The 71492-nt window shown below is 45.8% G+C and overlaps 2 protein-coding genes across 2 annotated transcripts in view; one reads left to right on the forward strand and one right to left on the reverse strand.

The window, feature by feature from the left end:
* Positions 1-6397: 6397 nt before the first annotated feature.
* On the reverse strand, positions 6398-38264 carry Ltf (lactotransferrin). Its single transcript, XM_020179559.2, has 17 exons — positions 38126-38264; positions 31589-31752; positions 28752-28860; positions 28292-28474; positions 27815-27962; positions 26934-26989; positions 25051-25229; positions 24094-24268; positions 23124-23278; positions 22016-22106; positions 21431-21478; positions 20008-20163; positions 18160-18301; positions 12931-12998; positions 8795-8979; positions 7661-7850; positions 6398-6606 (listed from the first exon to the last, which is right to left on the reverse strand). Exons 1-17 carry the CDS (start codon positions 38166-38168, stop codon positions 6572-6574), a joined length of 2127 nt encoding a protein of 708 aa, XP_020035148.2. The 5' UTR covers positions 38169-38264; the 3' UTR covers positions 6398-6571.
* A 28890-nt stretch (positions 38265-67154) lies between these two features.
* The window catches only part of Rtp3 (receptor transporter protein 3), a 10248-nt gene continuing 5910 nt past the window's right edge, over positions 67155-71492 (forward strand). The window contains exons 1-3 of the mRNA XM_020167048.2: positions 67155-67344; positions 67659-68398; positions 70360-71492. The exon at positions 70360-71492 is cut by the window's right edge and continues 5910 nt beyond it. Coding sequence (XP_020022637.1) covers positions 68232-68398; positions 70360-71492 — 1300 coding nt within the window. The 5' untranslated portion in view covers positions 67155-67344; positions 67659-68231. The remainder of the gene's footprint in view (positions 67345-67658; positions 68399-70359) is intronic.

A 71492-nucleotide genomic window follows, 5' to 3' on the forward strand; every position in this document is an offset into this window, starting at 1 on the left:
GAAGTGACAGCATGGACACTAACCAGTGCCCACACTCAACTCTGTGTGAGAGTGAAAAAATTCACCAGGCTTGAGCCCCTGGGAAGGCTATTGTGTGGGAGGAAAAAGAATGTCAGGATCCCTCCAGAACTCCACACACACACATTTCCAGATTTTGCAAGAATTTCTGAGATAATTCACCATGAATATGGTTTAGGGATTTCCCCCACCCCAAAGGTATGAGAAGAATGAACTTTCAGCGACACTCTTGGAAGGATGTTTTTCTTAGCTGTTACCAGAAAGGTTAGCTCTGCTATCTACCTGTGTCCTTGGATCCGGTAAGAGAATTCAGACCGGATGCAGAAACACAGTGAAAGTGACAGTTGATCGAGTAATAATGTCGCCATTTTGTGACTCTCGTCCAAAATGACAGCCCCTCCCCTTAACAGAAATTCCCACGCTCAAAGATAGCCCCACCGCTACCAGAGACTACCGCGCATGCGCTAACTTCCTCACCCTCCCCCTTCTATAAAAGCCACAGCTGGTCCAGAGTCTGTGCTGTGCCATCACCCCCGCCCCAATCCTGGCGGTTCAAGCCTGCCATTAAACTTTGCTGTTGGATGTGAGACTTTTCTCATGAGCTTTCTTTGTGAGCAGCGTTTTTCCTAACAACAGTAAGGTCTATTTTAGTCTGTTAGGTACCAGTGAGCCGTGAGTGATGGGTGGGGTAGGATAGATAGATGAAGAGACAGGGGAATTGAATTTTAATATTAGAAGGGCCAGACTCAGACACTGGATCAAGGAAGTTAAAAACTAAGAAGCCAGAACAGCTAGCTAGCCCCCTCACACTTCCTTTTAGATGCTACCTTAAGAACTGGGAGACTTCCAGGGGCCATCTGCCTCGCCTTCCTCTTTGAGATGTTAACAAGCTGCAAGGGGATAAGGGAGATGAGATTTTCCTGTTTTAACACCCATCTTAAGTCACCTACATACTAGACATGACCACGTGTACTCCCCCCAGCTCAAAAAGTATAAAACTAGAGTTGAGGACCCCAATTTTGAGTTTTTAACTCCCATTTCCAATCTGGACAGCAAGAAATGATTCTTCATTTTACCCCCATTTCTCTTTTTCCCCATTTCTCCCCACTTTTATTCTGTCATACTAAATTTCTTTCCTAATAAACTTTGCTGTCATTTTCACTACATTTCTGCGTCTTACCTCAATTCTTCTCTTGCTGGGCTCAAGGACTGAAGTAGACATCTGTGCTGACTTTTAGGTAACAGGAAGTAGGGAGAAGTGGAGGGAAAGGGAGAAACATTTCCTGCTTCCCATGATAGGGACTAAGCAGGTGTTATAGTCACTGAAAATTCAGAACACGTGGATGTGGTAAGGGAAATACCGGAGTTTATTATAGGTAAAAGGAAAGGGGATTACAGATGTGGTCCCTGCCAGGTGTAATGGAGGAGCCACATTCAGAAAAAGAGAAAGATTTTTGTTTTCAGGCATTTTTAGGGCTGGTGGAGTGGCTCAAGTGGTAGAGTGCCTGCCTAGCAAGTGTGAGGCCCTGAGTTCAAGTCCCAGTGCCACCAAAAGAGAGAAAAAAAGACATTTTTATGCCATCCTTAACTTGGAGGTGGGGAGAAACCTGTGTCACTCCCCGTCTCCAGTGGCCTTCAAGGGGGAGGAGGATCTTGGCAGAGCGGACTCACACGTACACCTATACTAATTTTCAGGTACCCTGAGTCCACCAGGAGGAAATTCTCACTCTTTCTAGCTTAACAAAGGATTCGCAGTTGAAAAGGAGCCCTCTGAGCTCAGAGGGAGGGATGGAGGGAGGGGTCTAACTTGTGGTGCTCTAAATTAAGCTAAAAGCTCCAAACTTTCCCCAGTTCTTGGTCTGCCTCACAGGCCTGCCTCTTGGCCTGCATCTCAACCTGATGGCTGAGAACCATGGCTTGGTTGTTGATAAGAAATCACATCCTAGAATGGTAGAATGGTAGAATTCAACTATGACATACTCAATATATTGCAAGAACTTTTGTAAATGCCACAATGTACCCCCAACACAACAATAAAAAAAATTCAAAATTAAGGAAAAAAAAAAGGGAGAGAGAGAGACCAAACAAACACACATGTTTACTCCCTCTTTCTTGCCATGTGGCACCCTTTGCTGCACTGGGACTCTACTAGCAAAAGGTCATCAAGAGATTGATGACTGTAATCCTAGCTACTCAGGAGGCTGAGATCAGGAGGATCACAACTATGAAACCAGCCTGGGGAAATAGTTCATGAGACCCTTATCACAAAAAAAAAAAAAAAAATATATATATATATATATATATATATATATATATATATATCTCACAAAAAAGGGTTAGTGAAGTAGTTCAAGGTGTAGGCCCTGAGTTCAAACCCCAGTACCACCAAAAGAGAGAGAGAAAGAGAGAGAGATGTGTGGATCCCGAATCTTGGACCAGAACTATGAATCAAAATAAATCTTTTGTTAAAATTTTTTTTAAAGAAATCACAGATCACACCCTAGACTGCTGATGTTAACAAAATGGCTTGTGACACACAGCAGGGTCTTGCTGATCTATAGCCCTGAGAGTCCACAGAAAATAACAGCCTTTCAGGGCCAACCCACCCCCTCTTCCCAGCATGTGGGAGAGTTGATGACAACAGCCCAGTCTCTGGAAGTTAATGACACATAACCCAGTTTTCCAGGACTGACCACCCCTATCTCTGCAGACACCCAATAAAAGTTTGAGGTCTTGGGACCCCCAGCGCAGTGCTCCTTCCTGAGCCTGCCCACCCTCCTGCTGCGGGGTGTTTTGCTTTCCTTTCACTTTGCTTTACATAAATAAATCTTCCTCAACCCTCATAACATAGCAGCAGCAGCACTCCCTGTGGTCAGTTGTCCCCTGCTTTTCTGTGTCCTAATAAACTTCTTGCTTCTCCAGCTTCTTTGTCTTGGTAACTTCTTTTACCAACCAAAAGTCTACAGCCCCATGAAGGAAATGGGAGTAAATGTAAGAGGTGCTCCAATTGCTTTTGCTGAAAAGCACTGACTCCTTACTTAGGCCCATGAATTAACTAAAAGCAGGAGAAGCTTGGCATCCCTGCCTCCATTTTGTATCTGTCTAAGCCATTCTCTTTGCAGTCACTTTGCAATCACCTTGGATTCTATAAAGGATAGAACTGATAACATCTTTATGACAAGGGTCTGAAACTTCCTATAAAGGAAAGGTGGAGACTTGCAAGACAGACCACCCCTCCAAATGAGGACAATTAGAGCAATCAACTCATGGAAACCAGATCACTCCCTCAAGTGATGACTGTGATAACTTCTCCGGAACCCCTCTGGGAACCCTTGGACTGAGATAATGGTCAACCAGAACACACCTGTGACTGGGACTGTTTAACTATGCATACCTTTGTCCCCTGCCTCCAGTTCTTTTGTCTACTTAAAGCTATAGCTTGTGTCTGTACCCTGAAGATGGCTGAGGATGAGCTGAGCGCTTACTCTGCCTCTTCCCCAGGCATGCCTGAGCTGTGTAATAAACCTCCTTTCTCTGCCTTCACCAGGCCTCTTTCTTTGGCATTTAGGGGCAGGTGGCCAGACCTGGCATATGGAATCTCAGGACTTTGGGCCTTGGGTCCATCTCATCTTGGGACTACTGTCCTCTCTTTATGCCACATGCTTTTCCTATAGGGAGAGACTGTCCTTGGTCTGATTCCCAAGCCAAGGGCAGGTTAGCCCACAAAGGGTAGTCACCCCTTCATCCTAGGTAACAGTGATGATGAGGCTCCCTGGTCATCATAGGCAAGAACTGGCTTCACGACCACATTTGTCTTTAGGACCTGAGATGTTCTGTTCCTGGGACCCACTTATCCTTTCCAAGCAGCCTCTCCTGTCGTCTGCATGCCTCCCTCTGTAGTCAACCACGTTTCCTGGTTCATATAGAACAGCAGGTTGGCTCTATTTGGCTGTGACTCCTTACCTTTCGGTTGAATGGCCCACTCACCTTTTTCAACCAAAGAGGCTTTCCTAACAGACTCTAGCTCCACCCTAAAACAGGCACAGCTTCTGGCATTTTTTCATTTCTGCTCAAGTATGAGTAAGAAGTTACTTGAGAGCACAGCAAGTAAGAAGCTATTTTGGGACATGGCGCCCACAGCCAGCAGGACTATCACTTTCATTGGAAAGGGCAGGGTGGGATGCACGCCCACAGTTGCTGGGTGGCTGGTGACTCGCTTACCTCTCTATACTCCATGAGTGGGTACCTGGTGAACAGGCATTCCTAAGACTTCTGCTGATTCCACTAAATTTTAGAAAAAAGAACATATAAGAGCCTTGGGATTGAAAAACTAAAGGTTCTGCCTCTTGTCCAGAAATGAAAGGGGAACAGTGTCCTATTTCCAAAATATTCACTGCCCCTCCCTGTTGGGCTCCTCCTTGATGTTGCCACCTTCTTTGGCTCTGCAAAGATGGAGACCAAACATGCCCCCATCTCTCTTTTATTTCCCCTCAATCATAGACTCAATATGACCCAAATGGAGGGTGCTGGTTCCAGATTGAAGAGATGAGTAGCAGAGCCAATGCTGATCCATGGTGACCAGGATGTAAGAGAGAAACAAACCTTTGTGTGTACACTACTGTGGGAGTTTGATTTGGGAACTGTTTGTTCCAGCAATACAGCTTAGCATGACAGATTCCCTTTCACTTCAGTTGGTGAAAGGGGATTTCACTGGTTGGCCTTTAATTTTAATTTTTTTTTTTATTCAAGAAGGTTCTTATTGTTCAAGTGTTGTGTTTTATAGCCCTGACTTTATAACTACTATGGCTACCCCATCAAATGTTGCTCAGTGAATAAACTTCTCAGGCAAGTGAGAAAGGATAACATAATCTGTCCATAATTCAAAGCAGCAAAATTAAAAACAAGTTTTTTAGCCAAGTGTGGTAGTGCATATCTACAATCCCAGCTATTCAGGAAGGAGGATCATGGTTCAAGACCAGCCCAGTTAAAGTTAGCACAAGACATTATCTGAAAAACAAACTAAACGCAAAACTAGGGCATGGCTCAAGTGGTAGAGTGCTTGCCTAGAAAATGAAAAGCCTTCTGTTCAATCCCCGGTACTGAAAGAAAAAAAAAGAGTTTCATCTTAAAATATGGGACCTTTCCTGAAAGATTTAGAAATGTCTGTTGGCAGCCAAGATCCCACTTCATTGCCAGTGAACACTGGCCAAGTGGTCATCTGGCATAATGGGGATAGAATTTCAGCACCCTTGTCTGATCTCTCTTCTAAAGGGGCATTCTTACTCTGGGAGACCTGGGTTAGCCTGTTGGGTCCAATGAGCCAAAGGGGAAAACTCAAAGCAGGAAAATGATCCCTTCCCCTTCCAGAGAAAGGTTGTTAATCTGAGAGGGCACAGACACCTGGACACCACTTTACCAGGGAGAGGAGTCTGCACACTAAACCCGGTCTTTGGGTTCTCTGAATTCCCTTCCAATGCATCAAGACAGCAGGTCAGAAACAAGTTCCGAAGAAGAAAGCCATGGGGGAAAACATTTAGAGGACAAAGGGTGGACCCTCAACAAGGCAGAGAAAGAAAGGGTCAGAAGACGGAAGGGTGCTGTGGCAGACGGAAGGAGAGGTTCCAAGATCAATACCAACAGCAGCAAAGGAGCCCATGGGAAGACAGCTGAAGTCCCCTCCCAGCCTGGTGTTGGGAGGACATGGTGCCTCTTTCCATAACCACTTCTGGAGCATGAGTAGGTCAGAGGCAAATTGCAGTGGGGGAGGGAGAATGAGAAGGAAGAAAGGGGAGAGAGTCAGCTCAGGATATGCTTTGATCAGCTCCAAAGTGGGTGAAACTCTAATGATTAGAGGTTAACTGGAGGTTGAGGGCCAATAAAATGGAGAGGCAGAAGTACTTCACACATTTCCCTATGACTATCCATGTGGTATTTATCTTAAATACCAAATAATCAAAAACCTTCTTTATAGCTAACTTCTGTCACTGATCCTTTGATTTTATACCCTCTATTCCTGTCCTACCTTGGAAACATGCACACATGAGCACACACACACACACCTACACGTGCCCACATATGCAGAGGCATACACATGTACACGTGTGCACACATGATTTGGAACACACACATTCACATGGGTATGCAGACAGACACACTCTCAGGCACACACATGTGCACATACTGATACAACTACGTGAATAAGACAAATCCCCTTGGGGGAAAAAAAACGTTGCTTGTCCTGTCCCTATATTCCAGACCAATCGGCGTCATGCCCAGGACTATGGGACAGAGGAAGGGCTGGGCCTGAAACATTTGGAAGAGAAAGTGTTTGGTCAGATACATAATTTCAAGATAAGATTCTAGAAAAGATGAATAACACTTTATAAGGACAGCAAACCAGCAATATATCTCACTTTATTTGTTAGTGACAGCAGGGAATTATGGGAACAGATGGATGGGCAGATCTCACCCTGAGCAGGGGAGGGCAAGGCCTGAGTACACCCAGGGATCAAGGCTGAGGCCCCCTGGGGAGGCTGGCCCATCTTCTTGGGGTTTACTTCGTGAGGAATGCACAGGCCTCCAGGAGTGCTGTAGGACACAACAGAGCAGGAGTTCAGAAACTGAGGTTTTATCAATTTTTAAATCAATAAATCAAGGAAACTGCTAAAACTGCTCTCTTCCCACCACTAGGAGTCAGTGCCTTGCCCATGTTCACTACTTCTTCTCCCCAAAACTATGGCGTGCATAGAACACAGGCACCAGATACAACTGGCCCTCCCCAGAAAGGGTGTTCCCCTGCTCTGGCCCAAGGGACACTAACTCCCTATCCAATTGTCTCTAAGCAAACAGCCCACACTCTTAAGTTCACAAGTCCTCTGGGGGCCTCTCACTTCTGGAATGCAAACAATTCCGGCTGATCTGTTTGCATCATCGCTCATCTACTTGATTACTCATTCAGCTGCAAAACCTTGCTGGCACCTGCCTGGTGTGAGTCACTGTGCTAAGAGCTGTCGGGGAACATACACAGATAGGATCTACCCTCAAGGACACAGCGCCTCTGCATCCAATGCTGCCTGGCCACAAGAACCATCCTACAACTCTAGTTCTCACCTGAGTCAAAGGACCTGAGACGCGGCTCCACACAGACCAGGGTCCCTCACCTTGGCACTACTGGTATTCTTTGTTGGGGGGAGGTGCTACACTGGCCTCTACCAAACAGACACCACCAGCACCTATTAAATTGTGGTCATCGATAATGTCCCCAGGCATTGCCAAACTTAGGGGCAAAAATCATCCTGAGTTGAGAACTGAGTAATGGACTCCTGGCTCTTCTCCCACACCTGGGCCACAGCATTCCCCAAGCCTGTGCCTCTTTCTGGGGGATCAGGAATAGGAGTGTGGGGTAGTCACAGTGTACCGGGCAGTCAGTGCATACTGAAACTTAAAATGATCATCTAGCCTTCCAGCCCTCTGAGATGTCCTCTAAAAATATCTTCAAGAATGAAATTACACTAAAATATATTTTCCTGGTTAAGATATGTTTTCTGAATGTTTGAGAATTTGTATTCCTATAAGCAGTTTGACCCTGAACCTTGACCTTCACCCACGATTTTCTCAGTGAGGCTACCCAGGGTCCACTCACGGGAGGTTGAACATTTCTCCAGAGTAGAAGTGGCTGTGACATACTGCTGTCCCAAATACTTCGTATATGTCGTTTTACCATGGAGTTTGGCCAAACACTCAGTGTTATCATTGAACAGAAGATTTTTAGTTTCGGAGTGGAACAGACAAAAATCTCGCGGACACCTGTTTCCATTTCTTCCAAACTGAGCCTGTGTCCAAAAGGGCAGACGTTTAGCGAGTAGTCAAGGAAGACAGGAGAGTGTGTGGACAGGAGAGGCCAAGAATATTTCTTTCATTCTGGACCAGCTTTGGGAAAACTGTGGGGCAGAAGTAGCCAAACTCTGGGGTCCTTTTCTTGCACTGGCCGACACCCCTGCCATGGACAGTGTCCAGACCTCACAGCACTTCTCATCCCACCTCACACCATGTTTTCTTCCTTCTAAATCTATCACCTCTTCCCAGAGAACTTCTTGCAAGTGACGAGATGTCAGCTGAGGATTTTTGAGGTCTGCCCCAAAAGCTAATCACTTGAAAACCTCTCCCATGCCTCTGTCACAGAGGGGTGGTTGGCATAGGAAAACCTAGTGTTTCAACTAACCAGTTGGTTGACCCAAGCAGGCCACCACCTTTAGCCACAGTCTCTCCTTCATACCTAGAGCCACTGCCTTCCAACGCACGCCTGGAGCCATGTTGTATAATATAAAAAATAGAAGTGCTAATAGAGAATCCTAGATTTCAAGAACATTTTAGGATTTCCTTCCAGTCGCATTCATATAGATACCCTTAAAACTATCAAAGCCAGCTCTATTGTTGTTTCAGGAGTCTTGTCCTGAAAATTGGGCTGTTGGCCCAGGCTCAAGTAACATCACTAGAGTCAAGGGCTGTGGAAGAAAAGCTCCCTCATTTGCCTAAAATAATAGGAAAAAGGACAATGGCCACCTCAGCAAGTACAAGTTTAGGAGCACGGAGGCTCCAGGCCAAACTAAAGTCAGTCCCAGAAAGCCCAGAATTGGAAGCCTTTTAGTCCTTACTTAGATCGTGCAGTCCCAGGCATGAAGCAAATGCTGTCGCCACCAACCAAGCAGAGGGGAAAGAAAGAAAGGCTCCGTGACCTCCAATCTTCCTGGAGCCCACGCAGCCCCGTGCCCCATACCTGTTGCTGGAGCAGCACCTGCTCCAGGAATACTGCCTTGTCCTTCCGAGAGATCACAGCATGATTCGGGGCCATGGCCAAGTGGCAGCTCTTCGCCTCAGTCACAGGCTGCCGGGTCCCATCAAGGCACAACAACTCAAAGTCCTCTACCTTTAAGTCCCTGGCCCACGCTTCAGTGTTCTTTCCTGGTGACAGAATGAAGGTGGCATCAGTTACAACTGCCCTGTTTGGACAAAGGGTCTTTTCTGGATAAGTGTGACCATCCTACTGGTCTCTCAAAACGCCTGTTGCAAGAGCCATGGTGACATGAAGGAGAAAGAATGAAGCTGTGTCTTGAACAAGTGATTCAGACTTCAAATATACTCAACACAGGTGCTGTGGTCGGGTAGTGGAATATTATATGGCAATAAAAAGGAGTGAGGTTCACACCTTCTGCAACACAGATGAAACTTGAAAACATGTTAAGAGAAAGAACAACAGACCACAAACTGGGATTCCGTTTACATGAGCAGGCAAAGCCATGAATACAGGAAGTGGGTGATTGCCAGTGCTAAAGAAGTGGGGGAGTGATTGTGAACAAGGAGTTCTTTATGGGATTATTCAAGTGTTCTGGAGTTGGATGGTGGTGGTGGTTGTACAACTTTGTGAATGACTGGAAGCCAGTGGATCAATCCACTCGGTGGATTTTATAGCATTGAGTTGGATCTCAATAAAGCTGTTAAAAGTTCTTTTCAAGTTGGTTTTGTTTTTTTTTTTTTTAAAAAGAAAACCTTCCACCTACACCATGTTTTCCAGTGGGATCCAGAAAAAAGAAAATAGGTTGAGTATCCCTCATCCAAGATGCTTGGGACAGGAATTACTTCAGACTTGGAATTTTTTTTTCCAAATTTTGGAATATTTGCATAAACACCCTGAGACAGTCTTGCGGGGAGAGATGTGAATCTAGACACAAAGTTCACTTCTGCTTCACATACCTACTAACATAGAGCCTGAACATAATTTTAGGCAGTATTTTTAGTGTGACTGCAGTTCTACTGTGGCCCATCAGGTGAGGTCAAATATGGAATTTTCCACTTGTGACACCACGTCAATGTTCAAAAAGTTTCCAATTTTGGGGCACTTCAGATTATTTTATTTTATTGCAGTACTGGGGTTTGAACTCAGGGTCTCATGCTGCTAGGCAGGCACTCTACCACTTGAGACACTCCTTCAAGCCCAGCTCTTTTTTGGGATGGGTATTTTTGAGATAGAATCTTACAAATCATTTGCCTGGGCTGTGCTTGAACTGTGATCCTCCTGATCTCTGCCTCCTGAATAGCTAGGATTACAGGCGTGAGCCACCAGCACCCAGCTGGATTTTAGATTTTTGACTTAGTTGTCTCAGCCTATAGCTGATTTACGTTCAAGGAGAAATTTTCCCTTCCTTTCATTTTCAAATACTCTTCATGTAACCAGAGAGAAGATAGGCCTTTCTATGGATGTACCAAATCTGTTTACTCAATTCCAATAAAATATAGTTGTAAAGTACCAGAGAACCTAAGAATAAAATTTGACATCTATCTGATCCATGGAAACCACTTTAATTAACTGTCATAAATTCTAAGTGTAATTGCAGACATGTCTGTGTGCGCACACACAGGCTCAGGCCCTTGCTTATCTCTCCTTCTGCCTTTTCTCTTAAGAAACCACCTCTCAGCCAGGTGTGGTGGTGAGTACCTATAATTCCAGCTATGCAGGGAAGTGGAGGTAGGAGGATCACAGTCCAAGGCAAGAGTATGAGACCCTGTCAAAACCAAACTAAAGCAAAAAGGGCTGCAGCGTGGCTCAAGTGGTAAAGAACCTGCCTTGCAAGGGCAAGGCCCTGAGTTCACTCCCTTGTACAAAAGAAATAGAAAAGATAGGAATTAAATTTGAGAAGAGAAAGAAGGAGGGGAAGGGAGGGGAGAAGAGGAGAGGGGAGGGGAAGGGAGGGGAAGAGAGGAGAGGGGAGGGGAAGGGGAGGAAAGGCGAGGCAAGGAGAGGAGTGAGGACTAGGATTCATTATTTTGATACTGAGATCCTTTCAAACTCATGGGTGAGGCCATGATAAAAGCGAGAGCACACAAGGGAGGGGTGAGGATAGGTAAGACACCTAAAAAACTAGCTAGCATTTGTTGCCCTTAACGCAGAGAAACTAAAGCAGATACCTTAAAGCAACTGAGGCCAATAGGAAAAGGGGACCAGGAACTAGAGAAAAGGTGAGATCAAAAAGAATTAACCTAGAAGGTAACACCCACACACAGGAAATCAATGTGAGTCAATGCCCTGTATAGCTATCCTTATCTCAACCAGCAAAAACCCTTGTTCCTTCCTATTATTGCTTATACTCTCTCTACAACAAAATTAGAAATAAGGGCAAAATAGTTTCTGCTGGGTATTGAGCGGGGGGGGGGGGGGGGGCGGAGTGGGTGGTAAGGGAGGGGGTGGGGGCAGGAGGGAGAAATGAACCAAGCCTTGTATGCACATATGAATAATAAAAGAAAAATTAAAAAAAAATAATAATAATAAGTGGAATAGACTGTAGTAACTGTATTCTCATGTTTGGATTGCTGCTCAGTGTTACCTAGCTATTTGTATCAACAACAGAAAAAAATTTCAAGAAACGTAATGATTACATCATTAAAATAATAAAAATATTAAGGTCTAGATATTAAATAAAATCTTATTTTTGTCAGTGCCATATTTTTGTCAATGTAAAAAAATGAGGCAGTTGTTAGACATTAAGGTACCTTTCAATTCTAAAATTCTATGATTATCTGAGGTATCTTTTGATATCTTGCTTGAGATTCTTGTAATAATTGCTATGAATGGGCTTAGAATTCTAGTTACATAAAATTTGGGCCAGAAAGAATTATTATATTGCACTTGACTCTTTCATTGACTATCTGGAATTGAGTCAGTCTTTCTTCCTGCCTGAGAGTGTGCATCTCACCTTTTTTCTTTTCCTTTCTCATGGACTGGTATTTCCACTATAGGTTGTCATTCCCTTTGTTTTTTTCCCCCCTCTAAGTTATAAAAGTTTGTGTTTTGCTTCTCTTCTCTCATCCCCTGTTCTTGTACTAGGTTACTGTCACAAAATTATTTGCATTTTCATCATAGATCGTGCCTTTTTACTTAATTTTTAAATTGCAGCAAAGTATGCATAACATAAATTGACTATATTATTAAACATTTTTAAATGTAAAAAAAAAAATTTGAGAAGAGAAAGAAGGAGGGGAAGGGAGGGGAGAAGAGGAGAGGGGAGGGGAGGGGAGGGGAAGAGAGGAGAGGGGAGGGGAGGGGAGGGGAAGAGAGGAGAGGGGAGGGGAAGAGAGGAGAGGGGAGGGGAAGGGGAGGAAAGGCGAGGCAAGGAGAGGAGTGAGGACTAGGATTCATTATTTTGATATTGAGATCCTTTCAAACTCATGGGTGAGGCCCTAATCCTCCTCCCGGTAACTAGAGGAGGCAGGAGGAGAAGAAAGGAGTGGAGATCACTGCAGGAGGGAAGCAGAAAGTAGAGCTGATCCTTTCCCAAGGAGTGAACAAATCATCTGCTAAAGAAGGAGGTGAAGCATGGAAGGCATCAGACGCCTGTGGAGGCTTCAATTTGGTCATTTTTTCTCATTTAGAGACCAGAAGGGAGGGTAATTGTTCAAACATTGGCTGGGAGATTCTCTTTCATCATTTGTATCTGCCTGTGACTCAGTCCCCACTGACTCCCAAGGAGTTTCCAGGTGAATGGCTCACATGGAGCTGAATGAAGACTTGACTTCTTTTTTTCAAGAGGGAAACTTATTTTCATATGTTCTGTTTTTTTCAGTATTGTCCAAACTGTTTCCCATAGGCACCATGATCTGGTGTAGACAGATGGTGAGTTTCCATGAGTGACTAGCCAAGCCAAACCAGGCATACACTTGCTATAAGATCTGACTGGTGTGTGTGTGTGTGTGTGAGAGAGAGAGAGAGAGAGAGAGATTAAGAGAGAGAGAGAGAGGACATTCAGCTTCAAAATCACTGTGACACCTGCACATGCTACCATGTGCCCTAGGTAAGGAATCTGAGGATGTGTCATGGTACTAAAACTGCTTAGAAGGAGGAAGAGAAATGACTTCACCTACCATCAGCGTTCTGAAAGATAGTGGAGTCTTTCACAAAGGCGACATCTCCTGCCCCCTCAACCATGCACCTAAAATGTTTCCACAAATAACATGACAAGAGAAAAGAAGCCATTAGACTCTTCATAAATATTTGTACTATGCATTCCAAAACTGAAACATGTAAGTAAACATGTGAAAGGTGAAAGTATTTCCAGGATTTTAAGGCTTAAATTGACAGAACGCATCCGTGTGCCTTCCTTCCTTCCTTCTAAAATCCCAATAAAACGACACTGATGAGATTTTTTTCAAAGCTCTAAGCCCACAAACGAGAGAAAAAGAGACCATAATGACCACCCTTGGAAGTCAAAGAGCAAATGGCTGAGCAGTTACTTAACCGACAGAGCAAAGAGAGCTGTAATGTACGTGGAGGGGGTGGAAGCTCAGAAGGAAGCAGATGTGCACAGCAGACCTCCAGAAAGGCTTGGCACCAGGAAAAATAGCTGAGAATGAGATGGACATGGGTAGCTCATATCTATAATCCTAGCTACTGGAGAGGCTGAGATGGGGAGGATCATAGTTTGAGGCCAGCTTGGGGTGGGGGAAGAGTTTGCCTGTGTAAATGCCACCATGTACTCCCACCCAGAACAATAACAAAGGAAAGAAAAAAAGTTCATAAGATTCCACCTCAACCAATGGCTGGGCATAGTGCTATGTGCCAGTCATCCCAAGCTCCTTGGGTGGCTGATTTCAGGAGGATGGAGGTTCAAGGGAAGCCCAGGCAAAAAAAGATCATGAGACCTCATCTCAGGGGAAAAGCTGGGCTAGTGGTGCACCCTTGACATCCCAGCTATGGCAGGAAGTATAGAATAGGAAGGTTGTGGCTCAGTCCAGCCTATGCAAAAAGCAAGACCCTAACTCCAAAACAGAGTAGAAAAGGCTGGAGGTGTGGCTCAAGCGGTAGAGCCTAGCCAATGCCCTGAGTTCAAACCCCAGTACCCCTTGTGTGTGTGTTGTGGGGGGGCCTAGAAAGAAACTGGCTGAGAATGGAAAGACTGCCTTCAGCATCTAGAAGGTGAGTTTTACACATCCATGGCCCCTCAGCTTCTCCCTCACCCCGGCAGAAAACAAAGATTTGTCCATGGCGGGGAGGTTGAACCTGAATAACACTGTGGTGCAGAAGGCAGAAATGGACACTGAGCAGGACTGAGCAGGAGTGAAGTCACAGTCCCATTCTCCCGCTTGGCTCCAGGAGGCGGGCGTCAGGGCCATTCTTTCCAAGCATCAGACAAGATTGTTTGTCAGGGTAACCTCATCAACTCAGGAAAACACTCATAGGTCCTGATATTTGGATGCACCAATGAAACGACACATGCCAACAGATCCTCAGTGAAGCCCAGCATTCACCAAGGCCTGGCAAATGACACAGAGCTAACTACCAGCTTTATCCCTTCACTTTTTTTGTTTTTTAATGCTCCATTCTTAAGTATGGACAAATAGGCAGAGACCATCAGATATTTAAAGGAAGACCATAAAAAATGGAGACCAAAACCATTATATTCAGAGGCTATAGAGACAATATAAAGGACAGGATAGAACTTAAAAAAAAAACTATAATTAATATCCTAAAGATACAAAAGAAGACAAGGTATTCATGAAACAAGAACAGGAAGTACTAAAAAAGAAAGTAGATTACAGAGTTCTTAGAAAGAAAAAAATCATTAAAAAGTTCTTTTTGGTGGTACTAGGGATTAAATTCAGGGCCTTGGGATATTGTTAGGCAAGCATTTTTCTGCACGAGCTAGTCCCCAGTTCTTTCACTTTTAGTTTGTTTTTCAGACAGGGTCTCCTGCTTTTTGCCTGGGCTGGACTAGGGCTGCAATTGTTCTACCTCTGCCTCCTGAGTAGCTGGAACAATAGCCATGCACTAGCCCAGTCATGATCATTCTTTAAAATTATATAATATTAGAGGATTAAACAAATACATATCCCAGAAACTAGAAGACAAAGAGCAAATAATATAGAATCAATAATAAGGAAATCAGATGATAATTCAAGACACTATAATTTAAAAATTAAAGTTTAAAGAAAAGTTAGAGAAACTAAAGGATAGTAATTGCCAAAGAAATAATAGCTTCCCAGAATGTGTTAACTTGAGTTTCCAGTCAAAAAGATGCATGAAGAGCCCAATCCAATATAGTGGGGAAAGACTCACATAAAGAAATGTCATTATGGGGGCTGGAGGTGTGGCTCAAGTGGTAGAACACCTGCCTAGCAAGCATAAAGCCCTGAGTTCAAACCCCAGTACCGCCAAAAAAAAAAACAAAAAACTGTCATTATGAAGCTTCAGAACACTACAGACTAAAAAACAATTGCTCAAAAAATTTTCAAAAAGAAAGAAAGTTGTATATACAAAGAATCAGGAATCAAAAATAGTACCAAATTTCTCAACAACTCTAGAAATTAGAAAACAATGAATTAATGCTTTTAAATTTTTGAATTTGCTCTATTTTCCAATTTTTTGTCATCCTATGCTACAGTCTGGATAATTTTTTTCACAAATCCCCTATTTCATTAATTCTCTTTTTAGTCATATCTAGTATGTTAAGCTGGTCAATTGCATAGTGAATTTTAATTGCTATTTTTTTTCCTTTCTAGAAACTCTATTCCTTTTTTAAAAATACTAACTTGTTTTTGTCTGTTGGATTTTGCATCTGACAGCTTTTTTCTCCTGTGTGTTTGGTTAACATTATAATAATTACTTTTTACTGTGATCATCGTCATTAGAAAATAGTATTTTTAGTAGTCCTTGGGGCATAACATGAAGATTCTATGTTCCTCACAGATTCCTAGAAAGACCATTTGTCTGGGATCCCTTCTAAAAATATTTTTGAGCTGAGACTTTCTGGACCTTCCTAGGGGACCCAACTTTGAATTTCAAGTCCATATGAGAATTGGCTCATGGTTTTGATTTCTCAGGAGAAATGTTCTCACTGCTTTCTTCAACTTCTGGGCAACTTCAAATCCTCTGAGAGTAGGCACAAAAGTTACTTCTAGGTCGCTCTTACCTTACAGGTATAGGTAACCTCTTAGGTTCAAGTCTCTCAGAATTGGTTAACATCTCCAGGATGGGATAGAGTGGCTCTGCATTTGTCTCTCTGACCTCCTATTCCCCTCAGATTTTAGTCTGGAATTGCTTATTTTGTCAGTGATTCAGTGTGAATACCTGTGTGCGTGTACTTAATCCAGCAATTCGCTTTTTAGTGGGAGACTTTGGCCGAAATAGCCTAAGGTTGTCATTTTCTGGAGCTAGGAATTAGTTAAAATTCCTAGGGGGGAAATAAAATTCCAACTTGGATTTAGTTATTCTGCTAAACTGTAAATCATTTCAAAAATAAAAGAAAGATAATTTCAGATATGTAAGTTCTTTAAAAATAGCAACTCAAGGCTGGCAGAGTAGCTCAAGTGATAGAGCGCCTGCCTGGCAAGTGCCAGACCCTGAGTTCAACTCCTAGTTACCTCCCCCTGCCAAAAAAAAATAGCACCACCTATTCATTCACCCTTCCTCAAGAAGATGTTGGAGAATGTGCTCTGTTGCAACAAAAAAACCCCACAAAGCTAAAGATATGAAATCCAGGAAATCAGCTATCTAACATGAAGTAAGACAAAGGGAAATCCCAGAATGACAGCGGAGGGCATTCTCAGGACCACAGATGACAGGTGACTTCCAGAGCACCCAATTCAGAATGCAGCAGGAATCTGGAGTTCTCAGAGCAACATTCCCAACTAAATGAGGAAATCAGACCACCCCAGCATGAGCGCACTCCTGCCAGAGAGTTTTGAGGCAAAGAAAATAAAGCAATAAAAAAAGAAGACATCGATGAACTCCGTAGTAAACAAAATGTTTGCACAATAAGCGAAACATAACCTTATTATACCACATGAGAATAACGCTTGCAGTGTCATAAAAATGCAAGCACCGAATGCAACACAGTCTGGTTATGAAAGGTGAGGTTGTGGTTGAGGGTGGAAGAGGAAGGGTGGGCGGGAGGGAGCACTCTGAAAGGTTACAGCTTCTGCCATCATAGAAAGCAAAAGAGAGCTAAGAGTTACAAATCAAGAACCAGCAGTACTGGGAGGTTAGTTAGAAATATAAGTCCAAATAAGACATCTGCTTCTAGCTTTCAATTATTTTGCTATAAATTACCCTGTCTAGATTCTAGACATAATTTAAAGCAAAGGCAAAGCAGTATCTTCTAGTATAAATAAGAATGCTGAAGTGCAGAGGTTTCCAGAAAAGTTAAGCCATGCTTCAGGTCTGGGACAAAAAGGATCACATGATTCAGATATGTGTCGATTCAATATTTCTGAGAGGAATCACATCACAAACTTTCCATTTGCAAATCCTTAGTTCTTCAAAGGTATTTTTGTGCATTCAAAAACATCCATTCGATTTTTATGATCAAGCAGAGTATAGCAAAGATTACTTTTCTATCATGTACCACTGCAGCAAAGGCTGCTGGATTGATATTTAAAAGCTCAAAGGCCAGTTCTGGCCACTGTCTTTCTCAGATGCAGGATGCCACCTGGTGGTAAAATAAAGTCTTGGCAAATGGAGAAAAAGGGAAGGGGGAAGAAAGAGTCTCTTCGTGCTGGTCGAATCCCTAAATAGACCCCTGGAAGCAATGCCCAGATTAATGAAGTTATAAATGCAAGTTCTGGGTCATTAATAGGAATCACTCACTCAGTGGCTATAATTTGTGAATTGTGAAAACTTTTTCTTTTTTGGTTTATTTTTTCACTTCACAATGGAGACTAACACTGCAATACTACTTCCTCTTTGCCATGTCTAAGGCCAAAGTCAAAGAGAAAAATGAAAACATAAGCCACAATGATGACCTAGGGAAGGGAAGGGGATGGTGGCTCTGGGAACGACAACTTCCATAACACTGAAATGTGGGGAGCTCTTTGGTTGCCACACACGCCACCTACTAACTTTGAGGAGAAGGTAGTGAGGCTCACTGTGGGAGACCTTGGCTCAACGTCCTGAGGTCAGGTAGCCCTGCTCCAGCCCCCACTCTCTGGGGTGGTGGGTGTGACGAGGGGTTCTGACTGGTGGGGTCTATTTGAAAACCCACAGTGTGACCCCTGTGTGCTGTGACAGGCCACACCTGTCCCCTTAGAACTGCAGTAGCAACATGTCGAGGATAAAGCACGATGCCCTATGCTGGGGGAGCTCAGTTCCAGACTCACCTCAAAGCCCCAGTGTAGCCATAGTATCTCTCGCTGCTGTTTGATGCACACTTATTCTCACCATTCTCGTCACCAATACACAGAGCACAGAGATTGGATTTCGGGTCAGACCCAGGTGCACAGCTTTCTCTAAAGAATTCACCTGGGCAAAAGGAACAAGGGAAATCAGTTCCTCTGACCTCCTTCAACACAAACAGTCTTTTACCCAACAGGTGACACAGTTTGACTTCAGTTCAGTATCTTACCCAGGACAGATAGTACTCACTATCACAGAGCGACATGTTACCAGCAACCAAGGAAGTGAGACGCACTTCAGACGGTAGGCGTTGACAAAGCAGCTAACTGAAGCTGGGAAGGGTCATGACAGCACGGGGGTCCCATCATCACAACCTCGAGCAGGGGACTCAGCCGAGAACCACTGGTCCTTCCTCTACAGCAGAGCATGCCAACGACGTACTCCAGGATCTGATTTCCTCTTTTTATTAGGAATGGGACTGTGCTTTTTCCATGGGCACCAGGGCCGTGGGTATACGGACTGGAATTATCAGGCTGAAAGACCCATATGGCTAGGTACTGGTCAGCAACATATGAGCAGGAGTGTTAGGGGTCAGCTCTCTGGAACTGTCCTTAGAAGACAGTGGCACCCTCCTTTTGTCCCTTCCCTTTCTTCGTCCTGCACATGAAATGCAGAAGCAGGGACTGGACCTTCCCTTGGGATTTGGGTCATGAAATGACCTCGAGCATGGAAACCACACAGGACAAAGTAGCCAGGTCCTTGACACCACACTGTCATCATAGTAGCTCTGAACAACCAACTGTGGTCATCTCTTATGTGAGAAATAAACCTCTATCTTGGTTAAGTCTCTACTATTTTATTAGCATATATTAATTCTACAAAATAGGCGTTTCATTATGATATTTTCATATATACATGTACTTTCATCATATTCAGCCCCTCTTTTCCTTCCTGTCCGCCCTCCCACTGGTCCCCTTCCTCTTCCCAAATAGTCCATATTTGGAGGGTTTCTGTTCCTTGCAGCTGAACCTAATCTGAATTAATCCACAGTGTGATTTAACCCAAGAAAAAAGGAAACAAAAGTGACAAGAAAGCCCTGCCCTTCTGAGTAAGTGACACCCATTTACTGACTCCTAAAGCCCTGTCACTAAAAGAGCCTCTAGAAAGGCTAGCAGCTTCCCGCCACCACATCCTGCCCGCTGCCCTACAGCACAGAGGCCACCTTAGGGGTCAGCAGGAGGTGCAACAGTGCACGACACTTGCTCCAACCAGGACCCAAAGCCCAGCCGCAATATGTGGGGGCCCCTGCTCTAGGAGATGCTGACACAGAGGCGAGCCATGGAGAGAATGTGCCAGATGCTCTGTCATCACCAGGCCCGCCACAGGTGGGGCATGGCTTATGCTGACCAAGACGGGCACAGGTGTGGTGGGGTGAGAAGCCCCAGAAGAAGCTTGAGCCATGCCCTTGCAGTCTGGCTTCCTTTGCAGGCATTCTGTTTAGAAACAGAAGTCAACTTTCCTGAGTGGGGGCAGGTGCTTTTCCTGAACTGGGAAGCCAGGGTCTATGAGGAATTTAGATATGGGCTTCAAGTGGTTTAAAACAAACAAACAAAAAGAACCCATATCCATTCTTCAGGTGTAGAAGAGCAAGTTGATATTCTAATCTGTGTCTCAACAGGATGCATGAGCCCCTCCCCATGCACCCATGACTCCAGGAGGCGGCTACCGGGACAAATCCCTCCGCCCTCCTTTCTCTGCGGTTCCACAGCACAAAGCACCTCCCCTACCCCCCAGGATAGTGGCCCTCCCATGCCACCCTCAGGCCTGCTTACCAAACTTGCAGGAGCCTGTCTGGTTGAAGAGCAGGCCTATGGGGATGTTCCAGCCTGCGGTCCTGCCCACGGCAGTGTGGCAAGACTTCTTTCCTTTCAGAGAGTTCCAGGTAATAGCAGCATTTGATCTCCTCGTCACCGCTACAGCAAGGTACCCTTGCAAAGCAGATGACAGAAGAGCAGGTCTTAACCTCCAGGAGGCCTGGCCCATGAACCCAACCCAGGCCAACATAGGTCGAGAAGCATCTCCAGGTAACAATATCCCCCAAATAATTGGCCATTATTTGGTAGACCAAAGCTGCCCTATATCAAAGGAAAATTGATCTGGGCTATGAAATAAAATAGTAAGAAGAGATGACCCTTGAAGTGTTTGTAGGGGATGCCCTCATCCAGCTACACAATATCCCTGAGTTACAGATTTTAACACACTGGCTACTAAAATAACAAATGTTGAACAAGAACGGTCCCAACGGTGCACAAATCACCACCTACAGTGTGCAAGCAAGATGGCCACCACACTGATGCACGGGAAGTGTCCAAGGACCACCCTGTGCTGGGTCCTGCCAGTCCTGCACCGTGAGGGGGTTAACATGGCTGCCATCCTCTTCCCTGTAGAGGGCACCAGACCAACAGGAGCCCACTGTGGGCAAGTGTCAAGGGTTCCAGAACTGAGCAAGCACCAGCCATGGTGGGAAGGTAGGGCTGGGGCGGAGAGTGCTGGGTTTGGCCCTGAGTCAAAGTCGGGACTTGCGGAAGAATTATCTGCAACAGTGCCTCGGATTCTGGGTCCTGGGGGCAGGGTGGGGACGGCTCGCTGCCACAGTTTCCCCATCCATATAAGATGGGGAAGTAACACTCCTCTTTCCTCATGGTCAGGTACCACGAGGAACTATAGGAAAGTTCTCTGGTAAGTACAACGGTTGATAGAAACATTAATTATTATAATTACTCATCTATGAATTATCTTTATCTCTAAATAATGGTTTCTATGGACACATCTCTTTCTGTGAATCTTTTTGTGGGGGGTAGTACATGGTGTTCTTGGGGCCTGGTGCTTGCTAGGCAGGCTCTCTACCACACCCTCAAGGCTCTTTTTTTTTGCTTTAATTTTTAGGTATGGTCTCACGTTTTTGCCCAGGGCCAGCCTCAGACCTGCATCCTCCTACCTACCTCCTGTGTAGCTGGAATCACAGGTATATGCAACCACACCCAGCTTATTGGTTGAGATGGGATCTTGCTAACTTTTTGCCCAGACTAGCCTCAAATCTCAATTCTCCCAAACTCTACCTCCCAAGTACTGAGATTACAGATGTGAGCCACTGAGTCCAGCCTCTTTCTGTAAATTTTTTTAAGTTTCCACCACCTCATCCATCTAGCAACAAGCACTTATTCTTGACCTTGAAACTGACTGATTCCAACTCACCTTCCACTGGTCTATTCACACAATCAGAGCCGCTGCTTTTCTGGGATTCTGAAAGAACAAAGACAAGCAAAATGTCTTTAAACACTCAGATTTACTGAGAAGTCACAAAGTGTTAAAGCTTCACAGTGCAAGAGAAACCAGACATTAAGAATGTAACTCTTTTTACATAAAGGTCAAGATTAGGCATCTGATCTCTTGTTGGGAGTCAGGAGTCACTACCCTTTGGAAGTAAGGGGCTGGTGGCTTTTGAGACAGTCTGTGTCTTCATCTAGGCACCCTTTGTAAAATGTCACTGAGTTAGTTGTACACTATGTGCACTTTTCTGTGCATACTTTACTAAATATTGTGTTATACTTTACCAATCTGTTTTTTATTCAAGAAGATGAAAACAACCTGTGCCTTATCAACTCTCAACACAGTTTTTGGGAAGCATGGTCCCAGTTTATTCTTTCCCGATTTTCTCCAGCTTGAATGTATCCATCCATCTTAACGCCTCCTCCTGCTTCTAGTGAGTGGAGTGGTTCCTCCCCACCCCCACCCAACTGCCCAAACAGATGTACCAGTAGCCATGCTAACTCCACTTACGCTGGTTCTCCGCCAGTACAGGCACCAGACCACACTTGCCCGCAACGTAGATAAATCCTCCATCCAAACTCATGCCATCAGCCTTTCCTTTCTGCAGAGACAAAGCAGATCCTCCTGCCTATCTTTCTTTGGGGGGTGGTACTGGGGCCTCCGCTTGCTAGGCAGGCTCTCTTTCTCTCTTAAGCTGTGCCTCCAGCTCCCCCACCCCCTTTTTTTGCTTAGTTATTTTTCTCATAGGATCTCATGTTTTCGCTTGGGCCAGACTGAACCATGATCCTCTTACCAATGCATCCTGCCTAGCTAGGATTACAGGCATGCACCTGTGTGGATTCATCAAGATAACTTGGCTGGGCGTCAGGGGTCACACCTGTAATCCTAGCTACTCAGGAGGCAGAGATCATGGTTTGAAGTCAGACCAGGCAAATAGTTCACAAGATCCCATCTTGAAAAAACCCATCACAAAAAAAAGGGTTGGTGGAGTGGCTCAAGGTGTAGGCCCTGAGTTCAAATTCCAGTACTGGAAGAAAAAAAATACCTGTGTCCTTAGCCTGGTAATAACTATTTATGCTGATATTAGAAGTAACTGGAGACCCCATCTCAACCAATGGCTGGGCATGGTGGTACATGCCTGTCATTCCAGCCACTCAAGGAAGCACAAATAGTCCAGGCCAGCCAGGGCACAAAGTGAGGCTCTATCTCAAAAATAACCAACAGGAAAAGGGCTAGCAGCGTGGCTCAGGTGGCAGAGCATCTGCCTAGCAAGTAAAAGGCCCTGAGTTCTAACTTCATACTGCAAAAAAAAAATGTTTTTTTCATCATAGCTATCTCTGTCTGAGACCACAATTAGTTATTGTGTGTGTGTGAACCTCACAAACCTTTCCTATTTTCCAAGTTACCTACAATAATCCTGAGTTGTCCTTGTAATAAGCCACTTTTTAAACCTAAAACTGTACCCCTTCCTTAGCCCAATGTGGCAGCCCCAAGTGCACCTTCTCTGGTCTTTCCTGCCTCATCGCATCCTGCAGTAGCCTCTGGGGCATCCAACTTCACAGCAGGCAGACACCCATTGTGTGGATCCCCGCCCGCCCATGTGACTCGGGCCACGCACCAGAATCTGGCTGATGCAGTCTTCCGTGGTGGGGGCTGAGGCACAGGTCACCAAGCCGTTGCTCACAGTGCTCCACTGGTCACACTTGCTCAGCTCCTCGCTGCCCACCGGGCACCATACGACCTGCGATTGCCTGGCTGCCACATCCTCCTTACCTGGGGAGAGGCACAAAGGATAGGCAGGGGCCGTGAGCCTCGTCAGGGACACCCAGGCACGGCCTTGTTCCACCTCTGCCCTCCAAGGTTCTGGTTCCTAATTAGATCCTCGCTGGGACAGGAACCTCTTCCTCCCACGGCACGAGACCCGTGCTGCAATCCTTCCTCCACATGTCAGCTCCCCGGCCTGCCTCAGCTCCCGTGAGCTCCCTGTTTCTCACTTCTATTCCCTTGGAGGCTTCCCAGGGTTCTAATCCATCCATCAATCTTAGCCACGTGCCTGATTACTCCTGTCTCTCAGGAAAAAAGCTCTGTGACACAGAGACCAGTGTCCACCCCAGGACATGGACTGGGGGCCTCGAGCCCAGCCCTGACCTCCCAAGAGGCCTGCAATGGCAACCGTGCACTGCATCCAGTGTAGCCTCCTGGTCTCCCAGCCTCCCACCCCACTCCTAGTACAGGAAGTCATGGTTGAGTTCACTTTGCATGGTCTCCCCAGCCTGGTTCAGGACCCACTTCCACTCGGCCTCTGATGTCACCCCCTGGGGTTGTGGTTCTCTGGCTCACGTTCCTATATCTCACTAATGAGAGGCGAGTTGATTTTCCTGCCAGGAAAAATGCACACGGGGGCACAAGGAATCGTTAATCCAGTGGCCCGGACACTCTTTTGGAACCCCGATTTGATTGACAGAAGATATGCCAGTGGCCAGCAGACAGAGGAGTGAGCACTGTAGAGTTGGACCACACTCCCTAGGGGTCACCCACAGCTCACTGCCTACCCCCGCACCCCTGGGGCCCTGCCTGGGCTCACTCACTTTTCTGCAGGTTTTGTATGGAAGTGAGGTATCCAGATCCCAGATACAGCTCAGAGTCTATCTTTTTGGGGACCCTCAAAAACCCAATAGCAGAGTCTTTGAACAGGAGATCCTTCTTCCCTACAGGGGAGCCGAAGAGCTGGAATGACGATGACTTGTTTTTTCCAAACTTTTCCTAATGAATTAAAAACAAAATTATGGTGTCAGCAGGAAATAGGGAGGAAACAAAAAAAATGACATCAAAAACAAGTACCTAGAGCTGGGCATGGTGGTACATACCTGTAATCCCAGCTACTCAGGAGAATACTGCAGTTCAAGCTCAGCAATAAAGGTAGCAAGAACCTATCTCAGTCAATAAGACAGGTGTGGTGGTGCACATTTGTAATCCCAGCCTCCAAGGAGGTATAGGTAAGAGAATCTCAGTTCAAGGCCAGCCCTGGGCAAAAATATGAGACTCTATCTAAAAAATAACTAAAGCTAAAAGGGCTGGGGGAGTGGCTTAAGTGGTACAGTGCCTGCCTAGCAAGCACAGGGCCCTGAATTCAAACTCCAGTACTGCGGGGGGGGGGGGGGCAGAAAGAAAAAAAAAAAAAGTTACCCAGAACTTGGGGATAATTTTGAGAACAGGAACCTCAGTTGACACCCTGCCACTGTGGGATGCTCACCATCCCAGAGGAAGAAGCTCAGCTCGAACAACCCTCTAGAAAGTTGCTGGGGTCCCAGCTTCTCACGGCTCTAAGAACTCTGTATTGTTCTCTTGCACTGACTCTGCTACAGTCCGTGAGCCTGTCAGGTGTAATGCTGAGGGAGGTTTCCTTGTTTCTGAGATCCAAGGCAGAGACCAAGGAAGCAGCCCCCAAGTTTGTGAACCCCTCTGCTTCCAACTACCAAAATTAGGAAGGACACTTCTCCCCACCCCAAGCCCAAGAGAGAGGGGAGCACCGTGGTTGGGACTACCTGTGCCTGTTGGAGAAACGCCCAGATGAAATCTTCTTTGCTGTCCTCACTTCGGGCCACAACCGCTCGAGAAGGGATTCGGGCCAGGTGGCACTCCTTGTACTGGTCCACTGGCTTCCAGGTGTTGTCTGGGCAGAGAAGCTTGTACTGGTCCCTTTCGGTCTTGTCTGGCAGGACCTCTGAGGAAGGGAGAGCAGGAAAGGGGTCCAGGTAAGTCAAGTCCTGGCAGTAACCATGATCTGTGGCTTCCCTACTCACCCTAGGACTCTGAGCTGGAGGAGACATCTGCAAAGCTGACGGGATCAAGTGAGGAAGGCAAAGGCTGTCCCCAGAAGGCCTGAGACCTTCCCAGGTCTGAGCCTCCAACTGGGTCACACTGGCAGGCCACAGAGGTGGGACAGATGCTATCTAGATCCCTGCAACTCTACTTGGAAAGGGTTACCTCATAGGAACAAACCCAGGGGAGGGAGGGAGTACCTCACCCACATCTCTAGAACAAAAACATTTTAAGTTCGAAAAGACAGTGGGGTCACTTTCCATACTGGGCATATGAACATAAGGAAAAAAGGATGTCTTATGAGCTCAGACAGACTTTGGAATTTTTCATTTATCTAATATATAAATTGTTTCAGAATATGCCAGGCAGGTGGCTCACATCTGTAATCCCAGCTGCTCAGAAGGTAGAGATAAGTAGAATTTCAGTTCAAGGTCAGCCCAGGAAAAAAGTTAGCAAGACCCCATCTCAACCAATTAAACTGTCATCCCAGTTATATGGGAGGCATAAATAGGAGAACCACCACCCAGTCCAGCCCAAAAGAAAACACAAGACCCTATTCCCAAAATAACTAAAGCAAAAAGGACTGAGGGCATGGCTCAAGTGGCAGAGCTCTTGCCTAGCAAGTGTGTACCACCAATAAAAATTTAAAAATAAGTAAATCGTTTCAGAATATGTAAAGTGACAGGAGCCTGCCCAAGTCGTTTTATGAGATTAGTGCCACTTTGGTGTTAAAATCAGAGAAGGAAGTACAGGCGAGAAGAATTCCAGGCATGTTTTATTTATGAACATAAAGGCAAAAATTCCAAACGACACACTAACTCGACCCAGCAGTCTTTTAAAACAATAATAGATCAGGATTAAAGTTCATGTATTCATTCTGTGAGCCAAAAAATGGCTGGGCATCAAAAACCCAAGGTGATTCATCACATTAACAGATTAAAGCAAGAAAACCATGAGGTCACCCTACACTTAATAAGTTCAAAAAAGCATCCATGTGCCCACCACCTGTTGGAGATTTGCTTTAGCTGCAGAAATCTAATAATGTAGAAAATTTAGTAAAGTTTTTGAACTTAATAAATGTCATTTATCAAAATTATCTGCAGCAAAATCATATGAAAAGGGGAAAACTGAAACAAGGCGAGAATGTTCCCTTCATATTTCCAATATAATAAGAACTAGCTGGATTATATAATTTAAAAAAAGAAGAAGAGATATAAACCCTGGAAGGAAAAAGACAGGTTTGTGTTATTTAAAGGTGATAATAATACTCTCTCTAGAAAAGCCTATAAATCCATCAGAACACTAAGAGAGTCCAGAAAGATAACAAGTTACAATAATCAAGTATTACAAGTAATAACCAAACAGGAAATAACATAAAATTAGTTACCAGGAAACAAAACACATGACATCAAAAACAAGTACCCACCATCGTGGTTGTCTGTGAGCAGAAAGAAAATGGAGGTCAGCATGAGGGATTCAAGGAATGCTGATTGTTTAAAATTTGCAAGAACATGAAATAAGAGCCATGCAAAAAACTGAAGAATCTAGTTAGCTCAAACAGTCAAAAGTATGACAAAAATCGCATAAAGATGCAGGTTGCTCTTACCAAACAATGTATTCTCTGTGATAAAAGCCACATCTCCAGCGCCATCCCTCAGACACCTGTGAATAAGCAAGCACGCAAGGGTGAGTTCATCCCTGTGGATTGCAACCCTGGCCTTGGCTTCTGTGGGTGTGTTCCCCGCTGGACAGAGTTCTGGGCCCTCTCCGGGTAGATTCCGAAGAAAAGCTCAGGTGCTACCACCTTCTGCTTTGAGGGCTGGGAGGGCATAACTTTTTTTTCTACATAGAAGAGCATTTTGAAGCCTCTCCTCCAGAGGGTAAAGGCTTGGCACCTCTATATCCCTGGATTCTTCCCTCAGGACTGAGTGTGCACATGTACCCGGCCAGTGAGGAGGTGGAAGCCTCTCTCTGCATAAGTCTCTGAGGGAACTGGGAAGGGCAGAGGGTGGAGTGGAGAATCAGGCAGGCCTTACACCCCTTCACCCTGGGGGGGTCTCAGGGGACTCAGAATGACATCAGCCTGGACACAGTGGCTGTCCTGCCCAGCTGGGAACATAGGACTGGATGCCAACTGACAAGACTCCATCAGTCCATGGTGGATAGGACGGAGGGCCTAAGTTAGCAGGAGAATCTAAAAGCAAAGTCAGATTTGGGGAGTTCAAGGGGAGAGAGAAAGGATCCCATCCAGTACCCTTCATGCTGGCATTGATATTGAGGTCCTAGGTGGGACTCAGAGGCTGGAGAAGAACATAAAGTGGACAGGGCCAGTGCCCTCTTTGGACTCAGGTTCTAGAATTACACAGTCCGAACTATATGAGAACCACACCCCTTCCACCGTCCCTTCAGCAGACGGAGCACTGCTGGGGCCAGAGGGAAGGCAGGGAGGCCATGAGTCACTGGGGAGAAGAGGTCAGTGTCACTCACTTGAAGGCACCAGCGTTGCCAAAGTATGGTTCTCGGGAGGAGAAGGCACATTTATTGGCCCCTGTCCCCACACACAGGCGACACAGGTTGGGAAAGCGGCTTCCATCAGCACCAGGAACACAGCTGCTTGAGAAGAACCTGGCCACAGCTGTTGAATACAGAGAAGTGACCCACAGGGTGTGAGCCAACCCTGGCCACAGTAGACAGACACACCTCCCAGCAGTGTCCCACAGGCCGCCCAGCCCTTCCTCTACCCTGCAGGACAGAGCAGCCTCAGTGTGGTGTGGGGAGCTGAGGGACATGCACCTTGCTGAGCGCATACCCGCTCTGGACTGATGGGCAGTGTATGCTCCAGAGGGTTAGCCTCAACCTTGAACTTGTCCCACACGATCACCTGTGTGATCCCAAAATGGTCTATGCATGCAGTTGCAGTAGAGCCTTGGCCTGAGATCACCCATGACCCCCTAGTCATCTCACCTGCCTCAAGGGGCTCAGATGGGCCTTTCCAGTCCAGGAATAGACGAAGTGTCCCCATAGGGATGTTCCATCCAGCAGTCCGGCCAAGGCCCGTGTGGCAGGACCTCAGGCCTTCTAACTGGTTCAGCTGAAAGCGGCTGCTGTTCTTTGCCACCACCACAGCATAAAATTGGGTTTGTGGCTCTGCAAAGGGACAGAGAGAGTAGAAAAGTCTTAGCTGGACCTGAGGGAGAAAAACAGCCTACCTGACCAAGCTCCTGTAGGAAGGGGACAGGGGTTCTTCCCTCTGAGCTCAGCATGTGACAGATGGGTCTTCATCTGACCCAGAGAGCCCAGTGACTCTGTTCCCTGAAGAGTGGTGCTAACCAAGTCCCCACTTTGCATGCTCATCTACTCTGAGTCCACAGGGCCCAGGCCAACGCCCTGGCCACTGGACTTCAGATCCCCAGGGAAGACTCACGTGCTTTTGTCCCATAGACTTCCGCTGCTATAGGTCGCAGTCTGTAGGGGAGCTGCCCTGCTTCAAGCAGCAAATCGACACCCAGGGTCATAGCATCCGCCTTGTTTGTCTGAAAGAGAAGGGGCCAGGCCTGCTTCAGCACAACAAACCCCAAGCCCAGGCAAAGTGGACTTTCAGGACTTCAGAAAGATTCCATGACTGTAGGGGGGCTCCAAGGGGTGAGCTTTCGCTCATGTCCACAAGTCCTAGGGAGGTGGCACAAGTCAAGGGTCCTCTCTGTGGGCAGTGAGCTTTCACAGCTGAGGTTGACTCCTGCCCTGTCCTCCACATGCCTGGCCTGTATCCTCTCTCGCCCCAGGACACGCCATCGCAGTCATTCGTTTCTTCTCCTGCTTTCTCCCTATTTTTGCTACATATTTATTTCTTTAGAATTTTCTTTTATTGACTAGAACCTCTAACTGTTAAGATATCTTAAAATTTTGATAATAAGCCGTACTCCTCCCCTTTGTGTACTCCTTCTCATGTGTTTATGTATTTCTTAGGTTTGCGTTGTGGTGGTGAGAACATTTCATTTTGCAGCTGCTTCGATCACCTAAAAAAACCGCATACATTTTCTTACTTCCACAGGGCCTTTATTGATTTTATTAATGGTATAGTATTTTATCATAATATGGATTTTTCACAAATTATAAAGTAGTTCCCAATGTTCAGTACTTGGGTTTTTGTCTAACTTTTGCCTGTGAAAACAGATTTCTTTTCTTTTTTTTTTTGAGACAGGGTTTCAGGCTGGCCTTGAGCTCATGATTGTCCTGCCTCTGCCTCTCAACTGCTGGGATTATAGGTGTGAGCCACCATGCCTGGCTCTCCTTTGCCCTCAGCTTTTTTTTTTTAACTCTGATGACCTACGTCTTTGGGATGGGCACCTGATGGGCAGTTATCACAGTAATGAGCACGCATCTCTTTATGTCTCTGGCCATGGCTGCTCTTTTGCTTTCCGGAATCTTCCAGAAGATTTATAATGCCCATATGCCTGAGAGAACCAATTTCACTGTAGAAGCACTAGTAGGGCAGGCTATCATCTATGGACTGCCATTACTATAAAAAATCCCAGTGCTAACAAACTGCCCAGGTCTAATTATTAAGGAGGAACATTTTGTAACTAATACTCTGTTCAGATCATTTTTCTCATATGATTCTCTGTTTCTTACCAATTTGAACTGGTTCTTCATATAGTATACACAGTAATCATTTGTCAGACACATGTTTCATGATTTAGCCCATTGTTTAAAGGCCAACAAATTTCTATTACCTCTATAGTTCTGCTAGTTAACCTTTCCCCTAGTTTTCAATAATCCAAGTTTGGGGGGGGGGGCGGTTTGCTGTTTGTTTTGGTAGGACTGGGTTTGAACTCAGGGCTTCGAACTTGCAAAGCAGGCACTCTATCCCTCTAGTCCATTTTGCTCTGATTATTTTGGAGATGGGGTCTTGCAAACTATTTTCCCAGGCTGGCCTCCAACCATGATCCTCCCAATCTCAGCTCACAAGTAGCTAGGATTCTCGGCATGAGCCACTGATGCCTAGCTAATAATCCAAGTTTTAATCCAACCATTTAGTCTATCTCAACTTTATTTGATAAATGGTACATAGTACTGATTTCAAATGGGGATCTTATTTTAAAAGACAGATTTTGTGACCTCCTTCTCAGATATTCAGGTTGAATCGGTTAGTTACAATAGGGCCTGGAAATCTGAATTTTAAACAATCAGGAAGTGTGAGTGTTATCAGTCCACAGGCCATGTATGTCAAATAATACCCTAAAACACTAGTCAAATGGGATTTGCTTCTCCTCAGTATTCTAATAACTCTATTATAACTTAAAACAACCCAAGATAGTGTTAAAACTTTTACACAAGATGGGCATGGTGGCTCACACCTGTAATCCTAGCTACTCAGGAAGTGGAGATAGGGAGGATCACAGTTCAAGGCCAGCTGGAGCAAACAGTTAGAAAGACCCCATCTCAATGGGTGACAGCTGGATGTGGTGGTGTGTGCCTGTCATCTCAGCTGCACAGAAAGCATAAATAAGAGGATCTAGGTCTAGGCCCACCCAGGCATAAACGTGAGCCCCTAACTCAACAATAACAGAAGCAAAATGGGCTGGCACTGTGGCCCAAGTGGTGGAGCGCCTGCCTAGTAAGTGTGAGCATCTGAGTTCAAACCCCAGTACCCTCCAAAAAAACCCACTTATACAAATTACCCACCCTGAGCTGGAGTCAAGTGTCACGTTGCTCTCGCACGTGGCAAACACACAGAACATAATTGTTAGGTGAATGAGTTGAAATGATTTCAGCATAAAAATTATTACATCTCAAAAAGAAAAAAGAATCAGAAATCATGTACAAGTTGTGAAACCCTTTTGTCTCTCTCTGAGAAAGTCTTGGACCCTGACAGGTCCTGGCACAGCAGCCATGGCACCTGTGACCTCACTGAAGGGTTTAAAGGCAGTGATTCTTCGGGAAGTTTTGCCCTTCGGAGTAAACTTAACTTTGGCTGATGTTACATATTCATCAAACATGACTGCTTACACTTCATTTTTGGCAGTTGTTAACATATGTTGAGACCCCTGTTTCCCCACAAAGGGCCTCTCAGTGTTAATTTCTTTCTTTCTTTTTAAAGAGCTCTGTTTCTGAGAGAGGACTAACTGCTCCCAACTTAAGGTGTCCAGGAAGTAAAGCAGAGGGAGCAAGGGTGAGCACCTTTTCTATTGTTCTACCCTTTCCCTTGCTTGTCCCACCTCCATCCAGTTTGGCCCCATCCAGCCTGTGGCATTGGCTCACCGCAATGGCCTGCATACATTGACGGAAGGACTTTCTCTTGATACAGGAGAGAGGGAGGCCACCTATTTTGCTCATGTTCTTCTGCAGCTTGAAGCATTTTGATGCCTCAGGTTGTGATATGGCACACCACCGAATGTTTTTCTTAGGGACAGCTGGACACAGTCCTGAGAAAAAAAGGCCAAACAGTTAGGGCTCTGCCATTGGTTGTGCAGGCGACCGCCACACCCTCTGATGGCATTTTCTAGACTCTGCATACTTAGCTGCCCTCCTTCCTTCTGATTTCCATGGTGAGGTCCAGCTGACTTCTGAAGTGGAGTTGCTTTGCTGGACTAACAGGAACCCTGGCCAGCCAGAGGTCTATGACTCTTAATAAATTAGAGGTAATATAGCCTATGGATTCTTTTCCGTCCTATAACTAACGTGTCTTCTACCCTAAAAAAATAAAAAATGATACATTCCTCAAATCAGTCTACCTTCTTTGTCCCACTTGAACCTTGGAGATAGAGGCAGTAGTATAGAAACAGCCTCTTAAGGAGGCTAAGCAGTGCAAAGTCAGACACAATATCTCTCTAGATTATTACACAAAGGGAAATATACCTGACTCCGTCAGTAGTCATGAAATGATGGCTCAATGGAATGGGGGGGGTTGCTATGCCTGAGTTATTGACATTCACCTCTATGCAAAAAGACTGGCGCTCCTGTTGGGACCGCTTTTAGTACTAGGATCTGTAATTGGGAAGGGGTCTAGATTAGGTTTGCTCAACTCACTGCCTGATAAAAGGCATCTATGAAAACCATACGATAAGGCTGCGCATAGAGGTACATGCCTGTAATTCCAGCTATTTGGGAGGTCAAGGTAAGAGAATCACAGTCTGGGGCCAGACCTAGGCAAAACCATGAGATCCTATCTGAAAATAAACTAAAGCAAAAAGGGTTGGGGGTGTGGTTCAAGTGGCAAGCGTGAGGCCCTGAGTTCAAAGCCCAGTACCACTTAATAAAAAATAGCCTACAGTGAACATCCTATTAAAATGGTGAGCAGCCAAATACTTTTTATTTGTTTGTTGGTTGGTGGGTCTGGGGCTTGAACTCAGGGTTTTGTGCTTGCAAAGCAGGTGCTCTACTGCTTGAGCCACACCTCCAGCCTGGACTAAATGCTTTTTACCCAAGATCAGTAAAATGCATGAATGTTCACTCCCACCTCTTCTACACAGTGCTAGAAGTTCTAGTCACAGCACTGAGGCAAGAAAAAGAAAGAAATGGTCATAAGACGGAAAGGTAGAAGTAAAACTTTTGATTTGCAAGACATGATCCTTGATGTCAAAAACCCTAAAGAACCTACAAAGTGCTATTAGAACTGATAAACAAGTACAACGAGGTCAGGGGATAGCAGGGCAGTATGCAAAGATCAATCACATTTTTGCCTCTAAGCATTAAAAAAAGTCTAAAGATGAAATTAAGAATGTAATTCCATTCATAATAACATCAAAAAGCATTACATATTTAATGGATAAAAGATATGAACAGACATTTCACCAAAGAAGATATATGAATGTCTAGTAAGTGGATGGCAAGATGCTCACCATCATTAGTCATTAAGAAAATGCAAATTCAGGGCTGGCAGAGTGGCTCAAGCGGTAAGAGCACCTACCTAGCAAGCGTGAAGCCCTGAGTTCAAACCCCAGTACCACAAAAAAAAAAGAAAATGCAAATTCAAAGCGTAGCAAAATATTTCACATTTAGCGCAATGGTTATATTAGCTAAACATAGACTATAACGTGCTGGCGCAGAAATGGAGCCCTGCACATTGCTGAGAATGTAAAATGGTGCAGCCACTTCAGAAGATGGGTTGACAGTGCACTTCTAATCATATACCCAAAAGAAAATTTAAACTATACGCCTAGAGCTGGTGATGCAGCTCCATGGTTTAGTGTTTGCTTAGCCCTGTGCTCCATCCCCAGAAGTACCAAAAAATATACATGTCTAGGTAAAGACTCATGAATGAATGTTCATAGTAGCATTCAAATAGCAAAAAAAGCTGGAAACAACATAAATGCCCAACAACTGGTGAATAGCTAGACAAAATGTGTTGCATCCATCCAATGGATTATTATTCAACAATGAAAAGGAAACTAACACTGATAAGTTCTACGATATGAATGAGTCTCACTGTGGTTAGTGAAAGAAGCCAGGCATAAGACCTCCTTGGACCAGCACTGCAGACTTTCTGGAATCTGATTCCACTGAAGAGGAAGATAGCCTTGAAACAGGGTTGTAAAACAGGGTAAACTGTCAATTAAAAGCTGTAACCTCAGACAGAGCTGTGAGGAATTGCCCATTAGAGCCATGCAAAAGTTTGGGACCAAGATGAAAGGCACCATGCAGAGATAAGCACCCATTCCTGCCTTCCTTTGTCTCCACTTGTAAATAAACTTTCCAAAGCAGGCCTCCCCCCACCCCCCCTGCTCTTATCTAAACCTTAGGTCTCTAATCCACTACTAGCCCTACTTTATGGGAGAGCACATTCCTTGTAACCTGATACCCTGCACTGCCTTTTATTTTTTTTTTTTCATTTTTCTTTTATTATTCATATGTGCATACAAGGCTTGGTTCATTTCTCCCCCCTGCCCCCACCCCCTCCCTTACCACCCACTCCACCCCCTCCCGCTCCCCCCCTCAATACCCAGCAGAAACTATTTTGCCCTTATCTCTAATTTTGTTGTAGAGAGAGTATAAGCAATAATAGGAAGGAACAAGGGGTTTTGCTGGTTGAGATAAGGATAGCTATACAGGGCATTGACTCACATTGATTTCCTGTGCGTGGGTGTTACCTTCTAGGTTAATTCTTTTTAATCTAACCTTTTCTCTAGTTCCTGGTCCCCTTTTCCTATTGGCCTCAGTTGCTTTAAGGTATCTGCTTTAGTTTCTCTGCATTAAGGGCAACAAATGCTAGCTAGTTTTTTAGGTGTCTTACCTATCCTCACCCCTCCCTTGTGTGCTCTCGCTTTTATCATGTGCTCATAGTCCAATCCCCTTGTTGTGTTTGCCCTTGATCTAATGTCCACATATGAGGGAGAACATACGATTTTTGGTCTTTTGAGCCAGGCTAACCTCACTCAGAATGATGTTCTCCAATTCCATCCATTTACCAGCGAATGATAACATTTCGTTCTTCTTCATGGCTGCATAACCTGCACTGCCTTTTAAATATCCTGTGAATCCTTTGTTCGGGGCTCAGACACTGGTACACGTCTGGGCCCGCTAGCGTAAAAATTAAAATCTGAGTTCTCCACTCCTCCGAGTGTTGCTTGGTTTCTCCTCTGACTATATTGCCACAACACCACTTGTAAGCGATGTCCAGAACAGGTAAGTTTATGAACAGAAAGTAGATCAGTGGTTGCCTGAGGCTGAGGGAGGGGGAGCGAGGATTAAGTGTAGGTGGACATGAAGGATCTTCATTGGGGTGATGACAATGTTCCAAAACATAGTTGCACCACTCAGAAAAGGCCCTAATCATCATCGAATTGCACACAAAATAGGTGAACTCTATGAATACAAAACACACTTCAGTAAAGCTGTTACCAAAACAAAACCTAAAAAACACACAATTGCAAACCCCCTACCGCATTGCATATACTCAGTCCACTGCTGCTACCTCTCTGAGCCACCCCCTCACAGCCAGACCCACCCAAAGCACCTGAGGAGCTCTGGGAGCTGGGGCAGGAGACCTGGGACTCCCAGGATGAGTCAGCTGGAGTTCAAGGCACTTAGATGTCTGCTCCTCCTTCACCCACCATCGTCCCTGGGAAGTCCCAGAGAATGCAACCTGGCCAGAACTTCACAGAACTGTCCCGCAGCAAGAATTAATCCAGATTCAGCCATTGTGACCCAAAAAGCATTAACTGGATGCCTGCTGTATATGCAGCCTTGTGTGCCAAGCAGAGGAAGCATATTTGCAGGAGCAGGAGCAGATCTCACTCTCACTGGAGAGGCAAGACACCAAAATGGGGAGAATGTTCAAGACCAGAACAAATACCAAAACCTGAAGTAAATCCTCAGCAAGGGGGCAGGGGGCGGGGTGGGGAGGTAAGTGAGGGGGCGGGGGGGGGGGGAAGGGGAGAGAAATGACCCAAACATTGTATGCACATATAAATAAAAGAAAATAAAAAAGAATTAAGTCCTCAGGCCCCCAGCTAGTAATTAGGGTGGAGGGCATTCCAGGAAGTTGGGGACAATGGGTGCTCAGGCACAGCTAATGTCCCAAATATGTTCTGTAGCAGTTGCATTGCTCAGCACATCCCATGTCCTCCTCCCATTCATCTCCCCCAGCTCCTCTTTATTGTAATTTTGGTCAACACCCCTTCTTCTCCAAGGCAGGCAACTGGCTATAATAGTTATGTGTCTTGCCAAAGTCCCCACAGCTAAGACATGTTGCATCTAGGCTGTGACCCCAAGCACTCATGCACTGCTCCCCTGCCCTTACACTGAGCTGGCCTGCCTATTGACTCAGTTAGACTGAGGAGGGAGGCTAGCAAGGAGTCTGGGATCAGATCACAGCCAGCATCCAGTGCTGGTCCAAGGGGGTCTTACCTGGGAGACAGCAAAGCTGTGGGCAAGGGTGGAAATGGGATTCTGCCTAGGGAAGGGGCAGAATGGACTGAAAGGTGAAAACCAGGCAAGAACCAGAGAAGGGGCAAGAGAGAGGATGGTCTGAGTGGGGAGAGGGGACAGCATGGAGGAGAGGGCAGGAAAAGGAGTAGGTGTCAGAAGTTAGCTGGTAATGGAGGGGTCCTAGGGGTGACAGGAGAGAACAAAGTGACAGACCATGCCTCAAGCCAGGGGTGGGGATGAGCAACAGCAGGAACCCCTAGGAGGGGCTTAAACAGGCTAATAAAGGACCACTGAGGGCCTGCCCAGGGTCCCCAGTCCCCCAGCCCCCAGTGCTAAGTACAGAATGCACGCCTCTTAAGCCCTTGCCACTCAGCTTTCAAGCTGTGTGACCTGCAGCAGTCAAGTGCTCCCAAACCCCACTCTAGCACCTGAGTTCTGCATCGCCACTCAGACGCTGAGCCTGGTGGGAGCCTCCTCCAGCAGGGAGGGACAGGGCCCTGGCCTTCCAGCAGGCCTGGGGCAGGAGTTACCCTCCCCACCCATCACTCCTGGGAGGGCCCCGCCTGATAAGAACCCTTATGGGGGCCTCCTCACCCCCTGTCCCCACCACCACCACCCCTGCCAGTACAGTTGCAGAGCAGGACACCAGAGAGCAATGGTCACTCCCTGCTCAAGTAGGACAAGGATTCACAGGCCACCATCCCACTGACTACAGATCTCTCTGTAGGAGTTAAGACAACCAAAGATCCAAGTGACCACTTCCAGGACAGCAGGATTCCTTCCTGCCCAGCCCCTCCCAGGCGTCTGGAAACTGTGTGGCATGTCCTATGACAGGGAACATGCTGAGAAGAGAATTGGGTGGTCCTGGACAAACCCACTCTGCCTTAGAGGAGAGAGAGATGACCAATGTCCACAGGAAGGCCTTTGAGAAAGGGCCAGAAGGGCAGGGGTGCAGGGATGGGCTCAGGCTCCTGAGTTGGGGAGTGTAAAATCACCTTCTCTCTAATCCCTGCCTCCTCTCTCCTGCCACCCAAGAAGCTTCCAGCCCTAAGTAGAAGCCTAGGACAGAAGGCAGCTTAACTGGGCCCAGGAGGTAGGGCACCTGGCTCACTCAGCCCAAACTACTGCTTAGGTCCTAATATCCAGCTTGACCTTTTATACTGCTGCCTCAGACCTCTGCTCTGGCTCTGCAAGAAGCCCCTCCGCTCACAGTTTACCCCACTAAGGTTTGATGCTGCAGAATGCCACCTGAGCACCCCAGAAGTGACTCCATATTCCTGCAAATGGAACAATTGCTTAGACTCTTCCCATTGGTCCCTTCTACATTGTCTTTCTATTCTGGGCACATTTCAAATTGGAAACCAGTAATTTTCCTCTCATAGCCTCTGAAAAGTGCGATCTATCAAAATCTATACCTCCCTTTCCCTCTGCCCTGGGAGGTTGTGTTGTTATAAGTGTACCTACCACCTCCACACCCCCAGGCAAATATGATCAGATTTTTTTTTTTAAGTGAAAAAACTAAGGCTCAGAAAGCTTTTTTTTTTTTTTTGCCAGGATCACAATTCCTGTAGGAACTAGGGATGTAAATTCAGGTCTCCTGTGTGTCTTGAGCGACTTCCTCACCCTCTCTGAGCCTGGCTTTCCTCCATGTCAAGCATGTAGGATGGGTGCTAAAGGTCCTGGGAGAACACAGAGAAAAGCACCCTCCCCTCCCCGGCTTTTTGGGAAGCTCTGTGCAGCTCAGACCCACCCCAACCCGGTTTAAAGGGGCACGTTCCTGCCTCCCCCCGCCACTCCCCCCATACACACACCCGAGGCAATGGCAGTAGGGACTGTCCCCACAGCCGTTGCCTTCCTGGCAGGCGCAGGGACCAAGGCAAGGGAAGCCCACCGTCCGGGCAGCATGGGCTCCCAGGCACCTGCACTCACCAAGGGACCCGAGGAGCAGCAGGGTGGGGACAAGGAACCTCATGTCCCGGGGAGACCTGGAACAAAAGCTGCCTCCTGCACCTTCCCTCTGCCCCTTTATCCGGTCTCAGTGACCTCACGGTGGGGGGGTGCAGGGGGTGGCCCCGCCCTGTTGCCCAATAGGCCTGGGTGCCCTCCCCACGCCCCGCGGCCAGGTTTGCTTGTTCCTGGAGCCCAGCGCTCTGAGGTCGGGGAGGGCTCCGCACAGCACAGGAAACCCAGCCCCCTTCTGCCAGGTGGGGAGGGGGCATCCCCCACCGGGTAGCAGCCCCTGAGTCTGTCCCTGCTCTGGTCTCAGGGCCTTCTAGACACCAGGCACAGAGCAGGGGGTCTTTCTTTTGGCTCTTCGTGACCAGAGTGCCTGAGACCCACTTGGTGGTGGGTGTACCCATCCACATCCACCTGGCTCAGCAGGGAGCCCAGACTTCTGAAAAGGACCCAGCTGCCTGCACCAGCCTGGGGATAGCTGACAGAGACAATAGAGACCACCCAGAGGGAGATGCAGAATTCCCTTGGGGTCCCTCTCAATCCTGCTGAGATCCCAGAAAACAGGGTGAGGGTCTCAATCCTCTAATAAAGGAGAAGAGGCCCCTGTGCTTGGTTCCTTCCTTCCTTCCTTCCTTCCTTCCTTCCTTCCTTCCTTCCTTCCTTCCTTCCTTCCTTCCTTCCTTCCTTCTTTCCTCTTTCTTTTTCTTCCTTTCTTTTCTTGGTATAGTGGTATGAGGCCGACAATAGGAACCCCAACTTCGTTTTCATAAATGTCATATCTGTGTGGGGGCGGGGGGCATTTTTCAATGCAAAAGCTAGAATCTGCTTCTAAACACACATCTTGTAAATACACTTACAATGTGCACAGAGACTTAGAAACGGGGCTCCAGGCACTGCTGCCCGTCATTAACTGATTAGAATTCAACTCAGTCTGCCTCTCTGGGGCAGGGGGCAGGGGGTGGTATAATCGCCTAACAGTGGGGTGCCCATGCATGCAGTGAGTGGGACATTCTGGGGACCTCATAAAGAACACAGAGACTCTGTCTGCACAGATATGGTTAGCCCAGGAGTTAGCAAGTGAGGAAACAAGGTTCTAACCCTGAGGGAAGTCACAGGTCAGCGGAGCACTGCTCAGCAGCTCAGTCCCAGTATGTGACTGCATTCTGCTTGTCCTGAAAGACTGGTCTTGACTCTTTGCTTAGACTGCTTGGTAGTAAAGAGCATTTTCTGGGGGCAGAAAGGCAACAACATCCAAGGGATCCCAGGGCAGGCCTGCAGCGCAGCAGGGTCAGGCTCAATCCCAGTGGGAGACCCTAGAGGAAGCTGTGGGGCCTCTCATCCCTGCCTGTGGACCCTGTCAGGCATGAGAATGGGGACTGGGATTGGTGCTTGTTCAGGGGGAGGGGGGTAGGAGTGACAGATCCAGTCTTTCATTGTTTGGAAACAAGATATGGCAACATTAAAAGTTGTTTTCATCACTAATTGCAATAAACCATTTCAAAAATGGTGAAGAAATAGAAAATTGACTAATTCTCAGGAGTGTTGAAGCATCTTTATGTCTGAATTAGCAACTGGGCCTTGCCCTTTCACGATTAGAAAAGACTTAAGAAACATCACAGCCCTTGTCCCTGAGCACAAATTAGAAAAGGATGGGTTAGGAGATCAGAGGTCCAGAGACCCTCTTATGTAGGTCACAGTGTTGGCAAGAACACAGAACTTGAACCACAGCCAAGCAGCTGAGCTGATGGGGTGCCACCAAAGCAGGACTTGGCCAGGCCACAAGGCAGCCTGTTTTTCTTCTATGCTCACAGGGAATGGCCCAGCCCAGGATAGGAGTGTCCTTGTCCTCAGGAGCTCGACACAATGGGGGAGAGACCCGGGGCTGTATTTCTATCAAAAAACCTACCTGGGAAAAGCCAAGTGGCAAAAACCAAGTGAGGGTTGGAGCCCAGAGGAAGAATGACCAGGGCTCCAGAGAGCCTGAGGAAGAGCACGTGGCCTGGGCACCTGAAGGGAGGGTAGGACTCGTACAGGCAGGTACTCCAGATACAGGAAATGGCCACATGAAGACTTGGGAGCATGAACTCAGTGGACAATTGCCTGAGCATCAGTGACAAGAAAGTTGCTCTGGACTTTCTGGCTGGAAATTTTTTTTTTTTTTCGGTACTGGGGTTTGAACTCAGGTCCTACACCTTGAGCCACTTTTTGTGAAGGGCTTTTTCGAGATAGGGTCTCATGGAACTATTTCCCCAGGCTGGCTTCAAACCACAATCCTCCTTATCTCTGCCTCCTGAGTAGCTAGGATTACAGGCATGATTATCTGTGCCCAGCTAAAACCTTGATGGAAGAAGCACTACCCCCATCCTCCTCTATCATGAGCTCCACATGTCTCCATTTGTCTGTAGACAGAGCCTCTTGCAGGTTCCATCAGCACCTAAATGAATATATCCAAGTGCAACTCAGCTGCTCTCCCCAGCCCTGAACCTTCCCTTGCATTTCCTACCACTTCCTGCCACGCCCAGCAAACAAGAAGGCTCCCTCAGATCCTCTGGCCAGTTAGCTCTGTGTATGCCATAAACTCTTGATGATTACCACCTTAAAGGAAGGAATGCATGAAGAGGAAGAACAGGCTGGGGACTAGTGGGGGTGACAAGATCCTGATTGCAACTTGTAGAGTCCAAAGGATATTGAGGGGCAGGGCTGGCCAAACCAGGCCACCCCAGAGCCTGTGTACATGAACTCATTGGCATATCCACTAATTTAACCAGGATCAATGAGGTATCTCCAGTGTAGGGGGAGCTAGGCCACAGGTAAAGAACACAGGGGGAAATAGAGCACCAGTTTCTAAATGAGGCAATGGATGAGTACAAGGAGAGGTAGTTGCTCTGCCAACTGCCACACAGTGGCAAGCACTGGTATTTAACAGGCAGGTGTGGGAAGCTGGCTCCCTCCCCCACCCTTACCCAGAGCCCTTGCAGAATAGCAGGCTCATGCCTGGCCTGAACCCCCTCAGCAGGGAGAGAGCTTCTGCCAAGTTTAGCCCTCCATATAGATTGGAGAGACCCTTCCCCTGCCCTCCACAGTCCTCTAGTTTCTCACTCCAAGAGGAGTGTTGGGAAGGCAATGTGAGATCTGAGCAGAACCAGCTCCAGGTGGGATAGAGGAAAAAGGCATCCCCAAGCATCCAGTTGCATTTGGATGGGAGCGTGGTCCACACGAGACCCCAAGCCTTGGTCCTTGACTCTGCCTATGGTGTTAGGTTGCTGGTTTGGTAGCAAGCCTGTTGTTAAATATTTAAGAATTCTGTGATGAGTTAGCCATCACAGGATGCCTGAAATCAATCCCAGTGACATACAGTATTAACACCATGGAAATTAGCAAATGCCATAAATCAGAGCCCTTTCTCCTGGACAGCCAGGTTACCAGCTAAGATTTCAAATCTGCCAGGGTAGTGGCTACAGAAATCTGAACTCCATGTGCACAGGAACACTGCATCTATTGAGACAAAGAATGTGCAGCAGGCCAGGCCCAGGGGAAAGTCTTCTGGGAAGGAATGTGCCAGGCAAAGGTAGCCTGGAGGATATCCGTGGTCCAGGGCCAGACATGAAAATTTCTTCCCAGAAAGAATAAATCTCTGGGCCAGAGAAAGTCCCAGGCAGGAAGCAGCTGAGCCCAGAGCCCATTTTGCTGCCCCTCCCTTGGGTCTGCATTTTGCCAGAAAGGAGGGCTGCTCTTCCATCTTCAGTGAGCCAGAGACCTATGTGCCTGCCTTCCACATCCATGAGGACAAGGTCAAGTGGGCCTTTCCTGAGACGAGCCTGAAATGTGTGCAGAACAGCAAGGAGCCAGGGCCAAGCACGGTGGCACACAATGGTGATCCCAGCTACTCAGGAGGCAGAGGTAGGAGTATCACAGTTCAAGGCTGGCTCAGGTAAAAGTAAGGGACCCTATGTGGAAAACAAACTAAAGCTAAAAGGGTTGGAGTCATGACTCAAGTGGTAGAACACTTGCCTAGTAAGGATAAGACCGTGAGTTCAAAACCCCAGTACCACCACAAAAACACAGTGAGCCACGATTTTCCTCTTTGTCCCTGGATGAGGCCAGTGTTGATCCTCCCCAGCACATCCTGCCCCTCTGATCTGTACTTAGGCCTCACCACAGTTCCAGCTGACTTCCTTGTCCCTCCATTCATTTGTTCACTGGACAGCTTAGCAGGCAAAAAGGCCAGGGGCAGATATGGTTAGAAACACAGAGCTAGGTTTGAGTGCCTAGGTCTAGCTGAACAGCCCCCTGGTCTCTTCACTACCTCAGCCTCAGTTTTCCTGTATGTAAAAAAAAGGATATACATAGTACCCACCTTATAAAGTGAGTCAAGTTAAAACCTGATGTACGATTCTTACAAAGCACTCAGTGCAGGAAGGCTGCTGTCTGGCTGCAGACACTCATGATATGTGCCAAATCACATTAGAGTCTTACCTGCTCTGTCTCTCTGTGCCTCTGTCTCTAATCCCTGCCTACCCCTCTCTCCTCTCTCCCTGTCCTTGGCTTCCTTCTCCATCTATAGCTCCCTGTCTCTTCCCCATCCCTGTTAAACAACTGCATCTACAGGTGTGGAGGATGCCCTCCACAGGAGGCCGAGTGTCCTCTGCCACAGTACTTGTAACTGCTGGCCCTGTCACTGCACCTACCCTCTGACTCAAAGCTTCAGAGGGAAGGGCTGTGTTTGACCCATCTCTGCATCCCCAGGGTACACTCCAAGGCCTAGGCCAGGGGAGGGCCACACTGAGGGCTTACTGACCAGGTGAGTATGGAGCAACTGAAATTGAAGGCATCCTCATCCTCCCAGAACTGGAGAGAAGCAAGGAGTGGCCACAGCACCAAGCTCCAGCAGTGTGCAGGGAGTTGTAGCTGTCTTTCCTTTGCCCCAGCCTGTGCCTTTCAGAGACCTCCCAGTAAGTAGGGGGGATCTCTGTTCTTGTCCCCAACTTTGGGGAGGAACAGGGAGCAGCACTGAACAGGACCCTAGACTTCATCTTCTGGATGAAGTTTGGCCAGCTGTCTACTTCTTCCCGGTCCTCCTCCTTACCCATCCCTCCTCATAATTATAATCCCTGTCCCTCTGACTCTCTCTTCACAGGGACCAATCCTTCTGGGGCTGATTGCTCCAAAGACCTGCTGGGTACTCACTCCAGTGGTCCAAGGAACAACAGAAATGTCTCCAGATTCTTGTCCCTTCCCTAGTTCTGAGATTCTATTCTCCCAGCCAGGGCAGCATTCCATGTCCTTGCAGAAATCTGAATCACATAACCACTACATATATTGAGTAAAACTTAATCCTGACCTGTCTTCCCCCATAGAGTATATTAACTGCTAAAAGAACAAATCAATTTTGGAAAATATTCTCCAAGTTTAGCCACCTGGATGACCCTCTTCTAAAGAAAGCTGACCTCCCCAGAGCAGGTGATATTGAGGGGAAGCTGAGGTTGTGGGGGACAGGAGGGGTCAGAAGAGCAATGGTTCTGAACCAATAATACTGTTGCCAAATATTACCCCATCTGTGAAGAAAGCTCAGCAATCAAAGAGCTTCTCTCTGCCTGCCCAATCCTTCCTGCCCCTTCTCCACACCTTCCTCCTCCCTGTCTGGATGCTTCTCTCCTCACTCTAATAGGGCACGGCTGGAGTTACACTCTCTCTAGGCCAGTACTGTGTGTCCTTTTGAATTCCTTCTTTGTCCATAACTCTTGGGATTTGGAGCCCAAGTGCACTGAATTCTTCCTTCATCCTGCCTCTGGTGTCCACCTGTTCCATGGTCATGATAGGACCCCAAGCTCCTGCCTCAGCTCCTGACCACACTCCCTGCTTCTTATCTCCTCTGCAGTTGATCCCTAAGGGCATCTTTCAAAACCGCAGAGCCAACAGTTGTTCCAAGGAAGCTTTCTTCCTGTTTTCTCCTTATCCTCTGTCCTGAGGAATCTCTTCCTACTTCCTTGTTCAGATTAATGTGTACTCTGTGCTGGAAACTACTCTACTCTCCCCTGCACAGGTGTACTCTGCACAGAATGGGACAGCTCAACCTGAAAGTCCCACGGCACCTCAAAGTCACATGTTCCCCTTCCAGTTCTGGGTCAAAATGTAGAAGGCACATCTCTCCCTATCCCTCCCACTAAGTACAGATTAAAAGCCTGAAAATTATAGATATATTGTCTTAAACAATAAAAATGTATTAACTTATAATTCTAAAGGTCAGAGTTTCAAAATCAGTGTCAGTGGACTGAAGCACACAGGGCTGTATCCCTTCTGGAGGCTCTGGGGGAATGTATTTCCTTGCCTTTTCAGCTTCCAGAAGCTGACCATATTCCTTGGATCTAGCCCCCGTCATTCCCACCTCTGTTTCCACCATCACATCTCTGTCTCACACTCTGACACTCCTCCTTCCCTCTTATAAAGACTCTCAAGGTTATATTGGAGCCACCCAAATAATATAAGACAATCTCCGCATCGCAAAATCCTTAACTTCATCACATTGGGAAAATCTCTTTTGTCATGTAAGGAAACATATTTATAGGTTCCAGGAATTGGAATGCACACCTCTTTGGGTCAATTATTCGTCACATCATGTCAATGGATTGTGACAAATTATATGTCACAGTAAAACCTAGAGCACCCATTAAGTTACCTGTATAAAGATATACCTCAGGACCAACATAGATAAGTCAAAACAGAATTCTAAAAAATGCTTAAGTGACCCATAGGGCAGTAGGAAAAAGAAAACAGTGAAATGTAAGAATAGAAGAGCAAAAATAAATAGGTAACTAACTAACTAACTAAATGGATAAATAAGTAAAATGGCAGGTTTAATACTAATTTATCAATAATCATATAAAAAAGCAAGCAGTCTAGGACTGAGAGTTGTGTCTCAAGTGGTAGAGTACCTACCTAGTAAGCACCAGGCCCTAAGTTCAGTTTCCAGTACCACCAAAATGGGGGGTGGGGGCAAAGCAGGAAAATAGTCTAAATACTCTAATTAAAAGACAGGTTGAAAGAATAGATTAAAAAATATAAACCAGTGACTGGGGATGTAGCTCATTTGCTACTAGGCAAGTGTACCCAGGCCCTGGGCTCACTCCCCAGCACCACAAAACAACAACAACAATAAAAACATAAACCAGCTATAAGCTGCTTATAAGAAAAGCTCTAAAACATATAATAACATAGTCTGGTTAAAATTAAAAGAATAAAAAATATATATCACATAAACATTAATAAAAAGGAAGCAGGAGTGACTATACTAATATGAAATAAAGTTCACTTCAGAGCAAAAAAAAAATTATTAGAAGTAGAGAAGGACATCCCACAGTGATTTGTTGAAATCACAATCCTTTTTGGTATATGCACCAAAAAACATAATTGCAAAAATTGCAAGAAAAACTTGATAGACTGAAAGAAAAAATAATGCCACAATTATTGTTGAAGACTTCAACCCTTTCTATCAATAACTGATAGAACAAGGAGAAAGCAAACCAGCAAGGTTGAAGATGAATTCAACAGGATCTAATCAACATTTATAGACTGTTCAACCAACAGTAGCAGAATACACAGCCTTTTCAAATTTCCACAGAACATTTGCCAAGACAGACCATATCCTGGGACATAAAACAAGTCTCAAATATTTAAAAGAATTCAAATCATATAAATTATATTATCTGATCACAATGAAATCAAACCAGAAATTGATAACAAACAGGTAACAGGGAAATTTATAACATTTAGAAATTAAATATCCCACTTCTAAAATAATCAATGGATCAAAGAAGTCTCAAGGAAAAACTTTTAAATTCATTGAACTTAGTAGTAATGAAAATACAGGATATCAAAATCTGTGGGATACTACTAAAGCAGTGAAATTTATACCACTAAATGCTTACATTAAAGGAGGAAGAGTCTCATATCAATAATCTAGACTGCTATCTCAAGAAGCCAGAAAAGGGAGAGCAAACCCCAAGCATGCAAAAAGGAGGAGGAGGAGGAGGAAAAGAAAAACGAGAGAGTTGAAAATGAGGGGGAGAGAGGGCATGAGACTGAATTAAACAAAGCTGATTCTTTGAAAAGATAAAATTTGCAAAACTCTAGCTAAACTGAAAAACAAAAAGAGGAAAGAAATAACTAATGTTAACACTCAACTAGGAGCTATCACTACAGATCCCATGACAGCAAAAGGATAATTGAAGGCCTACAAAAATTTGACAACTTTTATGAACAAAACCAAAGAACTACTACAACTCTCTCAAATGAAATAATAGCTTGCAATTGTTGAAGAAACTGAATTTGTAATTTCAAAACTATCAAAGAAATCTCCAGACTCAGATTATCTCACTGTTGAGTTCTCTACCTAATGTTTAAAGAATTACCACCAGTTTTCTACAATCTCATCTCAAAAAAATTTTTTAAATACTCTTCAACTCATTTTATGAGGCATCACATGCTACAAAAAGAGACAAGGCACCTCATTGTTCTTTGGGAAAACCCTGGGAAGATGTCAGTCATGTCCTTCTGCTCTCCCCCTACATAAACTCATGCACACACACACGCCCTCTCTCATCAATTCTTCTCTTCTACTCCCTGCAAGGGGTTATCCTTCCACAAGTTTGTTTTTTCTGGCTATATCAAATTAACCTAATTAAAGATCACCTAACTCAAGTTGGCCAAATACTCTTTTTTTAACTTTTTAAAAAATAACTCTCATATAGGAAAATATAATAAGTAAATTATTCCAAAGAGAACACTCTTGCAACTACCACTCAGGTCAAGAAAGAGAACATTACCAAAATCCAGAAGTACCCTGCCCAGTCTATTTCTTCTTGGTCAGGAGTCTTTAAGTAGTTTTCAGAGTCACCTCTATTTCCTTATATCTTTTTTTTTGGAGTGGGGGGGTTGGCAGTACTGGGGTTTGAACTCAAGGCCTTACGCTTGCTAGGCAGATGCTGTACCACCTGAGCCTCTGTGCCAGTACTCTATGTCCTTTAATGGGCTCAGTGCTCCTCCTCCCTCAGCTGTTCTAAGCCCAGATGTGGTCCAGCTCTTCTTGAGCACATCCCAGTGCCCACTTTCATTCCAGGTGCTTCTCCTCTCCCTTCTTTAAATCACTAGATAGTCTGGTGTCCTGAAGGGCAGGGACTGTGACAATAGTGGTTAAGAATCACAGGCATGGGGTTTAAAATCAGGTCTTTGTCTTAGGTTTTCCAGATCTAGGCAAATCATTCTACTTCCCTGAGCCTCAGCTTCCCTGTGTGAAAACAGGAATATTAAAAGTAGTTTCCTCATGAAGTTTTAGGATTTAATGAAGTAAACTTATACATGTCCTTAGTGCAGTACCCAGCACTAAGGCTGCTCAATGGGTACTTTTTGAGAGAATGAGAATGCATGAGAGTGAATAAATGAGTGAATGTAGGAAGTTCAGCAGAAGGCAAGTCACCTTTTGAAACCTCAGTAAATATTTACTGTTATTAGTGTTTCTGACATTTCTGAGAACTGTTGTAAGCCAAACCCAGTGGAGAGCCTTGAGGATCTACAAAGGAGTCCTTTCCCACAGACTCCAGGTGAGTCATGATCCAAAGTGCAAATTGTACAGACCGAGACAAGTCCACCCTACAGGGAGGATAGGGTGAGGACCACTTTCCCACAGAATCTCTCATGAAGCTGAACCAAGCAGTATGTCCCCAGTCCTTGATTCCAGACATGTCTTTGTGATTCTCGTGCACTGGTCCCTACCCCAGCTCCCCATATTCTCATTCTGGTTATTTCTCTCTCTTTTATGACCTTCACCTCTTTCTCAGTCTCCAGATCTCTCTCCCCCAGCAGCATCAGCACTCCTCTTGGTACCGTTTACCCTGTCTCCCAACCAGCTGCTTTTCGATCCTCAGTCCTGCCTGTGGTCCACAGCGTCTCTCTCCCCCCCGGGTCCCATGCACTATAGAGGAAATTTTCTGGAGCCATGTGGTCACTCGGTCACTTCTCCAGGAGAAGAAATCCACTATGTTGATAGCTAGGACAGGTGAAGCACTGAGCCTCTCCACAGGTCCATCAGTATGCACAAGTGGGACCATGGATAGGACCAAGGGTGAGCCCAGGTCTGCCTGGGTCTTCACCAGCATTCCCCATCATCAGGAAGATGGCACTGAAGGAGGCAGCACAGGAGGCAACGTGAAAGGCAGGACAAGATGAGGACCTAGGACAGGAGAAAACTCAAAGAATGAGGAACTGAGGGACAAAGCCTAGGGACCTGGTAAATAAAACAGAACCTAGTGGCTATTTGGAAACAGAGGAAAGAGTCAGAGAAGTGGGTAATTTCCAGTATATTTGCAAATATTCTGGCTTGAGGTTACACCTATGAGATAATTTGATCAGGAAATCAAACACCCTCAGAGTTGAAGTTTCCTGTGATGCCATTTTGTAAATGGAGTCCCTGACCCCAGAGGAGGTGTGCAATGTGCCTGGAGCTGCTGTGGTGGGGGAGGTAGGATCAAGCTTCCTAACTCCTGGTACTGAGGGAGAGTCCCTCAATCAAAAGCATCTTCATGGAGCATTTACTCTGGGTCCTGTTTGGGCAGGAATTGGGGTCACCAACATGAGTCAGGCTCTGTTGCTGCCCCCAAGGGCAACAGACAAAGGAGCAGACAGTGTCTCCCACAAGCAAGTAGAATATCCAGTGACCAATGCAACAAAAGAGCCCTGAGGGCCACTCCTGAGCCCAGTGCCTTATTTTTGATTGGGTGTCCTGCCTCCTGGAGAAGGGACAGGCACAGGACCTGCACAGGCAGGAAAGATCCATACTCCCCCACCAGACATCTTCCAGCACTCCACAAGATGGGCTGGGTTGGCACAAAGGAACTAAGGGGGACCAGAACCTATGGGACCTTGTGAGGAGCCAGAAGAACTTCTGTTTTTACACTGAGGACAGTGAGGCCATTGCAAGGGCTAAGGATGGACTGAGATGGAGGGGCAACGGGAAGCAGAGAGATAATCGTGGAGGCTTCCATGATAATCCAAGAGGAAGATGAAGTACCTTAGACTAGGATGTGGCAGTTGACAGCTAGTGTAAGGGAGAGAAGCCAGGGGTGACCGCCCTTCCCCAGTGTTTGGTTTCAGGAACTGAAAGGACGGAGTTGCATTGAGTTACAAAGGGAAGATGAGATAAAGCAGATTGGAGAGAAGGTAGACCAGAAGTTCCATTCTGGACATGGTGAGATCAATAGACTTTGGACATCTAGATGGATTGTAAAGGAGCAAGTTCCCTGACTCACTGCCACTTGGGGTAGCACTGGCGCTGCAGAGGTAAAAAGAGAGGTCTGGAACTAAGTTAAATTGTTTTTTTTGACCCATGGATCTATTTTTTCCTTAGGACAATGTACATGCCTATTTGCTCAAAATGCTGAGTCTAACTCTGGGTATTCATGGAGCACTCTATCATCTTCCATGGATCGTTCTCACATTTGGGGAGTCTTTACTCCACAACTTGCCTAACCACACCCACCAAGCCCAACTCTAACCTTCCTGACTCCCCCTGCCTCATGCCTGTGAGAGTGGCACATACAGTCAAACTCCATTCAAACCTTCAGCGCCAGGGACTTCCCATCTCATATTTCATTGCTCAGATCTATCCGGGTAAATTCTTTTGTTCACTGACACATGTGGTCAATGCAAGTGACCTGTAAAAGGATGAATAAACATTGTCCAAAAACAGCACACAAATCCTTCTATGGTTTATGTATGTGCCTATTGTCCATTAAACCAGACATACATTTCCTTATTTTCTTTGGCATGGAGGTCACAATGTGGTCAACAATCAATCACAAGGGTTAGTTGTGAAACTCCCGGAGGCAAGACAAGTTTCACACCAAATGTGGACAGTGCAGAGAAAAACCTCAGCTCGCCACCCCCATCTCCCCAGACCATGGCCAAGGAAGGAACCATGCGCTTCCATGGCCAGGTAAGCAGCAAGTCCTTCGGAAGAGATAAGCAATATCACGCCATTATGATGTTTTCCCACCACACAGATACAATGGACATGGACGGCCTCAAGAGCCACAGGAATGTAAGGAAAGGAAGATCAGAGTGACCCAAATCTTTCAAATTCCTGACAATATAACACCACCTCCTTGGGAAAGAAGGGCAGAAAAGTGATTGACACGGGGCAGGAAGGGTAATGTCTTTGATTTTGTTTTGTTTCTCCTTGACTTGGGTGGTGATTATTCATTTTGTGATAATTCATCTAGATATAGGTATATTAACTATATCTTTATATGTATACTACACATCAACAGCAAATGTTTACTTTTAAAAGCCACAAGCAGGAAGACATACAAATGACTTTAGCCTTGAGAATCGTCTCCTTGGCACTTCCCAAAGGGGCTGTCCTTGCCCCTCTGGGAGGCCCTTGGAACATGCAGGGCAAAGCTTTCTTTGAAATGAGAATTCCTACCTCAAATGTCAACCTTTGTCAATGGCTGGAGAGGGGACAAAGTGGAGACAAAGGGGAAAGGGATGGAGATTCATAAATAGGGGATGGTTTGCCAAATCACAATGGGGTGGGGATTTGTGCTGGAGCACAGGCCATGGAGGCGAAAGAAAGAGCTGAGGGAGGAAAGAAGGAACCAAGATGTTTGGCAGACTTCGAGGAACACCTTCGAAGTTCTTGCCCCTGCTGGGCACCGTTCTGAACACTGGGCAGTCATGACCCACTCACTCCTCAGCTACCCTGAGAGGAAGGTCCTGTGACCGTCCTTCCCATCTCACAGGTCAGGAGACTGAGGCTGGGAGAGAGGTAAAGCTGCAAGCCCTAGAGGTTGTGTTCTCCTCTCTACACTCCTAAAAACCTGCATGCCCCTGGGCAAGAAGGGCCCAGAATGTTCTGCTCCAGAATGTTCTGCCAATACCCACCCTCCTGCTGCCCTGAAACTGAGCCCTCATGATCTGTACTGCTGTTGATCAGAATTAGTTGTGGTTGACGAAGCAGGGACATCAAAGGTGCCCAAAGGAGGAACAAGGAAACAGAAGTCATCAAACATTCCCACCAACCTTAGCTGAAGGCTAAGGCTGCCCGGTCTACCTCCTCTCAAGTGCCCCTCCCCACCACTGCCTTGGGACAGAAAAGTCAACTCTCCCCACTCTTGAGAACTGTGGAGAAAGGGTCACAGGATGCAGAAACCTGGTCCCTGGGATGGTGCCCCCCTGACTGGCCAGCACCTCCTCTCCAACTTTCTCTCAAGCCTGCAGATCTTGGCCACCTACCCATGCAAGGGGAAATGAGTCTTCTTCCTTCCCAAAGGGAAGGCTGTGGAATTCTGCATTCATCAAACCACAGTTCAGGGTCCCAGTTAAAAATTTCAGGGATCAGGGAAGCTGGTAGCTGAAAGCTTGGGGGTGCAGCCTGGCCAAGCCAGAGGCAGGTGGCTGGAAAGTTACAATAAATTCTGCTAGATGAACCCCAAATTGTCTCCTTTTCAGGGCACTACTCACACCAGCTGACACTGTCCACCAGGGGGTGGGAGGCTTTTCTGAGGGGCCAGGAAGGAGAACTGGTGGGGAAGAAGGAAATTTTTAGTGTGGGTGTCCACACACAGTTCTGTGACATCTGCTGGCATCAATGGAGGGACATATGCTCATTAATGCCAATCAAATTGACACTGAGGTTATATGTCAGGGCTGGAGTGGAAGGGGCAGGCAGAGTGCCCAAGATGGCTCCTACAGGGAGAATTACAGGTCCTCCTCATAGGAAGAGGCTCCAGGAGGTGCCTTGGCCCAAGGAAGCCTCAAGCCAAACTCTTCCGATGCCCAGCCCCTCACTCTTCACAGAATTCAGTCACACTGAGTAGCTCCTTTGCTTCTCACAGATGTGAATAGTCACACCTGTAAAGTCATTTCTCGAACCTTCAGGGGTCTGGTTTCATTGTGGTGCCCTGCATGTTATTCCCATTTACTGGTTGTGGAAACCAAGGCCCAGTCAGGCCCATTGTCCATCCACCAGTGCTCAGGCTGAGGCACAGTACAATCTACAATGCAGGTCAAAGCCTGTGCTGTGGCCCACTGTCTGAGGAGCTCCCACACTGAATATTCATGAGGAGAGCTCCAGGCTATATCAGGGCACTCACCTCTCCCCAGGGGAGAAAGCTGAGGCAACAGACCAAACCAGAGCAAAGAAGACGTCAGACAGACAGATGCCAGAACTGCCACCCTCCACGCTTCCCCTGGAAAGATCACAGGAAGGAACCTGGAAGAGAAAATATCCCAGAGAATTTCTTCCAACTCTTCTAAGGCCTGGAGCTGCTGCCCTGAAAGCAGACAGAAAGGCAAAAAGAAAGAAGTGTTGGCCTATCCTCTGGAAGGAAAAGGAGTGAATGCAGGTATTTGAGTTCTCACAAATTCAGATATTGGAGTTTTGAGCTGTGTCACTAGGATGGGCTGAGGGCTCACCTGCCCTGAGATTCTGAGGACCTAGAATCACAGGTGTTTAAGCTAGGAGGCCCTGAGGGAACTTGGTGATGTGGATCCATTTTTGTACCAGCAGCCACAATTCCTGCAAGGATCACCTGGAGGGGTAAAGAAAGCTAATAGAGTCAAGGGAGTCCAGCTGAACCCCATGGGCAGGACCGATGTGCCCTTTAGAAGGGTAAGCTTGGCCTCCCCCACTCCCCACTGTCCTTCCACCTGCACCTCATCATGCACAAGTCAACACCTGTTGACCACAAAGACCTAGGAGGACCTGGAAGAGTCTATTCTCAATTTATAACTAGAGAAACTGAGGCTCAAGAAGGAGAATTTACCTGCCCCCAAATATCCATTTTAGTATACCTCTTATTTTGGCATAATTTTACAGAAACATTGCAAAGATGGTCCAAAGATTTTCCATACATCCCCCCATTGTTACCGTCTTATATTGCCATAGTACCTTGGTCAAAACTAAGAAGCTGACCTTGGTGCATTACTATTAACTAAACTCTAAACTTTATTTGGATTCCACTATTTTTTCCATTAAAGTCCTTTTTCTGTTCCACTTTCCTACATTGTATGTAATTGTTCTACCTCCTGGTCTCCTCTGGTCTATGACAATTTTTTTCATTATTCCTTGTTGTTTGTGACCTTGACAGGCTTCTAGAATTAGGGTCAGGCATTCTGTAGATGTCTCCCATTCTGGATTTGTCTCATATTTTTCTCATAATTAGGCTGGGATTGCAGGTCTTGGAAAAGAATACCATAGAGGTGAAGCATCTTCCCTGTGGTGTCCACATTGGTGATGTTAACCTTTATCACTGGGTTAGGTGGCATCCTCCAGGTTTCTCCATTTATACTGACTATATTTCCTTTTGTGTATTCTATTCTTTAGTGGTTAGACCCCACCCCGATGGAGGGTGGTAGGGATTAAACTAAGCCTCACCTCCTGGAGAAAGGAAGATCTTAAATATTATTTGGAATTCTCTGTAAAGAGGATTTGTCTATCTCCTCTATTTATTCATTCAATTATTTATGACTGTATGGGCTATCGTATATTTTATACTTTGGGTTATAATCCAACACTGTGTTCCTTATTGTATTGTTCAACTCATTCCTGTCTTGGTCACTAGGAACTCCTTCAGACTGGCTTCTGGTTCCTTTGGCAAGCCCCATCCATTTGTTTCTTGAGCACTTCTTTCTGGTACAACAAGTGCTCCAGGATCTTCTTCTGTTTGTCCCTGATCCAGCCCTAGATCAACCACTTCTCCAAGGAGCTTTCTCTCCCTTTATTGATAATGGTATTTAGAAACCAAGATGGGAGCCCTGGGTGTGCTTATTGCTACTGGAGTGCCATTGCTTCTAGGTTCTCTCAGCAGAGATAGGCAATATGTGTATAAACTAAATCATGAAAAAATTAATAAATAAATAAACTAAACCATGCAGATTCATATTTACACTATGTCTGTATTTGTCTGTGATATATTGAACTTTATACTGACATCTCTAACTCTAATCTAGACCTCAGGATTCATCCCAGTCTTCTTTCTTGCTTTTCTTTAACTTCCCTCCTTTGCAGTGTAAACAACCTGGCTCATGGTCTATCATCCCTTTACTTGTTTGTTCAATTGCAGAACACCTGTGAGTCCTTAATTGCTACCCCCAAGGGAAGTAAATTTACCGATTACAGTCTTTACAGTTCCTCTCATCTTCAGCCTGACCATTTCCAGGCAAAACACAGTTTTCCAAAGTTATCAGGGCAAGGCTTTTTTTGTTTCCCAGTCCCTGTTAGTGGAACTATATCATGCATTCGTAATAAAGTTTGTTTCCTTTACAAATGTGTTGCCTTCCAGCTCAGAATGTGCCCTTCAATTCAATACAGTTGTGTATTACATAATGACATTTTAGTCGACAGCAGGTCAACACAGCACAGTGACCCCATAGATTATAATTGACCTGAAAAATCTTTATTGCATCATGATGTGTAATTGTCATCATAGCACAGTGCATAACTCGTGTGTGTGTGTGTTGACTCTGGTGCAAACAAGCCTACTATGCTGCCAGTCATATAAAAAGGTAACACGACAATTATGTGCAGTACATAGCATTTGATAATGATGATAAATGACTGCTTCCGGTTTATGTACTTACTATGCTATACTTTTAATGTTTATTTCAGAGTGTACTCCTTCTACTTACACACACACACAAAAACCTACTACAGAGCAGTGTGCACTTTGTCAGTGGCAAACTCATAGGCCTGGTGTTTACTGCATCTCTTGATTAAATCCAGAGGGCAGGTAATAGAATACAGTCTACAATGTTTGCACAACAAGGCTATCGCCTAACAACATGCTCCTCAGAATGTGTCTCTGCTGTCATGACCCATGAATGTGCAGGCCCATCACAGTATTCTTTCTTTAAGCATCTCTCCTTTACAGTGAACATGATTAGCTTTCTCCATAGAACATGCAAGAGGAAGGGGCTCCCCTGCAGTTTCAAGTGTGGACCAGGGGAGGGCAGTGCAAGTGGATGAACCTGTGGTCCAGTCTGCAACTTTGCAGCCAAGGTGAGCTGACAACCTTTTCTGCTGTCCTCCCAACACAGAGCCCGGAGCCCTGATCAGCCAGTATGCAATGCATGTTTGCTGGACACATCCCTCTCTAAGCCTTTGCCTGGTCTGCAGCTTTACCCTCCTGCAAGCCTCCCCCAAGGCTCAGGGCACAGCAAGCCCCCTGTCTCCACTGTACACCTACATCATTGTTTCTGCCCACCTGGTCCCCTGACTGCTTACTCAGGGTAGCCTAGTGCCTGCCCAAGGATCACAGGCCAGCACCAACCTAACCAAACCAATCAACTTCTCTGCTAGCTGGTAGGTTGACCCCTCCTTCAGATCTGAACCCAAATTCACCCTCCCATGGGATTGTCAATCTAAAAGGCAAGCTGAGACACACTGAGTATGACAACAAAGAATTTACTCAAGCCAGTACAAGGATGATCACCCCAGGAGGGAGTGTGTTCTACACAACTAGAATTGGTACTCCCCCAAATGATTTCCAAGGGGCCTAAGTTTTTATGGATTAAAAAATAGAAGAATAAAGGGGAGGTAACAGCAAACCAGTTGCATTGGTTAACAAGAACAATACAGGATGCTGACTGGTGGTTGGAGGTCACTTATGTTATACATTCCAGGTAGGTAGTGTGAAAAGGAGAAAGCTTTCAAAAAGGTTAGTTATTATCTTCCAAGCATTCAGGAGTCTGTAGAAACCTGCCAGGCTGTATCAGAATGACCTAGGTAACCACAGTCACATACTTCATGTTTCCCAGGGCTAAAGAATTTTGCAAGCTCATTTCACTTTGTGTGTGTGTGTGTGTGTGTGTGTGTGTGTGTGTGTGTGTGTGTGTGTGTGACATTTTCAATCCTTTCTCAGTGACTGTCTCAGTCAGTACCATATGGGTTAGGGTACAACATGGACTTTCTTTACTAATGCCCCCTCTACCCTTGGAGCATTTCTTCTGGGAGGGAAGGCCTGCCTTGGCCTGCAAGGAATGTGTCTTACTAGAGCAGCCCAATTACAGCACCTCAGGGGCCAATATCACTAGGTCAGAAATGCAAGCTCGGGCCAGTGTTCTGTGCCCCTGGGCTGGTGGCAGGAGTGGCTGAGCTGGTTAGCTGACCCAATACCCAGCCTTGAGTTTATATCTGGAACTTGGCCCTGGGTACCACTGCCCACAGGTTCCTTCCAGGGTGGCTTAAACTGGCTTTCCTATGTGGCAGTGGATAGTGTATCTGATGTCTCTTGACCAGGTATACTGCTCTGAGGCCCTCTTTGCTATAAGGAAGCAGAGACAATAAGGAAACCAGGCTCAAAATGAGGCCAAAGTTACAGTAACCTATCTCTCAGCTGACTGCTGTGTATCCTCTGCTCCCAGTGCTGACTGTGTCTCAGTGGTCCTTTGTGTCATATTTAGAAGGGGAGGCAGCATTTGCTCTCCCAAGATCACACTGGAATCACTGTCCAGTAATACAGCAAGGGCAGCTCACAGCCCCAACACAACCATGGACCATCTTGGTTCCCTGAGAAAAGGCCTGAGTCAACACCGGACTACCCAGTAATACCAGGGAACTGGGGACCTTGAAGAGGCTCTCTAATTCTTCCCTTATTTTATGTCTGTGTGCTGTTAAATATAAACTATTTTATTTCTTTGCTTGTGATGCTGGGGGTCAAACCAGGCCTTGCATATGCCAAGCAAGCCCTCTATCACTGAGCCATGTCTGCAGCCCTTATAAAATGTTCTTAAAACACGTGAATATAAAATAATGCCCAGCACCCATGGCTCACATCTGTAATCCAAGCTACTTGGGACACAGATAGGGAAGATTTTTTTTTCATTTTCTAGTTGTTGTTGGTGTACACAAATGGACATGACTTTGATATATAAAGCTTATAACCAAAAAACTTTTATTGAGTTTTTATTAATTGTCATCATTTTTCTTTAGATTCTTTTGTGGTTTTTTTCCTATGTAAAAAGTCATACTTGAGGGAGATTCCAAGATGGCAACTTAGAGGGAGGAAGCAGAAAGTGTGCTTCCTCAAGTAAAATCTTGGAGAGATGCTGGAGATACACCTTGCAGGAAAAACCACCAAGAAGAGGCAAAACTCCGACACCTCCACACCCCTAGCCCACGCATAGCATCCCCACTCCACATTAAACGGAGAAACCAGGAGGGTTCCTGGGCCACCAGACACCAGCTCCTAACCTGCTTGGGAAAAGCAGACCACCAGGTGAGCTAAGCAGCATGCAGTACTCCCACAGACAACCCTGGGCCAAATCAGCATAGCCTCCTGGACAGACTAACCCCCACCCAGGGAAAAAAGAGAAAAAAACAAACTGAATAATAAACAAGAAGCTGAAAAAATTAAAAAGACACGTAGCAAAGAGGGCAGGGCGCCCTGAGCTCCAGAGAGTGGGGGGAGGGGCACCTCCCCACGAGGAAAAAAAATAAACAAGCCCACTGGAGAAGGCAGGAGTGGTGCCACCTCCCCCCGTGTGCTTGGAGAGGGGAAGGCTTCCAATAGCAGCTGAAGTGTGGCACACTCCACGGGACAGTGGGGGAGGGTTACTTCCCCACGCGAACTCTGAATAAAAAAAGACTGCAATTGCAAAAGGTGGGTAGGGCTGTACACTGGAGAAAACAAAAGGGGCCTGCGTCCAAGAGAACTCAAATAAACAAAGCCTGCGGGGCTAGGTGAGTATAAAGCTCATTCCTGAGATCTGCAATAAATGAAGCCTGCAGCAGCAGATGGCTGACAGTAGGTGGCAGGTGAGCCGCAGCCTCAGATAGACATTCACAAAGCTGTCTCCAGACTTTTTTTTTTCCTCTTCCTTTGATGAGACAATGACAGAACTAGGACTGGATGCTGAAGGACTAACTGAAACTGTATTGCATTTGAACTTGGGATATTTTTTGTTTGTTTTGTTTTTTTCCCCTTTGATGAGACAACAACAGAACTACTTCTCAGACACAACAACAGGACTGGAGGCTGGACTAACACCAAAATTATTAAGACTGAAACTTTATTGCACTTGAACTTAGGGATTTTTTTTATTATCATTATTCTCTCTCTGTCTCTCTACTGCCTGTTTAGCTGTTTAGCTTACCATAGAAAAGTACACTATCTTTCCCTGTTTATTTCTTTGGCTCTTTTTTTTTTTTGGTTGCTTGGTTGTTGTTTATTTGTTTTGGGATTTCTCCCTTTTTCTTTACCTTCTTTGCTTACCCTCTCCTCTCACCCTTCCATTCTAGATATCTAGATATTGTTATTATTACAAGATAATAACACAACTATAACCAACTTATCTTTGCAAAGGCGCTAAAAATATACAATGGAGAAAAGACAGCCTCTTCAACAAAAACTGCTGGGAAAACTGGTTAGCAGCCTGCAAAAAACTGAAACTCAATCCATGTTTATCACCCTATACCAATATTAACTCAAAATGGATCAAGGACCTTAATATCAGACCCCAAACTCTAAAGTTGGTACAGGAAAGAGTAGGAAATACTTTGGAACTAATAGGTATAGACAAGAACTTTCTCAGTGGAACCCCAGCAGCTCAGCAACTAAAAGAGAGCATAGATAAATGGGACCTCATAAAACTAAAAAACTTCTGCTCAACAAAAGAAATGGTCTCTAAACTGAAGAGACCACCCACAGAGTAGGAGAAAATACTTGCCAGCTACACATCAGACAAAGGACTGATAACCAGAATATATAGGGAACTCAAAAAACTAAATTCTCCCAAAATTAATGAACCAATAAAGAAATGGGCAAGTGAACTAAACAGAACTTTCTCAAAAGAAGAAATTCAAATGGCCAAAATACACATGAAAAAATGCTCACCATCTCTAGCGATAAAGGAAATGCAAATTAAAACCACACTAAGATTCCACCTCACCCCTGTTAGAATAGCCATCATTAGCAACACCACTAACAACAGGTGTTGGCGAGGATGTGGGGAAAAAGGAACCTTTTTACACTGCTGCTGGGAATGCAAACTAGTACAACCACTCTGGAAAAAAATTTGGAGGCTTCTTAAAAATCTAAACATAGATCTACCATATGATCCAGCAATACCACTCTTGGGGATATACCCAAAAGAATGTGATACAGGTTACTCTAAAGGCACCTGCATACCCATGTTTATTGCAGCACTATTCATAATAGCCAAGTTATGGAAACAGCCAAGATGCCCCAACACTGACGAATGGATTAAGAAAAATGTGGTATTTATACACAATGGAATTTTATGCAGCCATGAAGAAGAATGAAACCTTAACATTCACAAGTAAATGGATGGAACTGGAGAACATCATTCTGAGTGAGGTTATCCTGGCCCAAAAGACCAAAAGTCGTTGTGCTCCCTCATATGTGGACATTAGATCAACAAGGGGATTGGACTTTGATCACATAATAAAGCGAGAGCACACAAGGGAGGGGTGAGGATAGGTAAGACACCCAAAAAACTAGATAGCATTTGTTGCCCTCAATGCAGAGAAACTAAAGCAGATACTTTAAAATGACAGAGGCCAATAGAAGGGGACCAGGAACTAGACAAAAGTTTAGTTCAAGAATAATTAATTTAGAAGGTAACACACATGTACAGGAAATCAATGTGAGTCAACTCCCTGTATAGCTATCCTTATCTCAACTAGCAAAAACCCCTGGTCCTTCCTATTATTGCTTATACTCTCTCTTCAACAAAATTAGAGATAAGGGCAAAATAGTTTCTGCCTGGTAGCCAGAGGGAAAGGGGGGAGGAGGGGTATGGAAGGGGGTGGAGGGAAGGGGGGAGAAATGACCCAAACATTGTATGCACATATGAATAAAAGAAAAAATAAATAATAAATAAAATTTTTTTAAAGTCATACTGTCTGTGAATAGTAGCAGTTTTTCTTTCTTTTCTTCCAGTCTCTATAACTTTTCTTTTAACAAGTTAATGAACTGAGCAGGACCTCCCAAAAAGGTTGAGTAAGAGTTAGTATGTTAAATGATGGTAGCTACCCTTGCCTCATTTCTGATTTTAAAGGGGTAAACAAACTTCTAATACTTTATGTTTTGAAATAACTTTGCCATGGGTATTTTTTTTTAAATACTCTTTATTAGACTGAGTAATTTCCTTCTCTCCCTAGTTTGCTAAGTTTGCTTATTTGAGGGTTTGGAGTTTTTTTGTTTATTTGTTTTTGGTTTTTTTGGTTTTACATAGACTGTGGATTTTACTGAAAACCTTTTTTTCCAACTATATCAGAGATTACAAGTAAAATACAGTAAGATCATTTCTAATGTTAAAACATTCTTGTATTCCCTGCAAAATTCTAACTTGGTCAAGATAAATTTTTTAATGTATTGCTAGATTCACTTTGCTAATTTGTTTTGTTTTGCTGTTTAATAATTTAAGTTACTAGGTAATATTGGCATATAATAAAGTGAGTGATCAAGTGTGACTTTCTGTTCTAAGTCATGTGGGAGGAAAATTATATAAGATCAGAATTACCTGTTCCTAGAATACTTTATAAAAGAGCCACATTCTGGACCACATACCCAGGCCCCAGTTTTTGTGGTTTTCTTTAACAATTATTGAACTGTTCAGATGTAAAGTGTTTTTTAATAAGTTCTACAACTGTAGGAAGCTATCCTTTTCATCTGGGTTTTCAAATGTATCATTATTAAGATCTCCAAAGTAGAAACATATGACACATATAAGCTAGTGGTGACCCATGTAACTAAAAAAGAACTAGTATGAAAAACATATTTTAAAAATTCCAGCAAATTAAACATATACAACCCAATTTCTGCACTGAAGGAAAGACTTAAATGCAACAAAAGGTCAACCAACATTATGAACTTATGCTAGGCCTCAACAATAATAAAGAAAACATAGATTCAAAGTATAGTAAGATACTTCTGTTTTAGCCAGAACGGCTCAATTTAAAAAGTTAATAACACAAGTGCTGGTGAGAATGTGGAAAAATTGAAGTGCTCATACACTGCTGGAGGAAATGTAAATCACTATCACCACTTCCAAAAACTGGCTTATCTAGTGAAAGTAACATTGAAGAGGCAGGATACAACTTCTCTGTATCAACCACATTTTAGTACCTGCACGATTGCACTATTCACAATAGACAAAAACTGGAAGTAATAAACGCTTAATTACTGTAGTATGTATACATACATTGTAATATTCACCCAGTAGAACACATAGAATAAAATATGATTAAATTTCTGTTATGTGGAACAACATGGATGAATTTCTGGTACATACTGGGATTTGGGCTTGTTTTGTGTTTTGTGTTTTGTTTGGGGCTGGGGTTGGGTTTTGGAGACAGAGTCTCACCATGTAGCTTAGACTGGTCCCAAACTTGTGTTCCTCCTGCTTCAGCCTCCCCAGTGCTGGGATTACAGGTGTGCACCACCATGCCTGGCTCAGGTATATCTTACTGAGTAGACAGAGCAAGACTCCTTGCATATAGTTTGATTCTATTTAAAGATAAATGACACTGCATTGTTTGGCAGTGTATACACAGTAATTATTACATCAAAATGAGGAGAGACATAGTTCTAGAGAAGAGAAGAGATCTGATGGGAATGGACACTTGGAGGACTTCCAAAATGACTGCAATATTCTATTTCCTGAATTTAGTGGTTTCAAGTACTTGTTTTATAACTGTGCACGATGCTGAGCAAAAATGCCAGCATTTTGCATTTTACAAAAAATGGAGAAAAGTCAAAAATCGTGGAATCCAGGAATAGACAGATTTGGAAGAACTAAGGATTTGTTATTTGTACTCAAAATTATTTTTTAATGTGGCCTAAATTTTACCCGTAGTTAGGACCATAAGAACAACTGCAGAATGGGTTGGTGAGTGTGGTTCAAGTGGTGGAGCACCAGGCGCTGAGCCCTGAGTTCAACCCCCCCCCCCCCAGCACTACCAAAAAAAAAAAAAACCCCTGCATTTAAAAAAATTGGAGGATAAATTAAAGATATCAAAGTGTACACAGGAGGGACTCTGCAGCAGTAACAGGGGAAGTGGAGGCCGCCCCCAGCTCTCTGTGTCCCTAACTAAACACTTGTGTGAAAGCATGTTCCAGTTTTTTAGAAAACTTCAGAAAGTTTGTTCTGCTGGGAGACCGTGTTAAGACAATCTTCAGGACCTGGCGACACGGTGCAGTTTTAATCAATCCTCCCGCTTTGCCCACTGAAGTCTGCCATCAATGAGGCGGCCAGTGGCCCTGGCGTGGGGGGTAGAGGGGTTCCTCCACTTTCTCCCATTTTTCTTAGCCATGGGGCGTGGGGTATATTTCGTGGGGTGAATCGAAGTTCATCAACATGCAGTACAGACGGCTGAACCTAACTCCTCCCACCTGCCCCACCAGAACCCTTAGTAACGGGCACTCGGTACCGAGGTGAGACCCGGAATTTGGGCCCACGTTGCGCACGCGCGCGCCGGCCCCGCCTCTCCGCCCCGCCCCGCCGCGCCGCGCCGCGCCGCGCGCGCTCCCCCTCACCCGGCTCCTCCCCCTCACCCGGCTCCTCCCCGCTCCGCTGCGCGCGGCCCGCCCACCACACTTCCGGTCCGTCCACCTATCTCCCTCGCCCGCGCGCCGCGTGTTCTCGCGGGACTTGCAGTGTCCCGCCCCTTACGTGAGCCGGGCTTTGACTGAGCTTGCAAGGTCGCTCGGAACCTGGTTTGGAAGTGGCAGGCGCTTCTGAAGTGACCCGCGGACAGCTAGGGTCACTTCGTTAAGGTTCCTGACACGGACGCTACGTTTAGCAAAGGAAACAAAATCTGGACGCCCAGTTAAATTCGAATTTCAAGCAAGCTTAATCAACTTAACGTAATCAACTTAAACGTAATATATTTGTACTGAAATGTTTGTTCGTTGCTTGTGAGAAATTCTCATTTAACTGAAATGCAGTTTTATTTTTAATCTCACAAGCCCACCCCAGGCCCTCCTGCAGGGTGGGCGACAGAGCGCTCTCCAACACTGCTGAGAAGGCGCCTGGGTTTTTCTGCCCAAGAATGAGCAGGAGCCTTTAGACCCAGAACCGTTAATTTTTTTATTTACTTTATTTTAATATGGTATTGGGAATTGAGGACCTATGTTAGGCAAATGCTCTACCTCTTGAGCTATGCCCCCAAGCCTGTTTTGTATTTCGTTTTTGAGATAGGATCTTCTTGTGTTTTGCAGCTGGGGTTGGCCTCAGTGATCCTCTGCCTCTGCCTCTTCTGCCAACAATAAACTTTAATTTTAAAAAAAATGGGGCACGTGTGGTGGCTCATCCCTATAATCCTAGCTACTTGTGAGGCTGAAATCAGGAGTATCAAGGTTTGAAGCCAGCCTGAGCAAAAAGTGATATCCAGCTCCAAAGTAATCAGGGCAAAATGGACTGGAGATGTGTCTCGCATGGTAGAACACCTGCTTTTCAAGCAGAAAGTCCTGAGTTCCAACCCCTAATCCTACAACAAAAAATTACACTTTTTTTTACACTTTGCAACAGAATTATGAAAAACCTGAAACACACAAAAGAAGAGGTAGCTCTCAAAGGACTAAGACTCAGAGCAGTGAGCCTCTGCTCACTTTGGAGGCTTTCCATTTTCAGGACAAGATCGGTACCCAGGAGCTCCCGTGCCTCAGAACCCCACTGTGCACCTCACCAGGCTATACGCCTTCTCACCTACACGTTTCCCGAAGCATTGCCTGAGCTGCCCCAACTACTAGGAGGAAGGGATGCCCACAGTGTGAGAGGAACAGTGAGGGGGAAGAAAGGGCAGAAATGTAAAGAAAACAAATGGCAGAAGTAAATTTGTCTTAGATAAAGGAGAAAGACAAGCATTCTTAAACATTTAAAGAGATAAAATATAAACCCCTTAAGGAAGATAGTGATAGTCATAAAGTGCATCTGGCAAGTTTCAAGGATGGGATGGACGAACAAGGCCTTCTGGGAATGTCCAGTCCGATAAGGATGGGTTCAACAAAAAAGTTAATTAGACAACCAATTATAGATCCAGCTTCAAAGTAAAGTAGGGGGTGCCAAAGTCAGGCCCTATATTATCTCCTGGACTTCAGCCATTCTTTGGCTTAGCTCTTTCACTAAGTCCCACGCATCAGGGTGCTTTGCTATGCTTTCAATAAACTTTGCTCTTGCTTTAACTCTTAACTACTGGTCCAGTATCTTCAATCATCAACTACACCAGGACATGAACTTGGAAACAACACTCCAGTATCATAACTGGATGCTCGTTCATCTGGGATATTTTAACAAAATGTAAGTTGCTGAGATCCAGAATCTATCACTCCATTGCATTTATTTTCAGTCTACCTCTCTATCTCTCTCTCTCTGTCTTCTCTCTCCCTCCCTACCTCTTGCTCTTTCACTCTCTCCCTACAGGTCATTGCAAAGGGAAGCTGCCCACCCCTCCTCCCTTAGGCTTTTGAAGCACCCCCCCACTCCACCCCTAACCCCAACCCCCACCCCCATCATCTTGTCCTTGGTACAGGGAGATTGAAAAGGGACTTCATAATCCGCAGAGGTTATGGGGCATTTTTCTTAAATGTAGGGACTGCAAGGAATTCTCCCACAGGACAATGAGGCCTCACCCTCTACCCCCAGTCCCTCTATGTAACTTGGAATTAGTAGATTGGACCTCTAGAAATGGTTATGTTTCCCAGTGGCACAAGCCCCTGCAGGAACCTTACAAACTTCTGACTCAGTTTCTGGGACATCTAATCTAAGGGGCGAGGGAGTCCCGACAGCCTCCAGTATTACCTCTCGGTGCAAGGGGCTCACTTACTGGCCCTGACAAGAATTTCCAGTAGTATAAATACCATACTCCAGGAAAAGAAATATTTCTGCCCAGACCCACAGCGTGACTTTTCAGGCAGGTACGGCTGTTTTAGGACCCTCAGACACATGACTGATTGTCCCTACCAGGAACAAAGGGGAGTAGCGGTCCTCTCCCTTCAGGTCGAGATTTCAGCCTTCTGGTTAGTAGAAATACTCCAGAAGGCTCAATGCAGAGTGGTGACTGATGGTCCCCAATGGGAACAAAAGGGGGCAATGGTCCTCTCCCTTACACAGTGACCCAGTGGATGAGTCCACCTGGTCACACCTGTTTTGGCTAAGAGAGAGGCATATTTGGGCCTCATGGGTATGGGTGGGAAAGTTGAGACAGGCCCACTCACTCTATTTACACCACATGACTGGAGTGGCAGAGGGGAAGACACCCCACCCTACCCACTGGGGAAAAGGAAAGAGCTGAAGGATGCTTGGAGAAGCCCCTTATCCCAGCAGAGGGAGAAGACAGCAGAGGAAGAGACAAATGGTGTGAGGTCCCCTGGGTTCAAATGTTCTTTGCCCTGAGGAATAATTCTGGGCTCTGTAAGAGATGTTATATAAATGTGGTGTTATTAAGCTACCTTGCAGGCTTTAGCTCCTAAAGAAAACAGAAAAAGGAGGCAGCTGCAGGGTTAGCATAAAGATTTTTCACTTGGCACTCTTCCTCCTGTCTGCAGATTTTCTTGCTTGTGCTAAAAGTTTTGCTGTTCAAAGTCATTTTGAAGTTTTGTTATCTTACCCAGCCTTAATTGGGATATAACTTTCTGTAAGTCTTAATAAAATATCCAAGCAACAGTTCATCAACATTTCTTTTGGGGTGTCTTAATTCAATCCACTATGGCCACTTTCCACATTAGTTCCTAAACACTGGTTTAGGAGCCTGGCTGGTGACCAAGAGAAACTATGGACTTTGGTCTCTGAGGACATCAGAGAACCCGGACCACCTGCAGGATCTAGGATCGCTAGCTAACTGCACTAGGAGTGTAGTTCTGAACAAACTTTCTGAAGAAAAATTGGATAACCCAGTGACTTCACCTCACCAACCCCGTTCTCACCTGTATTTACAGGAGGGAAGGCAAGCCACCCGGTGGTCAAAGGAGAATACTCTGATTCTTGTTGCTCCTGGTGGTTCTGTTCTGTATGGTCCTAATGCTGAGCCATTGCTCCTAAGCATGTACGGGTCCCAGACATACAGGGTGAAGGTGAAGACTAGCAGGGGAGATAAGATCTGAACTTCCCCCAGACCACCCAGAAATGCCCTGTTTGGGGAAGGGGAGATAATTGGTTCCAAACAGTTCTGAAAGCATGCTCAGTGTAGCTCACCCATCACCTTTAATAACCTTTTAGGTGTTTTTCCCTACTTTAGACTTCATAAATATTACTTGCATCTCATGCATACAATTATAACAGAGTGACTTATGGGTAGGAACATGCGCAATCAGAAGTGAGTTATATAACATCTGGCTGTCAACCAAATCTGCCAATCACCCTAGCCCCACCTGCAAAGACAGCCAGGTTTTTCCCACCAGCCTGACCCAAACCACATAAAAGCCATATAGACTCAGTCTACAGGGTTCATGAGCTGCATGGCTGTAGCATTTCTCCCTTAATGGTGTCACTTTCACTTTCAGTAAACCTTGCCTCTGGTCACCTTTCAGTCACCTGATCAATACATATGCTCATGTTGTCTCTGCTTAAAGATACCTCATTTCATATCATTGATTAATTAACACTGACCTCACAGTCAACAGCACTGAACAACATGTTCAGTGTTGTTTTGTTCAACATGCCTGAACAAAAGTTCCCTAACACCTGCATTTCTTCCATAAGAAAATTTGCAGCCTTCTTCCTCTCAGGACGCTTGGACACCACTTTAGCACTAGGTTTGGGGGCTATTTTAAGCAGTGAGATCACAAACAAGAAGCACAAAAATGTGAAGAACATGGTAAAAACAACCACACCAAAAAACACTTATTTCTTGAGCGCTGAAATAAGTACTCAGACAGTGGATAAAAGCAGCACAAAGAGGTTGTGAAAAGGGAGAAACCTAGAGGACTCCCCAAATCTAGTTAATTTATAACTGAGCAAACAATGTTGAGAAAGAAAGCTGGTGGGGGACGACAGGCATCCACGCCACTTGAGCCTCCCTATGAGGGGCTAACTCCAGGGCAGAGGTGGCCAGGCTAGAGAGGAGGAAGGAGGTGACTTTGTTCCCAGTGGCCACAGAAAATCCCCTCCTCCTCTTTCCCTTCCTTCCTTCGCTTCCTGGCTGAGGGTGCGGCTTTCCTCTTGGAAACACAACACAGGTTAGTGGCCAGATGCCAGAAAGACCCACTCTGTCAGTAGACAGGGCCTTTGTGGTGTGCACACCCGGATCTTGTCCACCTTCTTTAGGGTGTTGCCCACTCCAGCACGGGCCTCCTGGTCTTCTGCCTCACTTCCCCCTTTGGACATGAGGGTGAAGCCCCTTGGGGAAGAAGGTGGTGGCTCCTCATTTGACTGGGACCACCCAACTGGGCATTTGCTACCTCATCTGGGCATGAACTGACTGCATCAGCTTTGGTTTCTGATGGGTGGAAGATTAACTTGGTTTCTCCATTCTCCCACTTATGGTTCACAGCCTGGGACAGCTGAGTGACTGCGAAACACCACCCCACCAAGACTGGACATGAATGAGGACTTAGAGGGCACAGAGCAGGGATTCGGGATCCTAGAGAGATCTTCCAATGGCCATGTCCTTCCTCTCTGGCTCTCTCCTCCCTCCATAGGAGCACAGCAGTCGCACGAATAAGGATTTTCAAACATTAAAACCGGAAAGAGCAACGTCATCCCCTCTACACTATTGCAGAGGCTCTGGAGGTAAAAGGTATGTTCCAGGTTAAAGATGGATAGACAGCAGAGCCAGACTGAAATTCACTCTTGATTTAGATTCTAGAGTTCTCTTCTTTGGTGTGTTTTGATAAATGAAACCACAAAGTCTGCATCTTTTGAATCTTTGGATCTACTGCTATTCTCTGAACTTGGAAACAGATTCAACTGACCTTTGTCCTTAGGACAGAGACCTGGTCCATGGTCACAATCCAGGTTTTCAAAGGCAGAGCTAACCTGAGCCCTTGCACTCTGAAGTGGACACCCTTATCTGCTGCTGTAGACCTGTCAGGGTCCAGGGGACCCTGACCCACCCAGGCTCACCATGGCAGCAGAGATAGACCAGAACATGGAGGTGTGGAAGCAAGTGTTCCAGGAGCTAATTCAGGAGGTGAAGCCAAGGCACAAATGGACCATCACATCAGACAAGAGCCTTCTTCCCAATGTCCTGGATCCAGGCTGGATGCAATACCAGCAGTGGACCTTTGCCAGGTAAGATGGGAATGCCATCACTCATGTCCCAGAAAATCCTTGCTTATTTCCTATTGTGCGTATTTGTCACTTCTTCTACCCCATGCTTGTGTATTGACTTCATAGGAAAGAAACAGCCCATCATCCAAGAAATTCCAGCTTCATTCAAGATATTTTTTCCCTATTACAACAAACTGCAAACAGTAACAGGCCTAGGCACCGGTATGGGGAAATTCCTAGATTCTTGGAATTCAGGCTGGGGCATGAGACAGGGAGCAGCCAGGAAAAGGCAAAGGGAAAAAAGGTGGCTGCCTCACAGAAGGGCACTGCATTTACTTCTTGCCTTGGGAGGCTCTTGGGTCCACCAGGACCATCTAGGGAGAGACCCACTGCTCTGAGCGTAAGGCCAGAGGAGAAGGGGACTGTCCAACTCACAACAATCCTGCTCCTCTCTACTCTGAGCTTATAGAATCTTTTAAAAATGGGGCTTTCAAAGATCACCCAACTTGAGCCTTCTCTTTTTGAGGTTGTAAACTGAAGCCTGAGGCCTGGGGTGAGAGTAGGAAAGAGCACTGGCCACCAAGCTCACTAGAGTCCCAGGATCCATCATTGCTGCCCTCTCTGGGGTCTAAGCAGAGGAGGTAGAATGTTCCCAGGATAGGAGGTAGCATGGAGAGTCCCAGAACAAAGTCTGTGTGTTTGTGAGAACTTGGAACTCAGGGCTGGCACAGTGACCAGGCAGTTGAGGACAACCTAGACTCCTGTGCACGACTGACTAGAAGTGACCTCCAGCCAGTTCATCTCAAGAGGCTCACAGCTTCTCAGCATCTGTGCCTCCCCAGTTCATCCCCACATTCATCCTGAGAGGACAGGCTGGGATCATGACTCAGGAGCTATAGCACTTGTGTAAGGCCCTGGGTTCCACAAAAAAGATACGGAGTGAACCTGAACTAACTCATTCTGCCCAGCAACCTCCAGTTCCCCATCTGACTGAAGATGCCCCTGCATAAGCCAAGCTAGGCTATGCTCAGCTACTGGGACAATAACTCAGAATTTAGCCTAACACATGGCTCCCAAGGTCACTGAGGCTGAGGAAGGGAGAGCCAGAAAGAGCAGCTATCACTGTTGCCCACATCCAGCTGGCTAACAGTTCCCGGGGGTCCCAACCTAACAGCAAGTGGGCTGGGAAATGGGAGGGAGTGCAGAGATCACTAGGTGAACATTAAATGTCTGTCACACTACAGTCCCCTAACCCTTCCATAGTTCTGAGATTGGATGTAGCCATGTTCTTCCTGCCTTCTTTCTTTCTAGCAGGTACTTACTTGTCCAAATATCTTAGGTCAAAAAATTGCCCTCCCTGCTCTACTCTGCTGGAAGTAAAGGCGCTCAGAACATGAAATTCTCTAGGCTACCTTGAGCAAAGGAATGGGTTGGAGGGGCACAAAAGAAAAGAGAACCAGACTGTGCCCTCCCGTGATCAGATCAGGGGCCCTGGGCATGGATATGGAGCTTTCAGCCTCCCCGCTGACCTGTAGCTCCATGACTCACCCACCGCCCACTTGTGGATTTCAGTTCGGGGTCCTTAGTTCCTATCGCGTATGTAGCCTTTGACTCATTTAAATCCATGTTTGAAGAAACTTTGACTTGGGGTCCAAAGTCTAGCGTGCCAGTCCTGTCTCTTACACCCACTGGGCCCCACATATGATTAGTTCCCAATGTGGTCCTCATATCTAAAGTGAGCATGCTGGACTTCGAAGGTGCCCGAGGTCCCTTCCAGCTCAGGCAGCCTGTGATTTTCTGTTTTCATGGCACACACCTACGAGTCACAGGGCTCACCAGTGACACAGTGGAGATGGGAGTGCTTGGTAGTTTCTTCCAACCCAGTCACATGTCTGTGCTATTAGCAGCTCCTTCTCTGTCTGGCAGCCACCTACAATCTGGTCATACTGAGCCAAGCTGAGGCTTTTGTCCTGTATCCACAGGTTCCAGTGTTCCTCCTGCTCTCGCAGTTGGGCCTCTGCCCAGGTCCCCGTCCTTTTCCATATGCACCGGCATGAGAAGAAGCGCAGGGGCCAGGTGAAGATGAGGGTGTTTGCCCAGAGATGTAAGAAATGCCCCCAGCCTCTGTTTGAGGTTCCTGAGTTCACACAGGAAAATATCACAAGGATCCTGAACAACCTGGTGTTCCGAATCCTGAAGAAATGCTACAGAGAGGGATTCACGCTGACAGAGGAGATTCCTGCAATCAAGGAGACGGGTCTTAAAGGACCACATGACAGTTACAACTGTGAGGCATGTCTGCAGGGCCTTTGTGCTCTGAGAGGGCTAAACCCAGCCACTCAGTCACAAGTGTCCCCATCATCACCCATTCCTTCTAAGGATACTGGGGAGCCCATTATCACTGATACTTGTATCCACCTCCCCTGCTCACAACCATCCTCTAAAAAGGACAAGCTGCTTGAGTCAACAGTGAACCCAAAAGTTCCTAAGCTCCCCAAGGCTGCCCCTAAGGTCAACCATACTTCAAAATCATCAACTGCTCCAACATTTACAACCCAACAAATACCATGCACATTAACAGTGAACCCCGAAGTCCCTAGCCCCCCTAAGGCTGACCCCAAAGTCAGCCACACATCCAAATCATCAACTGCTCCCACATTTTCCACCCAACGGATACCATCTTTGTTAATAGTGAACTCCCAAATCCTTAACTCCAAGCCTGACCTCAAGGTCAGCCACACCCAAAAACCATCAACTGCTCCCACATTTCCCACCCAACAGAAACCAGCTTTGTCAATAATGAACCCTAAAGACCCTAACCTCCCCAAGGCTGACCCCAAAGTTAGCCATACCTCAAAACCATCAACTGTTGCCACATTTACAACCCAACAGATGCCATCTTTGTCAAAAGCAAACTCCCAAATCACTCACCCCAAGACTGACCTCACAGTCAGCCACACCCCAAAACCATCAACTGCTCCCACATTTTCCACCCGATACATACCATCAATAGAGAACCCCAAAGTCCCTAACCCCAAGATCAGCCACACCCCAAACCCATCAAATGCTCCAGCATTTTCAACTCAACAGGTGCCACCAATGAGCTTAGCTGCCC

The sequence above is a fragment of the Castor canadensis genome, chromosome 17, assembly GCF_047511655.1.
Source record: "Castor canadensis chromosome 17, mCasCan1.hap1v2, whole genome shotgun sequence".
In the NCBI taxonomy this organism is placed as follows: domain Eukaryota; kingdom Metazoa; phylum Chordata; class Mammalia; order Rodentia; family Castoridae; genus Castor; species Castor canadensis.

What these genes read in the sequence shown, in the direction of transcription:
- Ltf (XM_020179559.2), bottom strand. Translation starts at nt 38,168, where the DNA reads ATGAGGTTCCTTGTCCCCACCCTGCTGCTCCTCGGGTCCCTTG. An exon ending in CACAGAGAATACATTGTTTG is followed by an intron (nt 25,230 to 26,933) that starts GTAAGAGCAACC and finishes TCCCTTCCTCAG; the next exon opens with AGGTCCTGCCAGACAAGACC. An exon ending in GGCTACACTGGGGCTTTGAG is followed by an intron (nt 12,999 to 18,159) that starts GTGAGTCTGGAA and finishes GAAACATTTTAG; the next exon opens with GTGCATGGTTGAGGGGGCAG.